This window comes from Taudactylus pleione, unplaced genomic scaffold (assembly GCF_031769625.1).
Source record: "Taudactylus pleione unplaced genomic scaffold, aTauple2 ptg000130l, whole genome shotgun sequence".
In the NCBI taxonomy this organism is placed as follows: Eukaryota; Metazoa; Chordata; class Amphibia; order Anura; family Myobatrachidae; genus Taudactylus; species Taudactylus pleione.
The window spans coordinates 48,984-121,072 of NW_028284532.1; the positions used below are offsets into that span (position 1 = coordinate 48,984).

At 43.2% G+C, this 72,089-nt stretch overlaps 2 protein-coding genes across 2 annotated transcripts in view; one reads left to right on the top strand and one right to left on the bottom strand.

The window, feature by feature from the left end:
• Positions 1-2,372: 2,372 nt before the first annotated feature.
• Positions 2,373-55,214, bottom strand: LOC148523474 (protein LBH-like). The gene is made up of 4 exons (XM_088473131.1): positions 55,144-55,214; positions 51,216-51,334; positions 26,950-27,151; positions 2,373-7,422 (listed from the first exon to the last, which is right to left on the bottom strand). The coding sequence occupies exons 2-4, from the start codon at positions 51,324-51,326 to the stop codon at positions 7,376-7,378; spliced, it is 360 nt and encodes a 119-aa protein (XP_088329257.1). The 5' UTR covers positions 51,327-51,334; positions 55,144-55,214; the 3' UTR covers positions 2,373-7,375.
• A 14,263-nt stretch (positions 55,215-69,477) lies between these two features.
• UQCC3 (ubiquinol-cytochrome c reductase complex assembly factor 3) overlaps positions 69,478-72,089 on the top strand; it is a 4,539-nt gene continuing 1,927 nt past the window's right edge. Inside the window, exon 1 of the mRNA XM_088473132.1 lies at positions 69,478-69,803. Within this exon, the coding sequence (XP_088329258.1) occupies positions 69,684-69,803 (120 nt within the window). The 5' untranslated portion in view covers positions 69,478-69,683. The remainder of the gene's footprint in view (positions 69,804-72,089) is intronic.

Sequence of the window (72,089 nt, forward strand, 5' to 3'; positions counted from 1 at the left end):
TACAGTCAGGTGCATAAATATTGGGACATTGATAGCATTTTCATATTTTGGCCTCTATTCACCACCACAATGGCTTTGAAATTAAACAAACAAGATGTGATTTAACTGCAGACTTTCAGATTTAATTTGAGGGTAATTACATCCAAATCAGGTGAACGGTGTAGGAATTACAGCGGTTTCTATATGTGCTTCCCACTTTTTAAGGGGCCGAAAGTAATGGGACAAACTAAACAATCCTAAATCTAACTTTTACTTTTTAATACTTTGTTGCAAATCCTTTGCAGGCAATTACAGCCTGAAGTCTGGAACGCATAGACATCACCAGATGCTGGGTTTCATCCCTGGTGATGCTCTGCCAGGCCTCTACTGCAAATGTCTTCAGTTCCTGCTTGTTCTTGGGGCATTTTCCCTTCAGTTTTGTCTTCATCAAGTGAAATGCATGCTCAATCGGATTCCGGTCAGGGGATTGACTTGGCCATTGCATAACATTCCACTTTTTAGCCTTAGTCACACTATGACATGGGCACCCTCAGTGTGGGTTTCCCCAGTTATAGTGGGACACATAGCCCACTGTTCTGTATGGGGCTGAATCACCTAAAGGAATTGGCCCCTCAAAAAATACCTCTGTCCTTGCAGCTTCATAGAACTTGGAACTCCTCCCAAAACCCCAAGTCGGTGGGTGTTCGGGGTAATAATTGTTACATTATTAAAATATATTTCAATATAGACACTATCGGAAACACCATACCTGGCAGACATAAATGTACATACTGTATGTAAACCCAAATTTTACCAAGAGGCTTTTTTATGAGGCACAAATTAGCTTACATCCCACTCTAAATATCTCGCTTTTATTTTATTTTCTTAGATTTGTTTTATCAACCAGAAGATTTTTAATTTATTCAGTAACAAATAGGTTTAATTCATCGGTTCAAGTATGATTTTCCATGTGACTGATGATTTCCAGCTTCAGTGTTTACTGATTAGCGGATGCCACGGTGTCTGGGCAGAATGGTGTATGGTCTGGTGGATCAGGACTATGACCAAATTTTTATTGTTTTTTATATTCACAATGACCCCGCAGCTTTACGCTTAGAAATCGCAGCAATTTATAATAGGTAAGTCCTTGATAAATTAATTAGTGTGTCAGTATTAGAGATGTTAGGGACCCACCTGTATAAGGTTCACCGTGACGTGGTAGGTGGGCAAACATCTTTGGCCAAACATGTACTAAGAAACCTTACATTTAAAACCATGTTAATTATTGCAGTCTATTATAGATATTTTGATCATTTGTATTCTTAGTGCTTATAGTGTGCACCTGTTCCTTCCCCCCCCCTATCCTTTTTGCTGTAGAACTACTGGTCTCAGCATGGTAGCACCTATTATCATGTTTAATATTAGGATGTGCAGCCCAGCCCCTCCCAAATCACAGCAATACAAAGTTCCATTGGTTGAAAACGATTTTACAGTTGTACTAGCAGAAGCTGTGCGGTGTCACTGTGAAAGTGCTGATGCTTCACTGCTTTAAATCAAGGGTGGCTTAATTGGTTGAAAGCACCTTTGGTTTCTATTAGACAGAAAACTCCTCAAATGAATTGAATGATATTGCAGAGCTTACTCTCCACAGACTCTACTCATTAGCCTGTGTTCTAATCTCTTCTAATCAGGAGAGAACACTAGCCATAAATTAGAGGGAGTTAATATAGGGGGAAGTCCTGAGACTGGCATGTTGCTACTGAGCAGTGGTGGGCATTAGGTTATGCTAGGTATCCTATGCAGTGGTCAGGTCATGTTGGGAATATGTTGTATCCTATATCAGTAAAAAGTGACACATAATTGTATTGGGATCATGTACAATGGACATATTGGATAGGTATGGTATTCTATGTATGTGTAGAGTGTAATGCTGGCTGTATACACTGCAATATTGCACTTTATATCAGATAATAAGCTTTTATAGACAAAAATTGCCCTGATGTCCAATAATGATCTTATCAAAATCAATAGAATAAATATTGGCCATGTTTGTAAATGCGGTTGTAAGATGGCTACATACAACCCCAATTCGCACTAACTGGTCCAATTGATGCTAGAAGTGATACATGGGTGGCAAAACTCATGCAGGCAATTAATGTGGGGGCCAATGTTTGTGCAATTAATGTGGGGGCCACTGTTTGTGCTTTTTTCCCGTGAGGGACTGATGGTGTGCCTTAGCAATTTTAAATTTGTTCGGTGTGCCACGAGTTGAAAAAGGTTGACGATCACTGGTCTACTTGCATCAGTTTTACTTCAGCTACAGTAGACATTACATTCCCAGCCCCACCACAGCCCCTCCACATGAAATCTGTAACAGAAACAATCCTGTGCCAGCTTTATTTTGTTTCATTCATTTAAAAATTTTAAAAACATAATTAAACAAATGGTTATGGATCCCGAAACATTATCAATGAAGTAGGAAACATTTAAATGTTTGATTCATATAGCTAATTCACATGTATTCATACTTCTCAACATTTGAAGGTACTAAAGTGGAACCATGGGTCTATGGGCCTGATTCAGACCCGCTCGGAAGCGGATCGATGGTGGCCCAGTGCGCATGCGCGAGACCCGGATAGCGACGGGCAAGCCGTCGCTCCGGGTCTTGTACCAAAGCGGGCGTGCTGTCGATGTTGAGTGACAGCACGCCCCCTTTGGTGGGCGGGCCGGGGGAGTGGCTGCTCAAACGGCGGCGTTCCCATGTGAACGCCTCCGTTTGGGGGTGGCCCCACTGACATCACGAGTGATGTCAGTGGGAGAGATTTCGTCTCTGTGAGAGCCGAAATCTCTTGGGCTTACGGCAATGAGACCCTACCACAAGGGTCTCATCGCAAGCCCGATGGTCAAGATGGTCACCCACAGCTATGCGAGCGGCCAGGAGGCCGCCCTAAAAAACAAGGAGGCCGGCCCTGATTCAGAGCAAGCGCTTTGTCAGAGCGTCCGGCTCTGAATCAGGGCCTATGTCATAATGGGCTGGTTCTGACCCTCAGGGCATGTCTAGCATCAATGAATCTGAAGTCTCCCGCACCCTCTACATCCCTAAAACTCCTGCCTCTGATGTTGGTAAATATGTCCCAAGTTCTGGCAAGTTGAGAAAAATGTGCCGACCGCAGGCCTGTGAGACAGTGTCCGTGGTATGTTGGGAGGCGTAGCTTCCTGATTATAGTAATTGCACCTAGTTTTGGCCTTTATTTTTCTACTGACCTCAGTGAGCATGCTTCAAAAGGTGAACCTCCTCCCCATTGCCATGCCTCGTTCTCCCTTGTCATTGTGTACTCCCCACTCTTTGCTCCAGCTGGGGAAACCAAGATGTCTCTCCCCAAATCAGCCTGAAACACAGTGGTTCCCATTGGGGACCACCATGCACTGCGGTCTGCTGCTCCTCTGCTGTGAGAGAGTAGTCCAGGTGAGAAACAGTGGCAGATGCGCACCATGCATATTATTTCCAACATGCATGTATGCCCAATGTGGTGATCTAATTTTTATCAGTGGTCATCTTTATTACTTAGGTATAAAGGGGATGCAGTCACTATGTCAACAATAACAGTGTAGACAGTCATAGTGTCAACAATACTATGTAGACCGTTAATATGTCGACATTGATAATATGTCAACACTGGCAGGATGTCAACATGTCATCTGAAATGTCGAAATTCTGCAGATTGCTGACATTAGGGTTAGGCTGTGGGACCAGAGGGCTATGGTTAGGTACTAGGGGGAGGGTAAGCTGCGGGAGAGGAATATTAAGGTTAAACACTGGAGGTAAGGGTAGGATTAGGATACAGGAGCAGAGCATTAGAATTTGGCTGCAGTAGCAGAGGGATTGGGTTATGCATTAAAGGAAGAGTTTGGGTTAGGCTGTGGGAGGGAAGGTTTAGGTACTAGAGGAAGAGTTGGGGTTAGCTTGCGGGCAGGGGCATATTTATAATGGGTGCATGGTGTGCGGTGCACACAGGCTCCTGGGTCCGGGGGGGGCCCCACACCAAACAACCTGCAGCCATATGTTTTATCACTTACCCCTCCAAAGTGCCGAATCGGGCTGTAGTGTTGAACAAAACACCTGAAAAATGGCCGCCGTGGCCATTTTTCCGGCGTTTTGCGCATGTGCACTAGGGAAATCACCGTGAAGATGGCGTGTTTACTGTCAAGAGTGTTTACTGCACAGAGTTTACTACTGCGGTGACGCGGCCGGCAGTCGGGAAGAGAGCAGGGGGCCCCGGACAGGGAATGCACACGGGCCCCCTCCTCTCTTAAGATGCCTCTGCCTGCAGGAGGGGAGGGTTAGGCACTAGAGGAGGAGTTAGAGTTAGGCTGTGGGAGAGGAGGGTTATTCACTAGGGGGAGAGTAAAGTTTAGGCTGCAGGAGGGGAGGGTTAGGCACTAGAGGAGGAGTTATAGTTAGGCTGTGGGAGAGGAGGGTTAGGCACTAGGGGGAGAGTTAAGGTTAGGCTGAGGGAGGGGAGGGTTAGGCATTAGAAGAGGAGTTACAGTTAGGCTGTGGGAGGGGAGAGTTAGGCATTAGAAGAGGAGTTACAGTTAGGCTGTGGGAGGGGAGAGTTAGGTACTAGTGGGAGAGCTAGGGTTAGGCTGCGGGAGGGGAGGGTTAGGCACTAGAGGAAGAGTTAGGGTTAGGCTGCAAGAGGGGAGGGTTAGGCACTAGGGGAAGAGTGAGGGTTAGGCTGCAGGAGGGGAGGGTTAGGCACTAGGGGAAGAGTGAGGGTTAGGGTGCGGAAGTGGAGGGGTAGGTACTAGGGGGAAGGTTAGGGTATTTAAGGTTTTTCGATCATTACAAATTGAGGTTGCATAAAATTAAGCTTCCATTTACAAAATATATTGTAAATCTTTAAGATCTACAAATGTATACTCATGTACTACATTTTGTACTATTAGGAATTATTTCTATGCTCTGTGTTCACTTCCATGCAGTATTATAAATGTAATACATCAAATTTAAAATACCAATATATTCTTTACAGTACAACATAAACAAATACTTATTTAGAGTACACATAAAATGCAAAAGTGAAAAATTGTTCTTATATAGGTATTGGATCTCATATGTGGACACCAAAAATCAGACAGATATCAAAAATGAAAAGTAAATTATTGCTGGGCAGGAGCACTGCTAAATAATTTAATGTGTGGAATATCAGGGATAGTGTGAAAAATTACAGGACTAATTGTTAAAGTAATTATAGTATATTTGATACATCACACTTCAAATTACAGAAACAAAATCCTTATCCAGAAATTCCTTAAGTTCTAACCATTATGGATAGTAGATTTTATACCTGTATAAAAGGTCAGCTTTAGTAGAGTGAATGCACAGGGGTACCAAGAAGGGAGTTTAGAACTTTTTGGAGGCCCAGTGGGTACTAGGACATACCTCCCAACTATGCCAATTCCAGCGGGACAGTCCCATTTTTCAGGCACTGTCCCACTGAGGCACCGCCACAGCTCTGCTCTGCTCAGCAGAGAGCAGTGGTGCCATGAAGCTGAGTTTATGCCAAACGCATGCACGCAGCATCAATTTAGTGCAGGTAGAGGGCTGGGGGCAGCCCAGCAACTGATGGAGTTCTGGGCTTGCCCCCAGCATAATTGAAAATGGGGGTGTAACTTGCAAACACGCCCCCAAAAGCGCATCTTACAGAGGGCGTGGCCTAGCAGGAACGAGGCTACGTGCCCTTGTCTCACCTCCTTTGGCGGCCAGCAGCTTCTGTGTATGGCCCACATATTTACAATTGGGCATGACCCCACCCCAGTGCTTGACCTCGACTCCATAGTGCTAAGGTCCAAAAACAGATCTCCTGGTGGCCCTGTGTATGCATAGTTGTGCTACTTTTATTGTATAATGTTTCTTAATAATTATTTTATGTTACATACTGAAAATATGAGGAAAAGGGTCTACTTTAATTAGTAAGAGGAGCAATGTGTGGAGGAAACAGGTAAAGTTAAGTGGACATTATGGATTGTGGCTAGGGAGGAGCTTATGTTTGGTTGCCAAAGATACTGGGGAGATGTATTAAGCTATGGAAAGTGATACTGGAGAGTGATAAACTACCAGCCACTCAGCTACTGTCATGTGACAGACTGTGGGCCTGATTTATTAAAGATCGCTATTGCTAAAGCGTACGCAGACAGCCGATTGTTATGTACTGCGCATGCATCGCAGTACATGTGCGCGAAGGCACCACTGCGATGGCATTGTGATCACACAGACCACAGAGAGCCATTGCAGAGTGACTGACAGGCAGTTAGCCTGTGGAGGTGGTGACAGGGAAGTGGTCGGAGAAACACAGGCGTGTCTGTCCGTTTGAATGCCGTTGCATAGGCGTGCATAAATTAGCCAGTGCGTTGGCATACGCAGCTTAAACGTGCTTACTGCGCGCAACGAGGTTAGCAATTGCTGAGTAAGGTCTGGGCTGCTGTAATTCTGCGTGAGGGGCCGATGGTACTCAATGTTACCAATGTTTATGAAGGCTTGTAAGGTATTACGGATGTGAAATAGCGGTAGTGAGAGGCAGTGGGCATCTCTATGCTGGCAGTGCAACGGCATTGCGATAGCATTAATTAGCATATTTTCACAACAGAACCGTGTGATTACGGAGATGCGATCACAATAGCGATCCTTAATGAATCAGGCCCTGTGTTTGAAAAATGACAGTTAGGAGCTGATTGGCTGGTATGATTATCACTCTCCAATTTATCACTTTCCAGAGCTTAGTACATCTGCCCCACTGGACCTAATGTCTCCAGTGACATAAATCCAGCCGTATACAGTATGTAGCTTAATTACAATTGACCTAAATGATTAGCAAAACAATCATATTGTAATGTATTGTTATGATTAATAAAAAGAAAGTACTTATTTGCTGATCTCTATCTCTCTTACCTCTTCTCTCTACAAGCAATGGTCTTATTATTTTTACAGATTTATAAAAAGTCAACTGTACAAGCACTGTACTAATAATATTATCTGAACATTATACAACATGGAGACACAGAATGAAAACACACATCTTCTCAGGGCATTATTAAAACGGCTGTTTCTGGGGGTATTTTCTTAGTTAAAGAGTAAACTAAAGAGTTCCTTGCCAGGTAGCATGCCATTAAGTTGTTATTTAAAACAATTGTTTTCCCATACATTTTCACATTTCATTTACAGGAGGGGAATCCTTTGTTCCTAATAAATAGCAAGCCTGAGCACAGACTTTGATCTGACACATTTCTGCTGGTTATCTCATTGTTACAAAAGTCTTTCTTTAGTCATTTGTCAGGCTTCATGTAGGGCACATTTCCCAATGTCCAGTCACTGATGGGTCCTTTTCGGTAAATACTAGGCTTTCTCAGGCTGTGGCTCTTCCGCTGCCTCTTGGCTTTTGTCTAGAAGACATCAGTAATACATATTATTTAATGTCACGTATGTACACCATAGCAGCCATGAAATGTACTTTGAATGTTTTAGCTGCTGCTAAACTTGATAGCATACTTAAGGGGCCTATCCATTACACAACTTTTGGAACGATCCGACCAAAACCAGGAGGTTTTGGTCGCATTGTTTACAAAGTTGTATAATGGATAGCCGGCAAGGACCATCGATGCGCATGCACGCTGGGTCCTTGCCGACCCCGACTATTTACGGAACATGCTGGTCAACCTGACGACGATCTTCAGGTTCCCTATGTTCCGAGATAGGAGGTCGGGATTCTGCACTGCAAGACGTTCAGTGAACGCTGTTCAGTGCGGGCACCGCACCCGGCGACCTGAAGGACTGAACGCTAGACGTTCAGTTTTTCAGGTCGCCAATGGATAGGCCCCTTTACCGACATTTGGGCAGCCCCCTCAGGGTGGGGGCTGCCAGGTTGCTGCAGCAGGGAGGGTGGGGGCGGTTTGAGCAGGTGGAGCGGGGGGCATGCCGGGCAGCACAGATGGTGTAATGGTTAGCATTACTGCCTCACAGCACTGAGGTTGTGGGTTCAATTCCCACCATGGCCCTAACTGTGCGGAGTTTGTATATTCTTCCTGTGCTTGCGTGGGTTTCCTCCGGGTACTCTGGTTTCCTCCCACACTCCAAAAATATACTGGTAGGTTAATTGGCTCCCAGCAAAAATTAACCCTAGTGTGTATGTGTCTGAGCGTGTGTTAGGGAATATAGATTGTAAGCTCCACTGGGGCAGGGACTGATGTGAATGGCCAAATATTCTCTGTAAAGCGCTGCGGAATATGTGTGTGCGCTATATAAATAACTGGTAATAATAATAATAATAAATAATGATTGCCTCATCGCATTATTACCAGCATTATAAAGCAGGGGGTGGGGCTACCTTGATGTGATTCAGCGCAAATCGCGTCATCGCACCCCAGGACCACCCACTTTCGTGGTGATCGCGGGGGGCCGGCTGCCATCCTGGGGTGGGCCGAAAAATTACTGGAATCAAAACGAATAGGGCTCCACTGTAATTTAGGAACCAGCACCTGGCTGCAGGGCCAGTGCTGGTTTTAAATATAAGGGAGAAAAAATTGCATAGGGGTCCCCTATTTTTAAAACCAGCACAAGACCCAAACCGACCGGGTTGTAATACCACAGCCAGGAGACCCTATTACCGGGTCTCCATGGCCAAAGCATTCTCACCCCAAGCCGAGGATCTCAGGGGTGGTGGGGATCCCCCAAAAAATGAGTCCCACCCTCTCTCGAAACCCCAGGCTTGGTCTGAAGCCCTGGGCTCTTCCCCGCACCCCTGGAGCGGTGGGTCCAGGGGTAATAAAGTGTAAAATAGAAGAAAACTATTGTATTTTACAGTGGAACTACAGGTGCCAGCATGCCTGCCCTCTGGCACTTGTGGAACTACAAGTGCCAGCAGGCTGCCGGAACCCGTACCCCACTGTAAAATAAATAGTTCAAAAACCACAGTACACACACACACTGTATCTAGTGAAACTTTATTCCATACACCTAACCCACTCAAACATACTTACCTGTACCAGCCGGTCGGTCCACTTCTCCCATGTAGAATCCACGTCTGTCCCTGGAAAAAAGATCTCATACTCACCTCCATCCTGGCGCCGCTCTCCGTAGCATCCACGATCTTGGCAAAACAAAAAAACGACCTACGTGAACCAAACGATGATGTGTAAGTATATGTTGTTACATATACTTATACCTCACGAAATGACAGATGGACGAAATCATCTGTTATTTCTCACGGGCCGCTAGCCAATCAGTGGCCGCTCATTGGCTGGTTCCACGTGGGTCCCTAATCTTCTAATCCATCTTCCCAGTGTCTTTCGACCTCGCAGTTGTCGGATACTGGTGTTACCAAACATTTCACGAGTTTGCTCCATCTGTTAGAACAACTACAATTTCTTCTCCCTGAAATTTTCCAAGATCTTTCTAAAGTTTCTAGTGCCACTGCTGCAATGCTGGGATAACAGGGTGATTACACTGCCCTCACTGACAGCAGAGAAAGTATCTTTTGTTCTATCACTGTGCCGCAGAACAGGGACACTCATTCCCAGTCCTATACAATAGTAAGACTGGCAACAGTACACAGGCACTATCTTTTTCATCTTCAGCTGTACTTATAGGGGACATGATAACTGAATTGTCTGCATAATGAGGGATGCCTCAAACTTATTTTCCAATTAAGAGATAGACTTTTCAAGTCCGTGGTGTTGCTGCATTTAATTACAGAGACTTGTGTATGAATCAATGACAAATTCTGTCAATATATGTTACATTTTCGCCATTGATTTTTATTTGTGTCTTACATCAATACAGGAGACCGAATTACAAGATTTACCTGAAATATTTATCCCCATTGTTTGTTATTCTTGATTTCACTACAAACATTTGTTCCTATGCATGAATTCTTTTATTTTTATATATTTCTTTGGCACTTAGCAATTAGAATTTTCTTGTTAGAGTAATCAATTTTGATGATTCTGCTTATGTTTATATTTAATTAAACGGACACCTTTTATGTGTGTTATAAAGAGGCGTGAAACAGTTTAGATGCATGAAAGTGGTGCCATGCACTGCAACTTTTCAACGGCACATGTGAATGCTGCAAATGCCATATATACTGGTAAGACATCTATGTCTTGACTCATATTCTGGCACAGTATTGACATTACATTAAGATCTATCTAAATAATGTCAAATTGCTGCACTACTTTGCACGTAGCACCTTAGTGGGTTTCTGATAAGATAATCATCCATTTGTGTATATATTACATGTGGTAACTGTACAGCTATATGCAATTGTTGTTGTCAATTATGTTTTGAGCATCACATAATGCTATTTTGGAATAACAATTGGCTTAATTACATAGGTACATTTATACTACAAAATTGTAGTTCTTCATATTTTTTAATTATATATATATATATATATATATATATATATATATATATAATTTCTTCATGCCTTCTTGTTTGCCCCCCTTTGTCTTTTGAATTTTTATATTTATTGATAAAAGTTCATTTTTAATAATCTGTTGATGACATAGTGTGCCCCACCTATGAGAGTTTGCTCTTTTTTATCCTCTCTCTCTTTGCCTTGGATAACTAACTCTCTGGGAGCATCTCTGTCAATGAATGTGACTACGGGGCCCTTTACATAAATTATCACATATACCACCATCATTTGAATTCCTTTATTGTGTAGATCACTATTTTGTTCCAGTGCTGCGTCTTCCCTCTTTCCCCATGCCCTTTATTTATTCAACTCCCAGGTACCCCCTGAGCACTCCTGTGCACTCATCACATACATTTCTAAGAAACACTGAAAATGGATACTAGGAGATTTGTGGAAAGACATACTACAGGCTATAAATACAGCATTATCTGGCACGCAGCCCTTAGTATTTGTTGTCATATCACCCCCATGGGCTTGAATGAGCTCTTCTTAAGGTGTTCCAGCTGATGACATCTTGTGTACACCCCATCCAGTGTGAACCCCGTCCTTTGGAATTCAGATAAGCTTTAAAGTTTTATTAATTTGGAAGCACTGGTTGCCACAATAATATTATCAGGTGCATGTCATATATATATATATATATATATATATATATATAGAGACAGTGCCTTGCCTATCAGGTGCATGTCTCTTTAACCTTTTTACACACACACACACACACACACACACACACACACACACACACACACACACACACATATACATATATATATATATATATATATATACACACACATACATACACAGAAAAAGCATTCATCCCCCTTGGCTTTTTACCTTTTTGTTACATTACAACCTGTCATTTATTTATTTTTTAATCTGAATTTTATGTGATGGATCTGCACAAAATAGTCTAATTTGGTGAAGTGAAATGAGAAAAATAATATATATATAAAAAAAAGAATCTTTATAAATAAAATTATGAAAATTGGCATGTGCATATGTAATCAGCCCCTTTGCTATGAAGCCCCTCAAAAGTTCTGGTGCAACCAATTACCTTCAGAAGTCTCAAATTCATATATATATATATATATATATATATATATATATAGTGAAATGAAGTCCACCTGTGTTGAAATTTAAGTGTCACATGATCTGTCAGTATAAACACACCTTTTCTGAAAGGCCCCAGAGGCTGCCACATCACTAAGCAAGAGGCATCACGCCATGAAGGCCAAGGAGTTCTCCATACAAGTCAGGGACAAAGTTGTTGAGAAGTGCAGTTCTGGGTTGGGTTATAAAAAAATATCCAAATCTTTGATGATCCCCCTGAGCACCATCAAATCCATCATCATCAAATGGAAAGAACATGGTACCACAACAAACCTGCCAAGAGAGGGCCGCCCACTAAAACTCACAGACCGGGCAAGGAGGGCATTAATCAGAGAGGCAGCACAGAGACCAAAGGTAACCCTGAAGGAGCTGCAGAGTTCCACAGCATAGACGTGTATCTGTGCATGTGACCACAATAAGCCGTACACTCCATAGAGCTGGGCTTTATGGAAGAGTGGCCAGAAAAAAGCCATTACTTAGTGATAAAAATAAGAAGACACAATTGTGAGTTTGCCAAAAGGCATGTGGGTAACTCCCCAAATGTATGGAGGAAGGTGCTCTGGTCAGATGAGACTAAAATGTTACTTTTCGGCCACCAAGGAAAACGCTATGTCTGGCGCAAACCCAGCACATCCCATCACCCCAAGAACACCATCCCCACAGTGACACATGGTGGTGGCAGCATCATGCTGTGGGATGCTTTTCAGCAGCAGGGATTGGGAAACTGATTCGAGTCGAGGGAAAGATGGATGGTGCTAAATACAGGGATATTCTTTTTTTTTTTTTTTTTTAAACATTTAATTTTTATTGTTTCAAAATTATAAGGGTAGGATCTGGGATACAGAAATAAAAAAAGGGATGGGATCAGGGAAACAGAAATAAAGAAATAGGTACAATATTTGCATAGAAACTAACAGATATAACCTGGTAATATTAATACAGTCCGGAACAGGCAACTGTTTTCATCAGTTAATATATAATCACGTTATTTTTATCTAGTAATCACACATTGCAAACAACTAAACTGACGAGATATAGACTACTAGCTATATTAATGTATTCCAGATGGTCAAAGCCATAGAAGGGACAAAGCAACTCTCCCCGTAACCTCCACTGATCCACTTAAGCCCGGTTATTTATCCAAAATTTAGTATTTTGGGTCTCTGGGTTTGGGTTTTGAGGACCAGTATTCAGACCAATTCAGCCACTGAATTAGCGGATTGGATGGTGCTGTGGAATAATTTACTCCAGCTGTTTCAAACTCAAAATGAGTTTGGACCTTTTTTTCTATATCTTCCAAAGTGGGGATTATAGAAGATCTCCAGCTTTGGGCCAACATTATTTTAGTGACGATCAGGACGTGTCCCATTAAATAACGGTCGTTAGAGGTCATATCGACTTTGTATATATGAAAGATAGCTATAACCGGGTGTGGAGGGACAGTGATCTTTACAATTTTTGATATTAAAATAAATACCTCTTTCCATAGCAAAGTGATAAAAGGGCAAGTCCAAAATATGTGGAGTAAAGAGCCGACATGGCCACAGTTCCGCCAACATAAATTGGAGTGGGATGATGAGATAGTATGCATTAGTTTAGGCGTGAAATATTGTCGGTGAAGCAACCGATAATATTGTTCCATATGCGATATACATTTTTAAACTTTATGACTAGTTTTATAAATTAGACAGCAGTCCTCTTAAGAGAAGATACAAGAGAGATCTGTTTCCCATTTCACAATTGTTGCAGGTTTGTTGAATTCTGTGGGAGTCGTTAATTGAGAGTACCACCATGTAATGGCTCCTTTGTTATTTACTTTATTTAGTTGATTTGCTAAAAGTTTAGGGAGATCTTTGATGATGTATGGGGGTGGAGTTATACTTTGTAGCCAATGTCTTATTTGTAAATATTTATAAAACTCTCTAAAAGAGGTGTGGAATTGTGCATTAATTTGGGTAAATGGCTGAAGAGTGCCGAGTGTAGTTATTTCTTTAAGGGAAAAAATACCCTGGGATTTCCAAGTCTCAAAGCTTAAATTTGGTATTAAAGCGGCCAGTCCTTCCAGTGAGAAACCCGTGGAAGGAAGACCAACTTCTGTTGACGCATTAACCATTTCTAACCAGGCTTTCCTGCTTGAGGATATCGTCGTACATTTTTCGATCCATGGGATCCTAACATGAGATGGTAACCAGAGACAATCTGTGAGTGGGAATGGAGTAGCATATCCCATTCCAGCTGGACCCATGGCATCAATTTCCCCTTTGAAAACCAAGGATTCACTTGTGCTAATAGGGATGCTATTTGGTACTTGCGAAGATTCGGGAATCCCATGCCTCCCCGTCTTAGGTAAGGACAGTATTTTCCTTGCTTGCCTAGGTTTCCTATCCTTCCAAATATAGGAAGTAAAAAGTTTTTGGATTTTAATGAGTACATATTGAGGGATTAATATGGGCAATGTTTGAAAAAAATATAATAACTTTGGTAGTACAACCATTTTTAAGGCAGAAAGTCTGCCCATCCATGATATATCGGACATCATCCAATCCTTAAATAATGACAGTTGTCGTATCAATGGTAGATAATTAGCTGCTATTAGACTATTAGTAGTGGCCGTTAAATGAATTCCTAAATATTTAATAGAATGATCCTGCCAAGCATATGTGTAATTCACTTTAAGGGATGCCAATAAGTGTTGTGGGAAATTAATAGGGAGAGCCTCCGTTTTGGAGCAGTTTAACTTATAGTAAGAGACCCCAGAGAATTCTCCCAACAGACTATGTAGAGCTGCTAGGGAGTTAATCGGATCTGTTATTGTCAGCAGGATGTCGTCAGCAAACAGGCTTGTTTTGTACATTTTGCCAAAGAGGATGAGTCCTGCAATGTTATGGTCCTGTCTGATGGCTTCTGCCAATGGTTCGATCGCCAGAGCAAACACCAGTGGAGACAAGGGACACCCTTGTCTCGTACCATTTGTAATCATAAATGGGGTGGAAAGTATGCCATTGACAAAGACTCTGGCCGAGGGGGAAGAATATAAAGCAAGTATTGACGTAAGAAAGCTGCCCTTTATTCCAAATTTAACCAATACTGCTTTTAAATATTTCCAATTCAGTCTGTCGAACGCTTTTTCTGCGTCTAATGATAGTAGTAGGAGAGGTTGGTCAAGACTGGAGAAAGATTCAATAATATTGATCACCTTTCTCGTATTATCAGGTCCCTGCCTCCCTGTCACAAATCCTACCTGATCTTGATGTATTAAAATCGGTAGCAGTGAATTAAATCTGTTTGCTAAGAGTTTGGCGAATATTTTAATATCCGTATTGAGAAGTGCAATTGGCCTGTAATTAGCCATGGAGGACAAATTTTTACCTGGTTTGGGGAATGCTACTATTCTCGCCTCTAGCATTTCTCTCGGGAAAGAGCCCCCTGATGAAACATCATTAAACATGTGTGCTAAGATGGGAGACAAAGTATCTTGAAAGCATTTAAAAAATTTATTTATATAACCGTCTGGTCCCGGAGCCTTATCCAAAGGAAGGGATTTGATAACTGATAAAGGACCTGATTCAGATAGGCACGCTATTTGCGCTCGCTGGGTCAGAAAAAGGGGCCGGCTATTTAAATTGAGCGCTCGCTCTTTGCGGTCTGTTGACTCCTCTATGTCTGAGCGAGCGAACGAAACATGCGCTCGTTATTTTGTAAAGACGCCCCCTGGCCGCTCGCATCCTACGTCATCTCCGCTATTTATTTGATTAATCGAGTACATCGAAAGGCATCTGAACTGCTCGTAGTGCTTGTGGTAGGTTTATCCTACCGCAATCATGCGAACAGTTCAGGCTAAGAAACAACCAAGTGACGTGGTCGATGACGCTGCTTTGTTAATTATGCACACCCTTAAAACGCCCGTTTTGACCGTTTGGCACGCCTGCGTTCGGATCTCCACTCCCCGTTTTCAAGCACCTTCCCCTGTTACCACCCACAAACGCCTCATCCTGTCACTCAAATTAGCAGGCACTCGCTATTTTGCGAGCGCTCGATTTCCGATCGCACTGACTGGTTGGTGCATGCGCATTATGACCCATATGCATGCGCAGTTGTGCGAACATCGCTCGGAGCGAACGAGCGGCCGCTTACGAGCGGCTCTGAATCAGGCCCAAAATTTCTTCCTTGGACCAGGGATCAGCTAGTGCAGTCAAAGCGTCAGCGTCCAGGGATGGAAGGTCCACTGTACTAAGAAAATCATCTATCTGGGTTAGTCAGGGTTGGGGCGTCATAGGGTCATCTTTCAGATTGTAAAGGGAGGAATAATACTGCGCAAAGGATTCCGCTATAGCATAGGGATCTGTAATTTTGGTACCTTTGATATTGGAAATCATTCTTATACTTTCTTTTGCTCTTTTCCCCCTTAACTTTCGTGCTAGCATTCGGCCTGCCCTGTCTCCTTGAATATAGAACTTTTGGCGTAGCTTAAACATTGTCTGATGGACTTTTTTAAGAGCCAAAGTGATCCATTCTGTTCTGACATTAAGTAGTTCCCTATAAATTGCATCGTCCTTCGGATTAAGTTTATGTTTAGCATCTAAATCTGCCAGTCGACATTCGATATTTACTTGTTGGAGAATAGACGCCTTATGTAAACGAGCCGCTGCCTGAATAGCTGAACCCCTAAGCACTGCTTTAAGCGAACACCAGAAGGTAAACGAGAAAGTATCCTCTGGTTTGTTGGTTTCCAGAATCAGGGATAGGGCATTGGATATTAATTGTTTAGATTCGGTATGGGTCAGAAGATATTCTCCCAAGCGCCAGGAGCCTGGGGGAGGCCTCAATCTATTGATATCCCAATCTATGGACAATGCTGCATGATCTGACCAGGCAACTGGTAGGATTGATGATTGTTTAATATACGGTAAGGACCATTTATCTGCCAAGGCCAGATCAATGCGGGAATAGGATTTGTGCACCTGAGAATAATAGGTGTAGTCCCTCTCACCTGGATGCCCTGCCCTCCATACGTCATACAACTCGTATTCACTAAGGATTCGTCTGAAGCTCTGAGAATGATTTTGAGAAGGTTGCGGATTAATTTTTGATTTGGATGAGGATTTATCCCACAGCGGATAGCTGAGCAATATTAAAATCTCCCAATAATAGCAAAATCCCTTTTTTATATGTTTGAAGAGCCGTGCAAAATTTCCTAATAAAGGATATTTGTTTCGTGTTTGGAGCATATATTGATGCAAGTGTCACTGGAACATTATCTAATTTACCTACAAGTATAAGATATCGGCCCTCCTTATCATTTATTTGTTTATCTAAGATAAAATTACTTGTATTAGAAAATAGAATTGCCACTCCAGCTTTTTTGCAAGGACCATTGGAGGTATAGCAAATGGGAAATTTCAAATTAGAAAATTGAGGGGGGGGCGAATTGTTGGAAATGGGTCTCTTGAATACCGATGATATGAGCCTTACATTTAGCAAAATATCACAGTGCGAGTCGTCTTTTATTGGGAGAGTTGAGTCCCTTAACGTTAATAGACAATATCTTAACCATTTGGAAATATTATAACATTGCTTAGCATTAATTGTTCTGAACCTAAGTGTACCAAAGATAAGAACGGATTGCTGGTTATATAAAGTACCTGAAAACTAGTTAAATTGGTGAAATATGAAAAAAGATAAGAAAACAGAGTAATAAGGAAAAATGAATAGTTCCATAAAGAAACTATCAGGGACCACCTTCTTAGGTGGTACATTGGGGTGAGTGGCCAATAGAACATTTAACCCTCGTCGCCCGGGGTCAGAACACTTTGCATTAAACTTGAGTATTCTATATAAAAGAAACAGAAAACACATACAACGACATATATCTATCACTTAAATAGAGAACACAGAAAAAGGTCTCAGATGTATATAGAGAAAAAGAAAACAAAAAGCAATAGGCACACACCCAGTGTTCCAAACTGTGAAATAAACGGTACATGAACATGACGCTCCATTTTGCGGCTTAAACTGAAAAGGCAGCACTATTCTATAATTTACTACCTCTATGCAAGTCGCCCTAATTATAAAGTGTCACAAAAAAAAAAAAAAAGGAGCATCATACAACGAATAGTCAGTTAGATATTGCAACACTAGGTGGGTACACCGCTATGAGAAAGGATACAGACATTCTGAAAACAGTTAAGACCATTCCTGGTTTATATGCACGTTGCTTGGTAACTTCTGTGAGATGTCTTCTAGATTCCAGGACACTAGAAGCTGGATACCGGCCGCTGGATCCGATACCACTGTGGTAGAGCCATTCCTATTGATTATCAATTTAGTGGGGAAGCCCCATCTATAATTGATGGAAGCCTTTTGTAGGGCTCTGGAGACTGGCAGAAATTATCTTCTTGATGCTAGCGTTGCAGCAGAGAGGTCACCAAAGATTTGGATTTTTCCCATAGTGGAAGCATCTGCTGACCTTGCTGCACGAAGGATTGCCTCTTTAGTGTGGAAAAAATGTACTCGCGTCAGAACATCCCTAGGAGCATCGGTAGGAGCATTACGGGCTTTAGGCAGTCTATGCACACGGTAGTAAAAAGTCTGATATCAGTGTAGTTGGTAGAAGTTTCGTAAATAAATCCATCACATGTGCTGTCAACTCTGAATTTGGAATTTTCTCCGGAATCCCACGAAGCTTCAGATTATTTCGCCTAGACCTATCTTCCAGGTCTGCGGTCTTAATCCTCAGGGATGTGGCCTCTGACTGTAACTCTTCATGAAGATTGATCAGTTCATTATGTGATTTTACGACCTCTTCCAACTTGTTCTCCAAATGGTCTGTGCGGGACCCCAACTCGTCCACCGAGCGTTGACAAGATTGCAAAGCTGATTTAAATTCAGAAGTAATATCGTCCTTAAAAGAAGCCAAGAGCATCCTCATGGAGCCCATTGTGAGTGGGGGATCATCTGCAACTTCCAGTTGTTTGGAGGAAGCTCGTGGGGCGTCGTCAGATGGGGTGCCTAAAGCAGACGGGTGTTTACTGCTTTTATTAGATTATGGGCCTGCTTTATCGGTTTGTGAGGAGGGAGACGCTTTGAAGAACGATACTTGTGGAACAGTCGAAGGCTTTGGGCGTTTAGGTGCCATCATGAAAGAGCTGTAGGCCTGCTGTTATGTGTTAGATATCAGATATGGAAGTTTATACTGTTACTCAATATATAGACGGGCGACGGAGGGTCCAGTTGGAATTAGCAGAGATGATCCAACATTTCGAAACAGTGGTATTTATTACTTGGAAGGTAGCCTATCAGTTTCATAGACGTAGTTCTGGCAGAAATGTATTATCTTTTGACAGTGTGCCAAGGTTCCTGAGCTGTTGGAAGCCGCTAATTCACAAAATGCAGGCGATGATGATGTCTAGGAAAGTGTCGTTAGCGTTTTCAACACAAGAAGCGGCTATGTAATATAGAGTGTCTCCATCTGGTAATTCCAGTCAACCAGGTGAGGTGTTAGGGTGGGTCAAGCCTCTATAACTCACGGTCTGTCCGATAATACCGGCCAGTTGACAGGGTTAAGGGCTATTTAATTATCCGGACTCAATACAGGGATATTCTTGAGCAAAACCTGTTTCAGTATGCCTGTGATTTGAGACTGAGACAGAGGTTCACCTTCCAGCAGGACAATGGCCCTCATTCAGAGCCGCTCGTTAGCGGCAGTACGCTCGTTCCGAGCGATGTTTTCACATCTGCGCATGCGTACGGTTTTTAGTACGCATGCGCGAACCAGTCAGTGCGGCCGAAAATCGTTTGTACGCTATATTGCGAGTGCCTGCTATTTTGAGTGACAGCATGAGGCGTATGTGGGTGGTAACAGGGGAAGGTGCTTGAAAATGGGGAGTGGAGATCCGAACGCAGGCGTGCTTAAAGGTCAAAACGGGCGTTTTATGGGTGTGTATATTTAAAACAGCAGCGTCATTGACAACGTCACTGGGTTATTTTAGAGCCAGAACTGCTCGCAAATTTGTGGTAGCAAACACCAACCACAAGAATAGCGAGCAGTTCATACGCTGGTCGATGTACTCGATTAATCTAATAAATAGCGGACATGACGTATGGTGCGAGCGGCCAGGGGGCGTTTTTAACAAAAAAACGAGCATATGTTTTGCTCGCTCGTTCAGACTTAGAGGTGTGAACAGACTGCAATGTGCGTACGGATCATTTGAATAGCCACCCCTTGTTTTTAAACGAACGACCGCAAATAGCGAACGGCTCTGAATGAGGACCAATGACCCGAAGCATACTGCTAAAGCAACACTCGAGTGGTTTAAGGGGAAACATTTAAATGTGTTGGAATGGCCTAGTCAAAGTCCAGATCTCAATCCAATTGAGAATCTGTGGTCAGTCTTGAAGATTGCTGTTCAGAAGCGGAAACCATCCAACATGAAGGAGCTGGAGCAGTTTTGCCTTAAGGAATGGGCAAAAATCCTAGGGGCAAGATGTGGCAAGCTCATAGAGACTTATCCAAAATGACTTGCAGCTGTAATTGCCACAAAAGGTGGCTCGACAAAGTACTGACTTTAGGGGGTGAATAGTTATACACGCTGAAGTTTTCTGTTATGTTGTCCTAAATGTTGTTTGATTCACAATATAAAAAAACTAGGGATGTGCAGGCTCGGATAGGTTCGAGTTTGCACGTGGAGTTCGGATTTTTCCCTCCAAAAAAACGGAACTCAGAACGAGGCAAAACGTCATCTTACATGGACGAACATCATCATTCCTGGACAAAAGACAAGGAATGATGATGTTCGTCCATGTAAGATGACGTTTTGCCTCGTTCTGAGTTCCGTTTTTTTGGAGGGAAAAATCCGAACTCCACGTGCAAACTCGAACCTATCCGAGCCTGCACATCCCTAAAAAAAACACAACTTCACAGTTGTAGGCATGTTCTGTATATGAAATGATGCACACCTTCAACCAAAGGGGGGGTGAATACTTTTGCAAGGCACTATATATATATATATATATATATATAGTATGTGCAGAAAATGTAATATATATATATTTATATATATTGTATGTGCAGAAAATGTAGGCGGCACTGCAGACGTGGTTTATTGTGCCACAATAAACCACGTTGATGTAAAGACCTGCAGTGCCGTCTACATTTTCTGCACATACTACCTATTGCGGAGGAGGGAACGCAGGCAGCACAAAACAAGGTACACGGGAGTGCCGGACCAATTGGACATATATATATATATATATATATATATATATATATGTATATGTGAGGGTTGGAAAAAACATGCGCCTGATAGTATAGTAATTTTTAAGTGAAGTGTACGTGCTCAAGTTATAAAATGTGCGTACCAAATAAAAAAACTTTTAGGCTTATATGTAGTACTTTACAGGCATTCCACGTGGTGGATATGGAGTACAACAAAGACTAACAACAAAGCATTTAAAAACAAATACAGTAATAAAGTGCTTATCTGCAGAATGGTCAGCAATATGGAGAGAGGCAGGAACAGGGCCACCAATGCGTTTCATCCAGTTGGACTTCTTCATATATATATATATACATATATATACACACAGCAACACATCATATTTATTTGGAATAATATGGCAAATGCACTGTAACTTACAAGTTTATGCAGGCTGAGGCAGCTGCCAGTCAATGTTACGCTGCCACATAGTTGGAACTGGAGTGGGTGTTTGCTGCTTGACATTGTGCATGGCGGCAGGCAATAGACAGTGGTTCACTTCCACCTCTTGCTAGGCTGCCTGTGTTCCACCCTGCTCCTCTCTTAGCAGTGGCACCCCCTTTATAGGGCGGACAGCACCAGTAACCCCTCTCCCCTATTAATGTGCTTAATTGGCATCCATCTCTTAATGGGAAAGCAGCCCTAGCAACCTCCACCCCACTGCCAGGCAGATATAGTACCCCTCTACCTCCTGCTAGCCAGACCTAGCTGCCAGCCAGACCTATAGTAGCACCAAGTTCCTGGCCACATCCACTCCTAGAGCCCTGGCACCACGTGCACTCCCGGGGAATCGCTGCCGCCGCTTCCTCCTCTGCTGGTGTCCCACTTCCACTTGTTCGCTTAGCAATAGAACATGGACGCCCCAGAGCACATCCATCCTTACCATTCAGACTGACTTTGGCCCCGCCCTCAGCTCCCCGCCAGGGCCTAACTTAGGAAAGGTCCTTCTGGCGTACGGGATCTAGCTGTTTCCACGGCGGTAGGGACAGACCAGGGAGGGCTGGCACAGCATCATGCCTGACCAGACCAGGTGATGGGGCTGGAGGAGGATAACTGCAGGGTGGCGCTTGATTTTTTATTTTTTAGTCTTTTTTTCTTAGTCTATTTGCGCTGCCCCCGATGGCCAGCCTTTAATTAATCAATTGAATTAAACTCAATTAGGCACCACTACCCCTCCGAACCTCAGGGCCCTCTGAGCCTTGGAGCCCTGGACGGGGGTACCATTTGTACTCCCCTGCCACTGGGCCTGGGTAAGGACTGGCGGGAGGTACTTTGGGCCTGCGTTCACTTGAATAGGATAGGCTGCATAGAGTGTGCACAGAACATACAGTGACATTGGTATGAGTAGTGATGATGAAGGCGCTGCTGCCACCAGTCTGTATAGGGCTGCCGGTCACATTGGCAGGGTCATTTCATTGTGGATGAAGCCGCAGGCAACAGGTAGTAAAATGATTTTCAAACTTTTATAACTTGCGGCTGTTACGATCCTCTAGCAATTGCTAGGACCGAGATGGAGGTATTGGAAATACAAGGCTCATCAAAGAACAGACAAAAGCAGTATATCAAAATCATGGCAGTGTACTTTGTAAGAAAAACGGCAGACCTGAAGGGCCAGTCCAACCACAACATGTCAAAGGTGCAATAAGGAGCTGATACAATTGAACAGTCAAATAGAATATAGATTTTCAGCCCAAAGTAAAGTTGCTGGATAGCCAGGAGGGCCTAGTTGACAGTGATGCTTGAAACGTGGTGTAGAAGCAGGATTACTGGATGGCCAGGAGGGCCGAATAGACAGCATTGCTTGCAACATGGTATGGAAGCAGGATTGCTGGAGGGCTGAGTAGACAGCGATGCTTGAAACGTGGCATAGAGGCAGGATTGCTGGAGGGCCTTGTAGACAGCGATGCTTGAAACAGGTATTGAAACAGGATTGCTGGATGGCCTGCAAACACCTAGCAGATAGCGATGCGGCTGATGCCGAGGAACGTGGGTCACTTAGAAGCCGGTGATCAGAGTACACGTTGCATGTACTGATTATAACTGGAAGTCTGGATGCACAGGAAGCAAGTAGTATACCCAAAAGTTCCACATGAAAACTCTATAGCCGACAGTACGGCGACAGTCAAGGAAGTTCAAAAAGGATCAGCTGCCAATCAGGCAGCACTAGGAGGAAACGTGAAATCCTCTGGCGTCTGGACATCCTAGCAACCGGCAACCTAGAAACACGGTCAAGAGCAGGAGGAATAGTGGCAGGAGACAAGTCCTGGACTGGACTTGTAACAGTGGCACACTAAACAAAATTTTAAGACTGTTAAGGCACACCATTAGTTTTTATTTCAAATATAATATATAACATATTTTTAATATATGTTGATATTTGTTATTATTTCTATTAAAATTAGTAGAAATTAAACACAATCACAATGGCTGCCACAGAAAAAACACACAATAACAGTGGCCCCCACAGAAAATAAACACAGTCACAATGGCTAACACAAAAAAAATAAAACACATTGGCCCCTACCTTTCAATAGCAGGGAAGATCACAGTAGTCCCTGTCCCTCAGCAGGAGTAGCTGAAGTACTGTGACAGGAGTGGAAAGAGCCCTGCTCAGTCACTCCAAGCAGAGCAGGGAGCACTGTGCGGGCGGGAGGGACAGAGACGCGGCGTGCATGACCTATGATGTCACGCCACCACGTCTCCATAGGTCAGGATTTAGGTCATGGCCTGGGCCGCATCTGAGCAATCCATAACAGCCCAGCGCTGCTCGGGACTGAAGTTTTAAGATAAAGTGGCGGCGGCAGATGCACACTGGCGGGCACATCTCCAGCGGCACGCCTGAGAACCGCTCACGGCACCCCAGTGTGCTGCGTCACAGTGGTTGAAAAACGCTGAGGTAGTATATATAAATCATCTTTATGTCAATTATGTTAAATGAAAAATAACATGCTAATATAAAGTGTACATTTTGATTGCAGATGGTGCTATTTACATATTAGAAGTATGGATATGCTATTTATTCAATTGTGATATTTGTCCTCTTTTTTTTTTTTCATTTGTCTGCTATTCTTTGTATGGATCTCACTTTTTTCCATTATTTGAGGAGATTGTACAATTGTATTGTATCATAGTTTAGAAGAGTATAGTTCAACGTTATATTTGTGATCTTTTGTTCTTTTGTTTTATTTCCTTTTGTTACTTTTCTCCAAAAATTTTAAATAAACTAAATAAAAAAATTAAATGTGGAGAAGCAACGTACAAATGTGTTTGTTTACCAGCTGCATACAATGGACCTTGCCATACTCTACTTTTTGATGCTCATTTTGTGCAGATATATAGGGCCCAATTTACAGTTAAACATAAAAATCTCCATTTGCCCATGAGCAAACGCGTGTCTGTTCACTTATGTTTCCATATATCTGTATTTTGGGTTCCTACTTCCTTCTCAACATATAGTTTTAGAATGTAAGCTCTTTCGAGCAGGGCCCTCTACCCTTTTGTGCTTCTCCCTACTGTATTTTCATTTATCTCTTATTCCCACTAACACTTGGCTGTTTATATTGGTGTAAAGGTCGCTAATATATAGCTATGTTTATTATCCATGTCTGTATCCTGTATTGTATTGTATTGTAAATCGCTGGTTACTAATTTGTTTATGTACTTTGTAAGGCGCTGCGGAACACTTGTGGCGCCATATAAATAAATGATAATAATAATAGTATAGTCAACAGCAAAACAAAAGAATATCTGCACAGACCCTTAAGGTGGGTACACACCCGACAGATATATCTGCAGATCGAGTAATCTATATAGTGATATATCTGCAGATGATGGTCGTTCATACACACTGAAAGGCCATCATCTGCTTGTGTGTGTGGTGGCTGTCCATCGGCTGTGCAGCACAGCCAATGCGATATGTTGGTGAACGTCGTCGCGGGTACACACTGGCCGATGTGCAGCAGATATATTGGCCGATCAATTGATCGGCCAATCTATCTGTCAGTGTGTAAGTTACAAATCGTCCTTCCCTGGTATACAAATTATAGTAAGATACATGACTAATTTAAGGGGAAGTGCACCCATAAATAAAGATAGATACAGTTAAATTTAAAATAACCTTTATTGAAATCTTAAAATAAGGTCAGCAAAATATTTAGATTTTTATTTTTGTTTTATTTAAAATTGTGTGTTCGTGAAATAAAAACTGGTGTTATCCACAATTATTGTTAATTTATTTTTCAATCATAAATGTATGCACCACACTTTTCAGTGATTAAATAAAATTGGATGTTTAGAATGTGATCAAATTATATAATCTCAGAGTCCCATTATTCTTGCTCACAGGCTACATGCCACTTGTTGAATGTTGATCACCAAATAATATGTACATATGCACCTCAACCTGATGTATGATTTCATATATTCATTCCTTTCTCTTAGGAGTTCAGTAAATCCCATATGTTGTTTGTTATACAGTGCATATATACTCAATAGTGAGGTGCATACATTTATGATTGAAAAATTCTATTACTATTACACAAATAAATAAAAATGTCTCTGGCTCATTATCTAAATCAGGGATGGGCAACCTCAGGTACGGGGGCTGTATAAGGCCCCGGCAATCATTTGGTCTGGCCCTCTGAGCTTTTTTCTGGTAGCCTCATCTGGCTAGCAGGGTGCCTGGAATGTCACACTGCAGCCAGAATCTATGCAGTAGTGCCGCCTGGAGCATCTTTAGGGCTCTTCAGATGGTCACACCGCTGCCCTTACAGCTCCCTGGAGCATCCTCAGGATGCTCCAGGCATTGCTGTAATCACCGGCGATTGTGGCCCTGTCCCCATGTGACGTCACGTGGCCCTGTCCCCATGCTGCGCTTACCCATGCCAAAGACAGGCACAAATACGCAAAAAGAGACACGTGACATCACAAAGAAAGAAATGGCTCCTGCGATGTGCTGCAGAATTCCACAATTTGTACGCCGGATCGTGTAGTGTGTATGCCAACGCAATGTATTGTTATATTGCATCGCATGGTCGCAACTTCGTATTGTGTGTGCCCAGCTCTAGTCCAGAGTTTGTTTGTTTTAAGAAAACATTCGGCCCACCAAGTTTTGATCAACCACCAAGTTATAAAACAACTAGCATTTGCCTGCAGCTTCGCTCACGTGGATGTCTGTTATTGCTCAGCGGAACTAATTTTACAAAGACAATGATAACATAAGCAGTGACTCTATGATATGTAGCATTTGTCTTGGTGTGCATTCTACTACATCAACATGTATACTGCAACTTCATGTGTCAAGATAAGCTGCCTGTTTAGTGCTTAATATATAGTTGGATTTTCCTGCGAAATAGATCTTGAGATATATATATATATATATATATCTATGTATTTCTATATGCATACATATTTAACTTTGCATTCAAGGTGTGCAATATATGAATATATTGTGTGTATGTATATGTGTGTATATATATATATATATATATATACATATAGTCATATATATGAATATATTGTTTGTGTGTGTGTATATATATATATATATATATATATACATATAGTCATTTTGAACTTGAGGAGCCTGTGCAAATTCCGATAATAATTTTTTGTCTGCATAGTTCATAAACCGTCCCTTAAAGTATATTTGTCCCCAAAAAATTATATTTATATATATCAAGTCATTTTTGGCTTGAGGATCCTGCACACTGCACGCGTCAAGCGTCTGGTTATTCCTTTATTACTCCTCTCCCTGATATCACATAGAGATAATACATATCTCAGTTTCTTTGTAGGTGACTAAGCTATACAATATTGAAAACGCAATCCAAATTCATCCCGTAGTTTTTGCGTGATGCCGGAATGAACAGGCAGTCAAACAAAAATTCAAAAAAAAAATATGTTGTTACCATAGTTCATACACAGTCCCAAGGAGTACAGACGCAACCATTACCACTCTATTATAAGTATAGATCTCCGAAAAAGAAGAAATATTCAAGCCAGAAAAGATAATTTCCCTAGCCCACCGTTACAACCCTCAGAAATGCAAAGTTTGACGAAGTAGATTGAAATAATATATGGCTCAATATCAGACCATAAAATAATACTTATTAGAATTGTCTCACCTGGCTCCTCCTCTGTGTCGCCTCCCTCTGCATTTTCTTCCTCTAATGCAGCTTGCTCTCTTTCCTTTCTCAGAGACTCTGGTAGCCATCGCAACTCGCCACTCTCTACATCAATTAAATCAGTTGGCTCCACCACAATGGAGGGCAGCCGTCCTCTCATCTTTACTGGTACTTCCTCTTCTTCACAAGGGTCTGGAAAGATCTTAATGAACGATAGTAATAGAGAGGAAAACACAGTTTATGAGAAAATTGGAAACAGTGTGATCATTTTACAGAGCTGGAAAGTGTGTTGTGGGGGATTATTTATGTCATGTGGGGATTTGTGTGGGTATATTAATGATCGATTAGAACTGGTGGCTATTAACATTATGTGAGGTCTGGGGAGATGTTAATGCTATATGGGGACTTGGAGTATAAATGTTAGTTCAGACTGGGGGTATATTATGTTGAGACTTTTTTGTAGGGGTATTAATGTTGTATAAGATCTTTGGGTTATTATTGTCATGTGGAGACTAGGAATGCTAATGTAATAGTTAGTTTGTAGAGGTTAGCTACTAGTTTAGCTATTAAGGTAATGTGGGGTAGGTAATAATAGACCTCAATTAAATTAATGCTATATATAGGCCTTTTTATTAATCATGAAAGTTATTAATTTGATGTTGGGGCTGGCTAGTGGGAAGAAGGGAAAATGATTAGATGTGGGCGGTGTTGATTTAATGTTGGGACTGGTGGGGGGAAGGTGGTCTAACTTTCCATAAACTTATTTCTTTTTTTTATTTAACATATTCATTATCAAGGCACTGTGCAGTAAACAGAGGGCCTCATCCAGAGATTTACACAAACCAGATGGTTTGCCTACCTCTTCCATGTGAGAAGATCAACGCTTGCCCAGGATCTGTACTGCACCTGCACCAGTCATCTGCTGCGAGATCTTTTGCAATTCCCCAAAGCCAAGGCCGGATTGACAGGCTGCAGATGTTCGGGGGCTGGGAGCGTGTGTCGCCCCCGATTTCTGGGAGTGACGAGGCCAGAGCCTGCGCCGGAAGATGCAGATTTCCTGGTCTCGGCTACGCAGGTAAGACGCTCATTCTGAGTAGCCTTTGGCTTTCAACCATTGTGACCGATGATCACGATGGTTATACAATGCATCTTCGGATGCAGCACTCTGATCTGCAATGCTGGTAGGAGGTATATTTTATTCTCAGACGCCTCCTGCTGCATTAGTATATTTCCACATTGCTGCTGCGTCTAAAGATGCGGCAGCGATGTGAACTGCGTCCATCTCTGAATCAGGCCCCAAGATTGACATAACAATGTTATAGGGAGTATAATGATCACATAATAAGACTATCCTATAAAATGTATCAAAGCAAATTAAAAAAAAAGTGACATAATGCAGTTGCCAGTCAGCTATCAGGAAAAGTAAACCATAACATGAACTAGGACAAGATTACCAAACTCATCTCCTAAACTATTATGTTCTCTTGCGAATATTTGGATGATCTATAAATCAATATATAGGATTAAATGTATATGTCTAAATTCTCTGTTTCAAATGTTATGTTCTATTGTAATAGGATTTTACCTTTGTCTGAAATAAAACTAATTTATACAAATAAAAATAGACTTTTAATTATTGCAATCTTCTCATTAATGCCATTTTACTTGATTACCATTCTCTGTTCCAGACATCAACAAACAACAATTTCCTGTTTTCCTTTTGCTTTTCCTTGTGTAATATTCTGTTATGACTTTCCTTCATCTATCTAAAAGTCTATTTGCATTAGGGTGTTGGGAGACCCCCTAGGAGAGCTGCCTGTCATTTATTCCACTGCAGACAGGAGGGCGCCCATATACATTTCTCTGTTTTAAACTTTGAATTCTAACCTACAAATTCTTTAAAATGCTGCCTGACATTAAACTTCAACCATTATACATTGTCCTCCTATTGGGAACTGCTCACCTATGGAATTTATAATCTCAAAATATTAGACATTATTCTGCAATCACAAATTCAAAACTTACAATCAAAATTTTAACTCACCCCATAGCTATCTACTCCACAATTTTATAACATTCCCAAATGAGGAGTTTTCCAATTTCCAAAGCCCAACCCTATTAATATATTTAAATGCCATTTCATACTAACCCGGATTCATTACCGAGAATAACTATGCTTTGGCAACTTCATATTTAGTCAGCACCTATCCCTTTTAACCACTTGCATGGCATGGTCGCATGCCAAGCTGTACGTTCCCTGACATAGTCACAAACAATGTGACCAGTCAGAAATGCCCTCGGGGCGGCTGCCGGAAGATAATCTTCCAGCACATGCTAATCTCAGAGGAACCTCCTGGCCCCTGTGCATCCTTGCCCCCCCGCCAGTGTATGCCGTGGAGCCGATCAGCAGACTGGGCAGCCCGGCAGCACCCCCCACCCAGCAGATGGTGAGAGGAAAAGCCACCAGGGAAGTACAACTGAAGCAGCCCTCAGCACCCTAGTGTATAGTGCAATATATTGCTGATCGATAATAAAACAAATATTAATATGTGTTTAAAAAAAAAAGATTTATTTTTTGTTTAGATAATTGTGTTGGATAATAGATGTTCTTGACCTAATTCAATCATAAAAAAAACCTGACAGTTTCTGAGCGGTTTTTGGAGAAAATATTAGCCAGTTAAGTGATTAAAGTGTAATTCCTTGCTGTCACGATCCTCCCCTTGAATATGTAAGTCTTTCACGTACATAATTGTTTATTTCCCTAATGGGATGGGATTTGCTACATAAATAAAAAACAGAAAAAAGAAAGTACTTAAATTTTGCTACAACAGAACCTACTGAACATTTAAATTAACATTATGGTGTCAGTTAACTAAAACACTTCAATAAACCAATTAACTGCCCTATATTATGTATTTCACAGTGTGACTTAATTAATAAAATGGGATTGTAGTGACATGGGTATCACTTTGTTTACCGACGACAGTGGCAAATGCAGGATTTTTAAGGGGGGGTTTCCATATATATATATATAATGCAGCAAAACACAGCGGCACTCACGGGTCTTGTAATAAAGAATGACGCCAACTAAGGGCACGTTCGCTCAACGTTTCAGTCGCTTAGACTTTTATCAAGAACTGTTCTTGATAAAAGTCTAAGCGACTGAAACGTTGGTTGGCGTCATTCTTTATTACAAGACACGTAAGTTCTGCTGTGTTTTGCTGCATATACATTGAGTATTTTATACTACAGATGGCACCAGGGCCATTACAATGCATTTTTTGTGGAGTGCTGGCTTAAAGAGACAAAAAAAAAAAATATATATATATATATACACAGCATTCATACACACGCAACTTAGCATACTCATGAACAGCATACACACAGACACGCACACATAAGCATACTTACACACAGCATACATGCATAAATACATGCATACATACACGCACAAGTATACTTACACACCAGAGACCTACATATATACATACTAACACACAGTATACATTCATACATGCACACAGCATATATACACACACATGCATACTTATGTATAGCATACATACACACACACATATATAAACATCAGTATAGTTACCGAGGGCTGAGGAGGGAGGAGTTGGGTCACCGCCGAAGCCCATGTGAGCGGAGTTGCTGCTGCGCGGCATGCGTAGCAGCTCCTTCCCGGCGATCTCCTTCTGAAGACATAGGACTTGAGCTAGGCCCAACGTAGCTGCGCCAGAACGATGACCACAGCGTTGAGAGCTGTGGCCTTCACGGAACCTGACCACCCACACAGCATGACGATATACACTGGGAGACAAGCGGCTGCCCCACCTCCTACTGCCGCCGCACCAACACGCCCCATCACAGCCAGCCAATCACAGCACAGCAGGGATTGACTGAGACACGCTAACTGCCCGACGCCCGCTGTTGCTGTATACTTGGGAGAGAGCTCTGCCAACCAGAGCTCTCTGTCTGTAGCTGTAGATCCACAGCAGCTCCGTCGCGGCCGCAATCAGTACAGAGACGGAGACAATGCTGTCTCCGTCTCTAAAAAAATAAAATTTGGTCCATCAGGGGGGGGTTCTGGGTACTCAGAAACCCCCCCCCTGCATGTGCATGTGGACGAGGGTTTGGCTTCATAACAATGTGTGAGACCATTCCTCTACTCATAGCTGCTAATACTGTAAAATATTTTCCAGGCACACACTGCAGGTGAGGTAGTGTTCCCAAGCGTGTCATGCCAAATAATGTCTCAGCAAACCTTATGATACTGTCATCAGGGGCGTATCCACCCATTGGCCAGGATGGCACTCGCCAGGGGAGCCGTCCAGCAGTGCCACCAGCAGCCAATTGGTGGACTACCCTAGGGGCTTGCACTAGCCCCGCTAGTCCCCCGGGCCCCACAAGTGTAGGGCAGACCGCAGTGAGAGCGGTCTGCCCTACACAGTTATAAACACACAGCCGCCAGCGGCGGCTGTCTGTTTGTTATAGCAGCCAGCCAATGAGAGTCAGACAGACTCACATTGGCTGCTGCGTCCACAAAGGGAGCTGGCTAGGAGCTCACTTATGAGCTCCGCCTTCTGGCTCCCCTCATGACGTCTCTACCATCCCATAGTGCAGATAGAGAGCGGATCTGGAGGAGTGGACAGCGGCGGTCATCGGCAGGAGCGGGGATCAGGTAAGTTGCTTTTTTTTTTTTTCTGTGTGTGTGTGTGTGGTTTTTTTCTGGCACAGCACAGGGGGGGGAGTGTGGGTACTAGGGTGCACTGTATAGGGAGTGGCCGCTACTGGGGGCACGTTATGGGGGGGATGGATGCTACTTGGGGGCACTGTATAGGGGGGACTACTACTGGGGGCACTGTATACGGGAGACTACTACTGGGGGCAATGCATAAGGGGGACTACTACTGGGGGCACTGCATAGGGTGGTCTACTACTGGGGGCACTTCCTGAAATTATGGAGGGAGGGGGGCGCCAATCCATTACCTTGCCAGGAGCGCTCTGATCCCTAGATACACCCCTGAGTGTGGGTACTAGGGGGCACTGTATAGAGAGTGGTCACTACTGGGAGCACGTTATGGGGGGGGGACAGATGCTACTGGGGGCACTGTATTGTGGGGGCCATTACGTGGGGTACGTTATGGGGGGGATGGTCGCTACTGGGTGCACTGTATAGGGGGGACTACTACTGGGGGCACTGTATAGGGGAGACTACTACTGGGGCAATGCAGCACTGCATAGGGTGGACTACTACTGGGGGCACCTCCTGAAATTATGGGGGGAGGGGGGCGCCAGTCCATTACCTTGCCAGGGGTGCTCGGATCCCTAGATACACCCCTGACTTTCATTCTCATCATGACATGTCATTATACTTATATAATGGGGTCTGTCCCTGGAATATAAGCATCTCAGTTGCTTCTCCACTTGCTGGTGAAGGAATGTTTGCACGTAGGCTAAGTTTAGAGAGGCCGTGTTGATGGAAATGCAGGCTATGCAGTAATTACGCCTGTTTTCAGTGTGATCTTTTACACAAGAGATAGGGCTGGTGCTGATAATGATGACTGCTAAGAAACGTATGGATAGGGGCGGCCCGGTCACAGAGAAAAGTACAGCTGTGAATATATACATTTATGGTCTGATTTGGAGTCAGATGTGGCTTTTGCACACTCGCGTCTGTGTCTTTATGTTAATGCCACTACAAAGCCCTTCCCTGGTGTATATCAGTGTGTCCAAATGTTCAAAGACTGAGACACTCAATGTCAGCATGCGTATTCGCTGAAATTCCGCTTGGTAGGTCTTTAGACTCACCATCAGTCGCACCATCGAAACTTGCACTAGCCTTATGGCAGGTGCAATTTCTCCATCTGATAATGGCCTCCTTAGTGAGTGGTTGAGCATATCCGTATGCAACCGGTTTCAGTGACACTCCCATAGGATGCAGCATCTCCGTGTATCTCTTTGTTACCCTCCCAGTCACTGTCCAGGAACGCCCCTTACATTTATACTACCATGTCTCCATACCTGTACTGCAACCTGTACTGAATGGGGATGCATGTGCAGTGCCACTCAGAGGCATGCACAGACGAACAAACATCAGCCATCTGCATGACTATCGGAATAGCGTCAGGCCCTTCTGTTTAACTCTTCTTCAGCCGCAAAATGAACTTAGTGTCACTTGCTTGAGATAAGAAATGTATACTGTTTTAGTCCAATTATCCAATGTATACAGTTCTTAATTAGCAAGAGTTGATTTGATGTTATATATTTTCTGCCTTGTATTTTTTGATAATGTATAAAAAGTAAAAATAGTAAGCAATTTATTCAGTTGCAAATGGCTCCAGTTTCACAAGGTCTTACTGGACCAGGATTTCCACTGGTACCAATATAGGTTACATATTGGTACCAGTGAGTACTCAACTTTTCAGTATTTTTCCAAAGAATAATATATATACTGTGTGTATATGTGTGTATATATATATATATATATATATATATATATATATATATACACACATACTTAAGAGACATTTTTTAAAAGAAATAATGTGCTTTTATTGATGTTTTCTATAAATAAACAAAGACAATCCCAGCCAATCCCAATAACAAATTGGCAGGAAAATAAAATAAATACAAAATTAAAGTAAATGCACCATACATATATAAAGCTGGGTACACACCTATACAGTACAATCATACTTCTGATGCGATGGTACTCACAATTCCGCTTGTGATTCAAAGTCCCGATGAACATGCAGATTCATGCATAAATATCTTTACAATCTAGTTTACAATCCAAGATCCTGATCTCACAAAACCATCTGCTGAAAATATTTTGACTCTGTACACACTCTGCAGATAGGCTGCGGCCAAAGCCTCTGACAGAATGGTTGGTTGTGAGTACACACTTCATGATTTGTTGACATAGAACTAGCACATCTGATGAATTTTAGGAAGAACTTATGAACAGATCTTCAGACGTGACAAACCCATTCTGGATGGTCGGGGATAGGTCTGATCACTGGACAAAAGAGAGCACCAAAGTTAATATTCAGGCAATGGGTCTTGGCAGGGAGATATCCAGAAATGGTGGTCAGTAAATGAGCAAAAGGATCAAAAGGCAGGAAGCAATCAAACTGAAGTCTATGAAATGTAGCAGTGGCCATACACAGCAAAGTAGAATCCAATATCACACAATGAGTACGGAACACCTAACTGTCAAGAAAACCTAACACCAGTCAAGCAGAAAAAGCACTGAGTCTATTTATGTAGGTTTTACCCAATCAGCTGCTAGGATAGAGTGCCTGATTTAGCACGGATTGCAATTGTGATCGCAGATGTGTAATTGCATGTAATGCAGCTGCGTAAGTATGCTAATGTCTGCCACCGCTCAGCCAGCTTACAGACGCCCACTACTGCTTTCTCATATCCGTAATACCTTGCAGTCCTGCGTATACATCGAAGCACATTGGCCCATCACGCACAATTACAGCAGGTCTGACCCGACGTAGAAATTGCAAGTCTCATCACACGCAGTGAGTACTCAAGTTGTGTAGGCAATCGCAGTGGCTAATTTATGCACGCCCATGCAATGGCGTTCTAACGGACTGGCACGCCTGCATTTCTGCAATCATTTCCCTGTCCCCACCCCTAAATGCTTACGGCCTGTCATTCACTCTGCGATGGATTCCTGTATGCGTGCGTAATCACAGTGCGATCGCTGTGCACTCGCAGTGCGGTGCATACGCATGCGCAGTATGCAATAATCAGCCGATCTGCATACGCGGTTGCAATTGTGATCTGTGCAGGTCCAGAGTCATGTGAGCATCCACATGAAAACAAGGCATGTGTGATCAGCTGTAAAGCAGAATCCCTGAGAGCTGGTTAAACAAGGCAGATGCTGCCTAATTAACTGCTAAGAACTGCTGGGCTGTAAAGACCAAGGTGAAAAGCAGTTGCAACCTCAGTCCACAGAAAAGAAAAACATAGGAAAAAGGCAGATCAGAACTACCTTGAGGAGGGGTCACCAAAGCTTCAACAAAATGGATGGATTGTTTTATGGATATTTCAGGGGGTACCCACACCTTTCTTCAAAGCAATAGTCCTTCCAATGAAGCAGATACAGTATTATTTTCAGACAAATCGAGAATCCAGGATATTGTCTATCTGATATTCAGGGTGTCCCATCAATACAAACAGGAGGTGGTTGGATAGGAGTATTCCATCTGAATGTTCTGGATCTGAATTCCAGGAATGAGACATGAAACACTGAGAATTCTCATGGATAGTGACAAATCAACTTTAAAAGCAACTGGGTTTATCTTCTGGATAATGGTATATGGTCCGATATATCTGGAATCAAATTTCCATGAAGACTGTCAAAACTCGATCCCCAACTTTGAACTGAAAATTTTGACGATGGCGGTCTGAGAATATTTTAGCATTAGCTTTCTTCAGGGGATTTTGTCCCAAATTCTGCCGAACCAAGATACAGTGGTGACCCAAGGGTGATGACCATAAACACTAAAGTGTCAGGGCTCAGCCGGGGATCGGTGCCCGCTTACCGCACCGCCGGCTTCCCCTTTCATCCTGGGTGGTCGGACGGCCTGCGCGACGGCGGGGGAGAAGCTGAGTATTCTCCCCACTTGCTGTGGCTTCCTGGAGGGCTGGTGTCCGGCATCGCAAATCCAGACATGGGCGCCGCCATGACAGTCGGCCCATGTGACTGGATCCTTCTTCCTGATAGGCCCGTTTTCAGCTGATGCTGTGCACCTGTCTAAGGGTTCCCCTGGGTATAAAACTGTTCCACAGGTTATGGGAAATTGCCTGAACAACGGTTGTCTCCTAGCGTGCTTTAGTGAGTTCCCGGTCCAGGTTCCTATTCACCTGTACAGCAGCAGTGTTACCACCTTTACCTGTGTGCCTAAACATCTCTGGTGAATACCCGTGCAGCAGTGTTACCATCTTTACCTGTGTGCCTAAACATCTCTGGTGAATACCCGTGCAGCGGTGTTATCACCTTTACCTGTGTGCCTATACGTCTCTGGTGAATACCCGTGCAGCAGTGTTACCATCCCCATCTGTGTGCCTTACGTCTCCAGTGAACATCCGCGCTACAACATATACCGCCTCTACCCGTGTGCCTTCTATCTCTGGTGACGTCTCAAGTAACCGTGAGTGCTCCCCACTTGAAATCCTTATTGACGTTTGATCCTCATGTCAAGGTGTTTTCTATACAGTATTTTAAGGGACTGTTTTGTGCCTAAGCAGGCATATCCTCGCTGGGCCACGGGTGTAGTGTCTCTATCCCTGCAGGGCTTGGGTACCTGGTCAAAGGACCGCGACCTGCTCACGGGGTGCAGCTAAGCCCATATCCCAATTGGGGGGGTCACTGGCGAACACCATCCTGTGGGTTAGACTCCGCACCTTTGCCCAGGTCTCACCAACACTCAAGACCTGTGGATGAGGAGAACGTACATCCAGGCCCCTCGTCTCCGCTTCTTTCCCCAACTTAGGCCCACCACGTCCTCTTCTCCAGTTTCAGACGTGACAGTTTGTTCAGGCCAAATGGAGGCTGCAGGATCCCAAGGTACTGGGTCACTGCAGGAGTTGATCTCTCGGATGGACAACCAGGAGGCGCAACAACAACAAGTGGCTCAGTATTTACAGGAGCTCTCGAGGCAACTGGTTCGTTGGCTTCTATTCTCCCGGTTCCCCCGCCTGCGGTTCCTGTACCTTCTCCACCAGTGGTTCCTACTCCCAAACCCCGACTACGGCTTGCCACTCCAGAAAGATTTGATGGCGATCCCAGGCGGTGCCGCGGGTTCATCAACCAATGTGAAATCCAATTCGAATGTCTTCCCCAGAACTTTCCCACGTCTCGGGCAAAAGTAGCATATGTGATTTCATTATTAACAGGAGCAGCATTAGACTGGGTCTCCCCTTTATGGGAACGGGCCGACCCCATCGTATCTACCTACGAGGAATTCGTTTCCGCATTTAAGAGAATTTTTGACGAGCCAGGCCGTTCTGCATCTGCATCTTCTGACCTCCTCCGAGTGCGTCAGGGCACATGGTCCGTGGGGCAGTATGTAGTCCAATTTCAGACCTTGGCATCAGAATTAAAATGGAACGAGGAAGCTCTTAAAGCGTCCTTCCTTCATGGACTCTCTGAGAGGATGAAGGATGAGCTTGCCTCCAGAGATTTGCCAGAATCCTTCACTGACGTTATCTCTCTCTGTATCAAAATTGACCTTCGCCATCGGGAAAGATGGGCTAGTAGGGGAAGAGGTGAACGTCTACCAGTCCGTTCTTCTGCTGTTAGTCCGCCTGTACCCACCCTAGCTAGTGAAGAAGAACCGATGCAGGTCAACAGAGCCAAACTCACCCCGGCAGAGCGCAATAGACGCTTCCAAAATAAATTGTGTATCTATTGCGCTGCACCTAACCACATTCTGAAGAATTGTCCTTTACTTGCGGGAAATGCGAAACCCTGACTGAAGTAGGGAGCATTCAGTTGGGGGTTATTCTCAAACCATCCCAATTATCCGAGAGTCTTTTAGTAGTGTCGCTTTCCCATAAGTCCAGGACAAGAAAGGTTCACGCTTTAATTGATTCTGGAGCCGCTGGTAATTTTATTGCAGAGAGATTGATTCACACCTTGGGTGTTCCAGTCGTTTCCCTACCTAATAAATTGTTACTGTCTGGTCTAGTTGGTAAAACTCTGGTGGGGCTACCCATTTCTTCGCTCTCTCATCCTGTGTCTGTCCAAATTGGGTGCCTACATCATGAAATGCTGGAATTTTTTGTGTTACCCGAATCCTCCTATGAGCTGGTTTTAGGACTGCCCTGGTTGAGAAAACACAATCCTGTCTTCGATTGGGATGCTATGCAAATCCTATCCTGGGGTTCACAGTGTTTCCAAGATTGTTTGACCAAGGTCGTTCCAGTATGTAACCAAGCGACGGTTTCTAACCCGGCTAAGAAGTCCCTTAGACCAGAGTCTTCTAAACATTTCCCCCAGCCGGGGTTGCCCGAGGCTTATCAAGACTTTGCTGATGTATTTTGTGAACAAGCCACAGATAAACTTCCTCCGCATCGACCTTGGGACTGTGCCATCGATTTGCTTCCCAGGAAAAGTCCTCCACGTGGCCGTGTTTACCCTTTGTCCGTGCCTGAGACCGCGGCCATGGTAGAATACATTAAGGAAAATCTTGCTAAAGGATTCATTCGGCCTTCTTCTTCTCCTGCAGGGGCAGGTTTCTTTTTTGTAGGGAAAAAGGATGGTGGACTCCGCCCCTGTATAGACTATCGAGGATTAAATCAAATCACCATAAAGAATCGGTACCCTCTACCTTTAATTTCTGAACTGTTTGACAAGGTTCAAGGGGCTCAGGTTTTCACGAAGCTGGATCTACGTGGTGCGTATAATCTGATTCGAATTAAAACCGGGGACGAGTGGAAGACCGCGTTCAATACCAGAGATGGACACTTCGAGCATATCGTAATGCCCTTCGGTCTGTGTAATGCACCAGCTATTTTTCAAGGTTACGTCAACGAGGTCTTCCGGGATATTCTTCATAAATTTGTTGTGATTTATCTCGATGACATTTTAATCTTTTCCAGAGATTTACAGAGCCATGGTCTTCATGTATGGGAGGTATTGTTCCGCCTTCGCACTCATCACCTCTTTGGGAAACTTTCCAAATGTATGTTTCACCAAACTTCAGTACCCTTTTTAGGCCATATTATCTCTGGGGGGAGTCTCCAGATGGATCCTGATAAACTAAAGGCAATCTCTGAATGGCCCCTGCCTACTTCTTTAAAAGGTACTCAGCGTTTCCTAGGAAACTATTATAGGAGGTTTATTCCACACTTTTCTACACTGGTAGCACCCATTACCTCCCTCACTAGGAAAGGAGCCAATCATTCTAAATGGTCTGTTCCAGCAGTACAAGCCTTTCAAAACTTAAAAGGTGCCTTTTCTCGAGCTCCCTTTCTCTGTCAGCCCCGAATAGACAAACCATTCATTGTGGAGGTGGACGCATCCTCCGTTGGAGTAGGCGCGGTATTATCTCAGTCTGCTGAAGATGGGAAGATGCATCCCTGTGGATTTTTCTCCTGTAAATTTTCCCCTGCTGAGAGGAATTATATTATAGGTGACCAAGAACTTCTAGCCATGCGCCTAGCCTTAGAGGAATGGCGGTATCTTCTGGAAGGGGACAAATTTCCTGTCACGATTATTACAGACCATAAGAATCTAATCTATCTGCAAACTGCACACCGGTTGAATGCCAGGCAGGCACGTTGGTCACTTTTTTTTTCTAGGTTTGATTTAAAACTCCAGTTTCGCCCTGGTGTGTTGAACAAGAAGGCCGATGCATTATCTCGCTCCTTCATGACTAACTTGGAGGAGGAGGAGTGTTCTCAAGTTCGTTCCATTTTTGACCCAATTGTATTTGCTCCTACTCAAGTAGTGTCCTTGCCACCTGGGAAAATTTTTGTACCTCCTTATTTACGTAAAAAATTGCTGGTTTGGGCTCATGCATCCTTGTTCGCAGGTCACACTGGAATCACCAAGACCTACCAGTTCTTACTTCGATCGCACTGGTGGCCGACCATGAAGAAGGATGTCATGGAGTTTGTCCGCTCCTGTATCAAATGCGCCCAGCATAAAACTCTGCGTAGACAGATGGTTGGTCCTCTTCATCCCTTGTCTATCCCAACTGCTCCATGGACCCACATCTCAATGGATTTTATTTCTGAATTACCTCGGTGCAAGGGACATAACACGGTATGGGTGGTCGTGGATCGCTTTTCTAAAATGGCACACTTTATCCCGCTTGTTGGCCTTCCTTCTGCTCCTCAATTAGCAAAAATTTTTATTCGAGACATCTTCAGATTACACGGTCTCCCCAGGGAAATAGTCTCTGATCGAGGTGTTCAGTTTACAGCCAAATTCTGGAGAGCCCTGTGTAGTACCTGTGGAATCAAACTGAACTTTTCCTCAGCCTACCACCCACAGTCGAATGGTCAAACGCAAAGGGTCAATCAAGAGCTAGAGACCTTCATTAGGCTCTTTGTGTCATCTTCCCAGGATGATTGGGTGGACCTCCTGCCATGGGCAGAGTTTTCTCATAATTTAAAATTCCATTCTTCCTCTAAATCCACTCCTTTTTTTACGGTTTTTGGTAGACATCCACGAGTTCCAGATTTCCAGAAGCTTCCATCTATAGATGTTCCAGCTATGAATCAAGAGATTCAATCCTTTTCAGTTTTATGGAATAAAATTCACCTATCTCTAAAGCAATCTTCTAGGAATTACAAGAAATTTGCGGACAGGAGACGTTTGGCGGTTCCTCTGTTGAGAGTCGGGGACAGGGTCTGGTTATCTTCCAAAAATATTCGCTTAAGAGTCCCGTCCATGAAACTCGCTCCGCGTTTTATTGGTCCATATCGTATCATTAAGATAATCAGTCCAGTGACTTATAAATTGGAACTTCCTCCTCAAATGAAGATTTCAAATACTTTTCACGTTTCTCTCTTACGACCCCTGGTGCTCAATCGTTTTCAGAATTGTTCCCCTAAACTGCCTCAAGTCAAGACGTTACAAGGCACTGAATTTGAGGTGGAAAAGATCTTGGATTCCCGGCACAGATTCAACACCCTTCAATATCTCATCGATTGGAAGGGCTACGGCCCCGAGGAAAGGGCCTGGATCAGAGCCTCTGATGTACACGCTCCGCGACTAATCCAGAGTTTTCATAGGCGATTTCCAGATAAGCCTGTTGGGTGTTCGGTGCCCACCCTTAAAGGAGGGGGTACTGTCAGGGCTCAGCCGGGATCGGCGCCCGCTTACCGCACCGCCGGCTTCCACTTTCATCCTGGGTGGTCGGTCGGCCTGCGCGACGGCGGGGGAGAAGCTGAGTATTCTCCCCGCTTGCTGTGGCTTCCTGGAGGGCTGGTGTCCGGCATCGCAAATCCGGACATGGGCGCCGCCATGACAGTCGGCCCATGTGACTGGATCCTTCTTCCTGATAGGCCCGTTTTCAGCTGATGCTGTGCACCTATCTAAGGGTTCCCCTGGGTATAAAACTGTTCCACAGGTTATGGGAAATTGCCTGAACAACGGTTGTCTCCTAGCGTGCTTTAGTGAGTTCCCGGTCCAGGTTCCTATTCACCCGTACAGCAGCAGTGTTACCACCTTTACCTGTGTGCCTAAACATCTCTGGTGAATACCCGTGCAGCAGTGTTACCATCTTTACCTGTGTGCCTAAACATCTCTGGTGAATACCCGTGCAGCAGTGTTATCACCTTTACCTGTGTGCCTATACGTCTCTGGTGAATACCCGTGCAGCAGTGTTACCATCCCCATCTGTGTGCCTTACGTCTCCAGTGAACATCCGCGCTACAATGTATACCGCCTCTACCCGTGTGCCTTCTATCTCTGGTGACGTCTCAAGTAACCGTGAGTGCTCCCCACTTGAAATCCTTATTGACGTTTGATCCTCATGTCAAGGTGTTTTCTATACAGTATTTTAAGGGACTGTTTTGTGCCTAAGCAGGCATATCCTCGCTGGGCCACGGGTGTAGTGTCTCTATCCCTGCAGGGCTTGGGTACCTGGTCAAAGGACCGCGACCTGCTCACGGGGTGCAGCTAAGCCCATATCCCAATTGGGGGGTCACTGGCGAACACCATCCTGTGGGTTAGACTCCACACCTTTGCCCAGGTCTCGCCAACACTCAAGACCTGTGGATGAGGAGAACGTACATCCAGGCCCCTCGTCTCCGCTTCTTTCCCCAACTTAGGCCCACCACGTCCTCTTCTCCAGTTTCAGACGTGACACTAAAGAAAGTTCAAATTTGAGAGGCAGAGTGAGGTGAATTATTGTTTGAGAATTAGGTCCATGAAATATTAACATGTAACATCTAACAAAAGTTAATTAACTTCCCCCCTCACTCCCCTAATCAGGGGCATTTCTAGAGAGGAGGGGGCCCGTGTTCAGTCTCCGACCAGCGGCCGGCTGCTCACTCAGCGGTGCACGGCTAGCGCCGCACTTATAGACTCTGGGCACTAGAGTGTGCCCAGAGTCTATAGCGCATACACAGGTCACCGGAAAAATGGCTGCGGTGACCATTTTCTCTGTACTGCGCATGCGCAAATGACAGGAAAATGGCCGCCACGGCCATTTTTCAGTTATTTTTACAGGCGCAGACACCGGAGCCGGCATGGGACTCCAGAGAGGTAAGTTTTATGGGTGCACCCTGCACCCATTATAAATACGCCATTGCCCCTAATGAACCTGGTGCCTGAAACCGGTTTCAAATTGAACGTTGCAATGTTTCCGATGTTCTGATCCGATGGTGGTTCCGATGTTTGAAAAACGATTATTAATATTTTCTTACCATTTTTTTTTTTTTTTTATTAAATCATTTTGGATAAGTTAAAATTAATGTTCCTCACCTAATTCACTCATAAAAAAACCCCGACAATTTTGGAGCAGTTTTTATAGAAAAATAAAATCGTCAGCTTAGTGGTTACTCTTGCAAAAGGTTTTCCAGAATAATGTTACAAACTAAGGGCCTGATTCAGCTTTGGGAATAGAATAAGATATAACAAGTCACTGTGCATCTTGGTAAAACCATGCTGCACTGTAGGTGGGACAGATTTAAAATGTGCAGAGAAATTTAGATTTCGATCCAAACTGAAATTTACATTGCAGCATACTTGCCGACTTTCTTGCTGCTCCTTCCGGGAGGGAGCAGCCAGATTGGCAGGAAGGGGGGGGCGTGGCCGGGACAAGGGGAGTGGCCAGGCGGGTGATGAGCATTTGTGATGGGGCGGAGTCGTGTGATCGCAGCATTTTGGCTACGCCCCCACTACACAATGCCGATAATACAGGCATTGTGGAGCACGGGGTGGGGCCAAAATGACGAGATTCAGTGTGAATCGCGTCACCGGCCCCCTCCGCTGCGGGGGTTTAACTATTAATCGGGGGCAGGGGGGGTCGGGGGAATTGGCAGCTGCTGGGGGGCTTGCCTGCCTTTCCAGGGGAACTGGAGCTGCACTCGATTTTCGGGAGGCTCCCGGCAAAATCGGGAGGGTAGGCAAGCCTGCATTACTCTATTCCCAAAGGTGAATCAGGCCCTGAGTTCCTTGGTCAGGGGCATATGTATCAATGTGTTTTTTGCGATGAAATGCCATTTTCGTGTTTTTATTGTATTTAGATTTTTTTCACATATGTATTATATCAGTTATCGCATTTTTATAACATTTTCATTGCATTTTTGGATGCGTTATTTGTCTGCATTGTAATAACGCAGAACAGTTCCGGAACCATAGAAATTAATTGCATTGCATTTACTTTCATATACAGTAAATCAAAATCTTAATTCTGATTTTTTTTTCAACTCATGGATTCTATACTTATCAGCTTGATCTGAAAGCATAATCTGGGACAGGAGTGATTTATCTAGTAAACTTATCCAGTATTGTTAAAAAATCTAATATTGCTACCTATATTTTATATTATTAAATTTTTACTTAATACACTTTTTTGGGATATTTTTTAAAAGTTTTATTTGTATATTTTTATTATATATATATATATATATATATATATATATATATATATATATATAGTGTGTGTGTATATACAGTCAGGTCCATAAATATTGGGACATTGACAGAATTTTCAGATTTTGGCCTCTATTCACCACCACAATGGTTTTGAAATGAAACAAACAAGATGTGCGTTAACTGCAGACTTTCAGATTTAATTTGAGGGTAATTACATCCAAATCAGGTGAACGGTGTAGGAATTACAAAAGTTTCAATATGTGCCTCCCACTTTTTAAGGGGCCAAAAGTAATGGGACTATCAACTCAAAAGCTATTTCATGGACAGGTGTGGGCTATTCCCTCGTTATTTCATTATCAATTAAGCAGGTAAAAGGTCTGTAGTTGATTCTAGGTGTGACATTTGCATTTGGAATCAGTTGCTGTCAACTCTCAATATGAGATCCAAAGAGCTGTCACTATCAGTGAAGCAAGCCATCATTAGGCTGAAAAATCAAAATAAACCCATCAGAGAGATAGCAAAAACATTAGGTGTGGCTAAATCAACTGTTTGGAACATTCTTAAAAAGAAAGAACGCACTGGAGAGCTCAGCAACACCAAAAGACCTGGAAGACCACGGAAAATAACTGTGGTGGATGACAGAAGAATTATTTCCCTGATGAAGAAAAACCCCTTCACAACAGTTGGCCAAATCAAGAACACTCTCCAGGAGGTAGATGTATATGTGTCAAAGTCAACAATCAAGAGAAGACTTCACAAGAGTGAATATAGAGGGTTCACCACAAGATGCAAACCATTGGTGAGCCACAAAAACAGGAAGACCAGATTAGAGTTTGCCAAACAACATCTAAAAAAGCCATTACAGTTCTGGAACAACATCCTATGGACAGATAAGACAAAGATCAACTTGTACCAGAGTGATGGGAAGAGAAGAGAAGGAAAGGAACTGCTCATGATCCAAAACATACCACCTCATCAGTGAAGCATGGTGGAGGTAGTGTCGTGGCGTGGGCATGTATGGCTGCCAATGGAACTGGTTCCCTTGTATTTATTGATGATGTGACTGATGACAAAAGCAGCAGAATGAATTCTGAAGTGTTTCGGGCAATATTATATGCTCATATTCAGTCAAATGCTTCAGAACTCATTGGACGGCGCTTCACGGTGCAGATGGACAATGACCCGAAGCATACTGCAAAAGCAACCAAAGAGTTTTTTGAGGCTAAAAAGTTATGCAATGGCCAAGTCAATCCCCTGACCTGAATCCGATTGAGCATGCATTTCACTTGATGAAGACAAAACTGAAGGGAAAATGCCCCAAGAACAAGCAGGAACTGAAGACATTTGCAGTAGAGGCCTGGCAGAGCATCACCAGGGATGAAACCCAGCGTCTGGTGATGTCTATGCGTTCCAGACTTCAGGCTGTAATTGCCTGCAAAGGATTTGCAACAAAGTATTAAAAAGTGAAAGTTAGATTTAGGATTGTTTAGTTTGTCCCATTACTTTTGGCCCCTTAAAAAGTGGGAGGCACATATAGAAACCGTTGTAATTCCTACACCGTTCACCTGATTTGGATGTAATTACCCTCAAATTAAATCTGAAAGTCTGCAGTTAAATCACATCTTGTTTGTTTCATTTCAAAGCCATTGTGGTGGTGAATAGAGGACAAAATATGAAAATTCTGTCAATGTCCCAATATTTATGGACCTGACTGTATATATACATATCTAAAGACAGTCCTGTACGTAACAAGAACAGAGGGCACTCGCCAAAAGCCAATAATTTATTTTCTTTTATTCATTATCTCAAATGGGTGAATAGCTTTAATCGACGTTTCGATCCCGAAGGACCTTTGTCAAGATAATCATCACCTGTATTTAGTAGCGGTAGTATCACCAACACACGTGTATCACCCGTGACATCATAACATGTATAAACACACAGCCCCAATTTATACCATACCTATTACCAGAGCGCGCCTAATCGCCACGTGCAGCACATCCAGGAAGTGACAAACACTTCCTATCACATGGCACCGACATTACGCTACGTCACAATCCGTTGCTATGCAACCAAAGAATGCTAATCTCAGACGCACTATGAACACGTGACAATAATACGCCGAGTCCCGGCGCGTTGCTAAGCACCAGGGGAGCCACTGATCTATCTCATAAGGCTAATGTGAAGTCAGCATGACTTGTCTATTAAGGTAGCTGCCAAAATAAGTGAGCGTTAAATATTGCATCACTAATAGACATACCAACGTAATGTACACTATGTTATATACCCAATATTACGGCGCGTTGCTATGCAACCCACGGATACCAATGACAGGCGTGCATCGAACACCATTATAATCGATCTGCACATCCAGTGCGCTATGTATAGGTGCGTTGCTAAGCACCAGAGGAACAACACATCTAACACATAAAGTTTATATATAAAAAACTGACGCCGCCAATTGACATGGCAACGACTTTATTTATATGGCACCACAAAGGTTCCGCAGCGCCTTTCACAGTACGTAAATGAGCACACAAGAAAAACAGTTAATAGTAATACAAAACAATGCAGGACAAGGACATGGTCTATAAACATAGCTGCATAACACAAGCAGCAATGCGTCAGCAACCAAGTGTTAGGTGCCAATCGGATGTTAGGAGTAAATCTACTATTTAAAAGCGAAAATTTGTCCTTCTGTCTTTCTATACAAATCCACAGTTTACGAGCCACGATCGTGAAATTCTACTTGTGAGCATATTAAAACACGGTGGAGGCAACTAAAAAAATATGAAACCAAAATTAATTACTGTTAATTTTTAATTAATGAAAAATTTCAATTTTTGCATAGTATTCGCCCTCTACAGGTCAGGTATGGAATTACAAAAGGATTTAGCTTATCTACTATTTTTTATTTTCTATCTTCTCTACTAAATCAAAATTAATTACTGTTACTTTTTAATTAATTAAAAAACACAATTTTTGCATAGCATTCGCCCTCTACAGGTCAGGTACGCAATTAGAAAAGGATTTAGCTTATCTACTATTTTTTCTTTTCTATCTTCTCTACTATATAAAAGTGAAAATTTGTCCTTCTCTACTTTTGTCTTTCTATACAAATCCACAGTTTACAAGCAAAGATTGTGACATTTTACATACGAGCATATTAAAACACGGCGGAGGCAACTACAATTTTTTAAATGGAAATTAATTACTGTTAATTTTTAATTAATTAAAAACACAATTTTTGCTGGACGCTCATTGTGGGGCCTCACGGCATATGGGTAGGGCCTTGGAGCAAGCGCTTTGTGTTGTCATGTTTTGTCATGATCTTAATGTTTATTATCGAAGAGAGCTTTAGCAGGCTTTGCCAGCATTCTCAGCTCTCTGACTATACCAAATTACGCAACAAGCTTCACTTCTTTCTTCCAACTGTGTCAAAAGGATGACTTTGCAAGGACCCTGCTGTACTGTGAGCTGCCAAAATATTACACATGGAATGCTTCTTCCAAAGTTTTTCTGCACAGAAAACAGAGTCGCTATAGATTTGTCATCGAGGGAACAGGGGTAAATTACCCCACATGGGGTAAAAATAAAATTCCTGGGGGTAGTGGACGGATAGTCGGGCATGCATATGAATCATTCTATAATATAATAATATATTGGCCAGTGCGCATGCGCACGAGGGAGCGGCTCCCTCGTGCGCATGCATGAGAACAGCTACGACCGACAGCGCCGGTCTTAGCGGGACTCTTTCCAAAGGGGGCGAGCTGTCGATGTTGATTGACAGCTCGCCCCGTTTGGAAGGTGGGCCGGGGGGGTGGCAGCCCAAACGGAGGCATTCCCATGGTAACGCCTACCGTTTGGGGGGGCCCCACTGACATCACTAGCTCTCCGGGGCTTATGACAAGTGAGACCCTACCATAGGGTCTCGTCGTAAGCCCCGATGGTCGGGATGGTCTGTGACCATCGCGACCATCACCCGAGCGGTCGTTAGAGCTGTGTGTGTAAACCCACAGCCTAACGACCGCAACAGAGGCGGGCGGTCAGGATGTAAGTGGCCGCCCAGTTTCTGAGTGACCGCTTGCATCCTCCGACCGCCTCTGAATGAGGTCCTGAGTCCTTTGATTGATTTGAGATATATGAAATTTTTTTTTGATCAGTGAATATGGTGACCACATGGCCCCTTCTAACCAATGATGCCACTCATCTAATGCCCATTTAATTGCTAACCACTCTCTATTACTGACATCGTAATGGCATTCTGGTAATGAGAAAAATGAAAAAGGATGTAATATGTTGTCTGAAGGTACTTTTTGAGATAGGATGGCTTCATCCCCAATGTCTGAGGCATTCACCTCTACGAAAAATGGTTCTTCCATATTTGGGTGAATGAGTATAGGCACTGAACAAATAGCCTTTTTTAAATCTGAAAAAGCTTTCTTGTCAGTGGTGCTACCAGAGCAGAAAATCTTTTAATACATTTCTGATTCTTAGAAAAACCTGAAATTATGTAGCCTGGAAAAGTGACTCTAGTTACCTCGAATTTGTACTTTGGCATACAAATGATTTTACCTGAGTTTCTGGAGCACTTGTTGTACATGAGAGCAATGAACGGATAATGACAAAGAATAAATTAACATATCATCAAGGTATACTACCACAAATTTGTAGAGGAATTCCCTAAGTACATCATTAATCAGATCTTGGAAGACTTCTGGGGCATTACTGAGCCTAAAAGGCATTACTAGGTATTCATAATGACCGGTGTGTGTATTAAACTCTGTCTTCCAGTTGCCCCCTTCCTTAATTCGGATCATGTTATATGCTTGACTAAAACATTCTTATACTGCTGCTCAACTCTATCGCTTCATGCGGTGGTTGTCTGTATTTTACTGAATCCAATATAATTTACAAGGTCATAGAGCAAAAACAGAAGCAACATACTGTACATCTCTTCACTTTTCTAAATATATCTGCCAGCGAGATCCCTCCATATTGTCCATGATCTCTCAACCAAACCTATTAATGGCCCCCTTCCCGATTAGGAGACTTTTTTTTTGGGCTGCAAAGCTCTCTCTCGTACAACAAGATGTTCCTGTTGCCTTCAAACCTTCAAGTATTCCCTGAAAAATCATCTCTTCAGTCAAGTTTATCAAATTCCAGAACAATCTGCTTAATATCCCTAGGCCATTCTACTCAATTACCACTCATCAAGACAGTTCACACAAAATAAGTGTTCTCTAATATACTAAAACTAACATCTGACTCCAGAACCAACATTTAATACATCTGAATTCCCTGACACCTACAATCATCATATCTCAGTCTAAACATATACATGGGGTGAGCGTTTGGGCGTGGGGCCCCCGAAGTTGTTCTGGCTGGGCGTTTTTTCAGGGCATCACCACTAAATTCACATAGATATTTTTTTATCACCTTTCTATTTGTTTGTCTATTATTTATGTAATTTTAACCCCTTACCATTAACACTTATTGATTTATCTTTACACAACTATACTTTACACTTCACTTTCACCTTTTTTCCATTTTTCGTGTGATGCCCTGGGGATAGTCCTTGGCTGGATTCTTTTGGGGTTCCCTGCGTCTCGGACGTGAACCCCATAATGTTAGGGACGCTGGTATAGAGGAGCCTTGACGTTGGCCCAGCGCTTATTCATATATTTGCAAATGTATGTAAACCAATACCTCTGAATTTCTATTATCATGTAGGATTCAAGTATTTTTGTTGATTTTGCTGCAGTGTGCTGGAGGGAAAATCCCTTTTTTTCTGTAGCTCAGTGTAAACCCCACACTTTACAAGCACCTGTGCAATGTCATTAAGTTGATGTGAGCGACCACCATACTTTTTGTTTGCAGTTTTGTGAGGCATGAAAAGAGACAGCATTGGGAGGATGTGTTGGTCTGAATAGTGCCATTAGGAGGTTTCTGGGGTACCTTCTAGGTGAGTCTGCTCTCAGCTTATACATGTACTGTTATTATGCAGTACATTAATTTGTAATTATATGACCAAGAGTGGGTGCTACTATTAGGTAGCAACAATTATTTTGGGGTGAGCGTTTGGGCGTAGGGCCCCCGAAGTTGTACTGGCTGGGCGTTTTTTCAGGGCATCACCACTAAATTCACATAGATATTTTTTTATCACCTTTCTATTTGTTTGTCTATTATTTATGTAATTTTAACCCCTTACCATTAACACTTATTGATTTATCTTTACACAACTATACTTTACACTTCACTTTCACCTTTTTTTCCATTTTTCGTGTGATGCCCTGGGGATAGTCCTTGGCTGGATTCTTTTGGGGTTCCCTGCGTCTCGGACGTGAACCCCATAATGTTAGGGACGCTGGTATAGAGGAGCCTTGACGTTGGCCCAGCGCTTATTCATATATTTGCAAATGTATGTAAACCAATACCTCTGAATTTCTATTATCATGTAGGATTCAAGTATTTTTGTTGATTTTGCTGCAGTGTGCTGGAGGGAAAATCCCTTTTTTTCCATATACAGCAAACCATTAGCTCCTCTTTTCTCTTTGAGGACCTCAGAAATGCAACAAGGAAGCTATTACTGTTCCTCTGTTCTGCAGAATTGAAGGCCACACTTTGGAGAATGGACAGAGCCAGCCCTAGGCATAGGTATTATAAGCAAATGCCTGGAGTGACTAGGGGCATTCCAGAGCTCCGTAGCTGCCCCCCCCCTCACCTACCGTGCTATCAACCCCGGTGCTGCTACCCTCCCTCTCTCCCAGCACGTTGCCACGATCGGAGCTCTCCGATCGGGCAGCGCAGTGGGTAGCCGGTCATGTTACTGTGACCGTGATCCACACCCGCCCTTAGTCAGCATGAGCTTCTGCACAGAAGCTCATTCTGTCTACAGGAGGAGAGAAGATGGCCATGGGAGGGCATGCTGTGCATGCCATGCCACTCCTCCCATGGGCCTTTAAGGAGCAGAGCTTTGAGTAACATCTTAGACGCTCAGGCCAAGCCATCGGACAAGAAGATAAGTGCAACAACAGCATCAGTAGCTGTACTGCGCCAGCATAATTTAAAACAAAGAAGGAGGCAGCCAGGTGAGTGAGTGCTTTCTCACTCTCTGGGTATTAGGTGTGTTGAATTAATGTTTAGCTATCCCTAGCTGGGAGAAAGGTGGGCATCCATGACTGGGGGCAAAGAGTAGTTTTGCCCAGACCAGTGCTGCATCAGACTATGAGATGAGAGGTGGTGGTGTCATCTGTGTGTGTGTGTGTGTGTGTGTGTGTGTGTGTGTGTGTGTGTGTGTGTGTGTATATGTATGTATGTATATATGTGTATATATATATATATATGGATATATATATATGTGTGTATGTATATATATACATATGTGTGTGTCAAAATTTTGCTTAGGGCACCAAATTGGCTAGGGCCAGCTCTGAGAATGGATCTATATTCTCCTATACACAACTCCCTTTTGGAACAGTTTGCATTATATTTCATGTACTTGTAACATGATCAGCCCATGGAAATTCTCAGCAGTGGTCCATATTGGTGAATAATTCTTTGTATTTTACATTGCACCACTACATGTTGCTGCCATTGCAGACGCCTAACCCCACAAACTGTAGTGCCAAGGACATGTGGTTATTATGCACTCTGTACTATGTGTCCTCTTTCTCCCTGATACCTGAAAAGGCAGACGGCTGTCACTGTGTTTCCGGGCCACACCATCCAAGCCATGTATCACTTCATTTACATCGTCTTCCACGGGAAGGCAGAGGACTGATACTTCATTCATGATGCCTCCTGAAAATATGAAAATAGGTTTATGAATCATGTATCATCGGAGTTTTGTTACTGAATCACAATATCTGCTCAGGCTTCTAACCCAAAACTACACTTTAATACTTTCAAAACTCTTTTCAACCCTTTCACCCCAAAACTTCTGACCACTATCACTGACCAAGACATCACTTCCTACTTCAAGGACACAACTGAGCATGATTATATATCCTCAAGAGGCGGGTAGACAAATAAAAACCCACAAATTCTGACAAACTCCAAGCATTGATTAGGCAACAATGGGCGGCCATCAGTCTGTATGTGGCCCAGAAGTTGATTGACAGCATGCCAGGGCGGATTGCAGAGGTCTTGAAAAAGAAGGGTCAACACTGCAAATATTGACTTGTTGCATAAACGTAATGTAATTGTCAATATTGACACTTATGAAATGCTTGTAATTTTATTTCAGTATACCATAGTAACATCTGACAAAAAGGTCTAAAAACACTGAAGCAGCAAACTTTGTGAAAACCAATACTTGTGTCATTCTCAATACTTTTGAGCCAGGCTGTAGTACCACACAATCACCAAACCCTAAATCTTTCATCAACTGAGCTAATAAAAGTCCCATCAGTCATTATAAGCTACCTATCTGACGTCATCATTTCATCTCCCCTCATGCTCACTGTCTAGGTCATCATTGACTACATCCAGCCTGTTTGTAAATCCTGTTACATACTGTACATAGAAGAATAGTTTTCAGAATAAACGCAAATCTTACAGATGAAAACTTTAATTCATGCACTCATTATCTCCCACATTGATATTGCAATTCCCTCCTTACTGGTCTTACCCTAATAAGACTTTTAACCCTACAATTCTTTTGAAAGCAAGGGCTAGTCTAATTTTCCTTAAAAAACATTCTTCCATTCAGAGGCGCATATGCACAGAAAGGAGCATGGCCACACCTGATCGGCGGTTTGCTCTGAGTAGAGTGTCGGGAGGCACAGCATTCTCTGCCAGGCTTTTGGACTGGCATTGGCCATTCTGGCATTTGCCAGAAGTGCTAGAAGGCCAGTCCAGCCCTACTTCCATTACTGCTCCGCTCTGTCAGTCCCTAGATTGGCTACCTATATTTGGTTTATATAACTCTTTGTTCTGATCAGCCAGCAATTAAGGACGTCCCTTTCACTTCTGCTCTGACTAGCCCTGCTGTGCGTAGTTTTATGGAATGGGTACTGGATGTAAAGAAGCAATCCACTTCGTCAACAATGCTGTTCAGGCTCCTTTGATGCTTATCTACACCCGTTATGTGTGGTCATGTCCCTGTTTCATGTGTGTTCCCACATTGTACAAAACTAGACCATACATATTCTCTCTTGTCTATAAATATTTCCCAACTCATCTCTTCCACTCTGCCCAAGATCTGCATCTCTCGTCCATACTCATTACCTGCCCCTATTCCTGATTAATTGCAGGACTTTCTTAGGCTGCACCCACTCTGCACCCATTCCTTCCCTCATACAAAAGACTTTCCTCTAGCCTCTACAACATCAAGCATTTCATGAAAACTCACCTCTTCAGACAACATCATCAAATTTCCAAACCATCTTCTTAACCCTCGTAGGCTATATTACCCAGTTACTACTCCTCTAAGCATTTCACTCACAAGTGTATTTATACAGTACTCCGTTCATACTCAAAATACCCTCTAATGCCAAACTCAACATTGCTGTGTCCACTAAGCAGTTTTTCCCATTGCTATCTGGTCAGACCAATATGCAATATGTGTCAATAAATTATTATATCAAATTCCTATTTTTCTATATGTTGTAAGCTTACTCTTACTGCTCTGTGTGTCTAACACCCAGGTTTTTTATTTTATTTCTATAATAAAAGTATATTCCATTGCACTTTACAATTACATAAATACATTTTGATAATAATAATAATAATAATAATAATAATAATAATAATAATAATAGTAATGATAATATTATCAGTCATTTGGGCCTAAATTTCCTAATTTGTTTTGTCCTTCCCTAGTATGCTATTTTTGAGAGTTGCATAAAACTCTCTCCCTTTTCATGATGACAGATGTTACTGCTTTGTGATGTTTGTAACTCTGTAAGCATCTTTCATGGAGAAGCCCAGTTCTGTGCTAATTAATAATGGGAGGTGTATCATACAAGTTAGTGCCTCATGTTGGTACCACAGAGTAGGAATCTCTCTGAGACTCTGACATTATCAACTGGGGTTCCATAGGGACCCAAGACTGTACAATAACATACTTAGTATATCCTGTCAATGACCAAACACGTTATCTGGACACTGGACTATTTGTATGTAGTAGACATAAGAATACACTTGGTTTGAATAGCATGAAACTCTACAGACATAGTAGAGAGCAAAGTGGAACTGTCAAACTAGAGAAGGCATATTTAAGAATTACAAACCAGTGTTAACTTGATATTATTGGTTTTATTATATCTGAGACAGGGGCAACATTGTCTAGAATGGAATCCTGCATTTTCAAGTACTTCATCTGCTTGGGTGCCACAGGTTACCTACTTATGATAGACAGAATACTTATTTTCATTAGTATTAGCAGGCACATTAAACTGCTGCATAACAAGCACCATTACCGATCACAACATTTAAGGTCAGAAAATAATCTTTTTATCCCTTCACGTGATATAAAGCCCAAACTGATCATTGTGTTCCTATCGACATTCAATTCTAAAGCTGCATACACACACAACGATTTTGTTACCAACGATTTTATGAACAATTTTCTGAACGATTTTCTGTCAGATTATTTGTCAGATTTTTTGAAGTGTAATTAATTATTTTTTTTGAACTACAAACGATTATTGCATATTCCCTTAATGAAAATCGTTCAGTTGACAAGCCTGACTGAACTACAAACTACAAACGCGAACGCGCATGAACGATAATCGTTCATCGCTTGACTCAGAAAGTGAACGATTTTTTTCAAATGATTATCGTTAAATTATATCGTTTAACGATAATCGTTCAAAAAATCGTTGTGTGTGTATGCACCTTTAGTTAGGGTTTTTTGTACTTTTTATGTTACAAATAACATATAATAAAGAATATGGAGGTACAGTGTATCTGTAAGATACCTGTAATTGTGCATCTTGATACCTCATGTATTTCAAGTTTGTCTTCTGTACTGAGATAGTTGCTTTTACAAATAGGTCTAATTGTACAATGCCACATGCCTTTTTTTTTTATTTAACCATTTCAAATAATAAACTGGAGATAAGCACTAAGAATCCCAAAAATACATGGACACGTCCCATTCTCAGAGGTTACAAAGTATGAAAAATAATACAAATAAGAGGAGGAATAAAGCTTGGAGACAGACAGAGTATTGGTTATGAATACTACCGAAAAGTTGCCTGCAAAAAAGAGCCTATATGGCAAGTTTAAAAACATTTACTGACGGAGATTGCTAGAGAGTTGGTGGTAACACAATATTTCCCAAATCCTGTCCTAAGGGAACTCTAACGTGCATGTTTTCCGGGTTTCCACGTGAAATAATTAGTATCACCTGTGCATCTTTTAAAATGTGTAAGTCTGTAATGAATACACCTGTGCTTCAGCACGAGATATGGAAAACATGCACTCGTATTAAGGGTCCCTGATAGAAAACATGCACTGTGAGGACTGGACTAGGGAAATTCAGTGATAGGGAATTCCAGGGACAAATTACTTTATACTGAAAAGATTTACCAATTACTTTATAATGTGATCCTTTGTTACGCATCTTGTGCTAAGATAAAAGTAAAATATTTTTGATTGCCTACCTCTCAGTGGCTGTGCAGTCTCATGCTGGGAGCTAGTAGATCTCTCTCCGGCTGCAAGTAGCCTTAAGACAGCTCTGTCCTTGGAACTAGCTAATCCTCATTTTCCCATGATCCCTGCTGGGTTGCTCACTCCTATGCTTAGTTCGGAGCAGTCGCTATTAGAATCCTAACATTCTCCTTTCAAATCAATTGGCGCCTAATTTATTTTTTATTTTATAATAAAATATAAAACACACATTGCAGACACTAGTTTATAGTGAATTATATGAATATATTGTTGCTATACAGAAATATGAAAATATACACTTCATTTCTATCAATGGTGTCATGGTCGGCATGATGTTCTGAGGCCTTGCACTTAGCTGCAGAATAAAAACTATAGTCCTCACAGTAATACTGACACGGCTTGGAATGTACATCTGAAACAACCATGTGTACAAGGCCATACACAGTAGCAAGAACCTTCTTTTAACATAAGATATTCATATTTTGGCAATGTATTTATAACAACAATGGTTATCCAAAAGAACCAGACAGTGAAGAATTAAATATTATATTAGAGGCCTGATTCCGAGTCAGACACTGCAGCATCCTGGTGTACGTAATGCTTCTGCAACTTCACGCAAATACCGCTACAAACCCTTCCTTCTGTCTGCATGTGCAAGGACTGAGGCGCCCACTTTGATCATCTTTAAGCTGCCCATCCACTAAGCGATTAAACCTAGCGATTGAGCGATAACGACCGTCGTTATCGTTCAATCGCTTGGAAATCATCCGCAAATCGTGCAGTAAAGTGCCCTAAATGAGCAGCGATGCACGATCCCGCCGGTCGTTTGTGTTGTCCTGTTTTGCCCGTCAATTAGTCGTTATTGTACAATATTATCCTTCCATCGTTCATGCATCGGTGTACGGTTTCAAAGCCGGAACGACCAACGACCAACATATAAACATATATAGATTTAAATGTATATTTCAGCCCACTATTAACAACTGCTTTGAAAATCATTGGTCTACGGTCGACCAAAGACCATAGACCATAGACCACAGATCAATGATTTTCAAAGCAGTTGTTAATAAAAGTGGGATGAAATATTTATTTAAATCTATATATGTTGGTCGTTGGTCGTTCCGGCGTTGAAAACCTGGACCAATGCATGAACGATTGCACGATAACGATGTCCAATAACGACTAATTGACGGGCAAAACAGGATGACTCAAACGACCAGCGGGATGGTCGCTTAGGACATTTTACTGCCTGATTTACGGACAATTTCCAAGCGATTGAGCGATAACGACGGTCGTTATTGCTCAATCGCTAGGATTAATACTCAGCGCAGTGAGTGCAGGAAGGTTGCTACTGCCACTGAGCACAGCAGCAGTCCCCTCTGCCTGCACCTGATAGGAGAGGGAGAGCAATTGCTCTGATCGCTCCCCTGCCCCCTGGATCTGCCCCTGGCTGAAGGGGACAATGGTGCCCCCCTGTAGAGCTCATGGTGTAGCAACACTTATTTTTTTTTTAATCTATTTGTAAGGAGGCATGGCCACGCCTCCTTACATTTGGCCTCACCCCCTTGCCATTACCCGGGCCTGGCCAGGCTCTCTACAGCCCTGGACACACCTATGACACTCCCATAAGATGAACCATTTTCTTGTATCCGCTTAGCCATCTTCCAGTTACCTGCTAGGAACGCCCAAGACATTAACTAGCCGTTCCCGCTCAAATGCGTCCGACGTAGGCAGCTCATCCAACTCAAAATCAGGCCCTAGGTGTTTTGGGTAGAGATAGATAAATGGCTATTTACTTCTAACTTATTATATTTACACTATAACTGTGTGGACGAGAGAGTGGTTTGCAAAACTCATTGGGGACTAATGTATCATAATTTGCAGTAAGGCCCAGAAAATGGGCATTCCTTATTATTGCATACTGCAGCGGTTTAGAATGCTTTTTCAGGACTATTTGGTATGAGGCAGGTGCTGGCAAAGGCTACCGCTATCACCTTACTTCTGGGTTCAGACCCGGTAAGTCTAATGTGCATGGGTGTCCAACAAGCCACACATGTGCATATAATAGTAAATGGAGAGGTATCTGAGGCATGTAAAAATGTGATTTAAAGATGTAAAGATAGCATACGCTAACAGGACCAAGCCCTGAAAACCTACACATATTGAATCTTTGTAAATCGGGCATTATAATAGTCCCCACAGACAACAATGGGGACTGCTGCTAAGATTGTTAAGAGATCAGAGATTTCTGCTATGGTAAACTCCTTTCTTAAATAGTTCCTATACTTATTAAGGCAAGCCTCTAAAAACAGCAGTTACAGAGGAATGACAGCAATCTTTATTTTGAGAAATACATGTTGCTAGAACATACATTGACAATATGTAAGATATTTGAAATTACATTTATCTTTTATAAGTGAAGAAGTTTTTGGGCCCCATAGCAACATTTTGTAGGGGCTACTGCACAAAGGTTTCTAGAGAGACTCTTCTCTCTGCATCTGTTGTTGTTCATTTTATGCCCCATAGTACAGGTTGAGTCTCCCATATACAAAATGCTTGGGACCAGGGGTATTTTGGATAACGGAATATTCCGTATTTTTTTAATAATTACATACTATAATGAGATATCTTGGGAATAGGACCCAAATATACACACATAATGCATTTATGTGTTATATACACCTTATACACACAGCCTGCACATCATTTTCAATAATTTTGTGGCTCAAACAAAGTTTGTGTACATACATGACATTCATTTATGTTTCCTATACACCTTATATACACAGCCTGAAGGTAATTTTATACAATATTTTTAATAATTTGTGCCTTAGACAAAGTTTGTGTACATTGAACCAAAAATCAAAGGTTTCATCATCTCAGTCATGCCAAAAATATTCCGTATTTCAGAATATTCCGTATTTCAGAATATTTGGATATGGGAGACTCAACCTGTAGTGCCATAGTGAATTGTATGCCCCATGGTCATGCCCTAGTTCTTAATTGTATGCTCTATAGTAGTGCCCTATTTCATTTTATACCCCATACTAGTGACCTTGTTTTAAATTATACCACACAGTACCCCCAGTTTATATCATGACACATTGTAGTGTTCTGTGTAATGGATGTTATAATGTCAATAAGTGTGTGCGTAGTGGATGTTTTACTGGTAAGGGGAGTGTGTAGTGGAAGTTATACTGTACTGGGGCACAGCAATTTTGCATAATCTGAACTGGGGGCAATGTAATGCATATTTGCCAATTTTTACTGAACCCTTTCCGGGAGCAGCCCGGTAATCTTGGCTTCGGGGGGACGGGCCTGGCTACAGCTGTCTTTAGGACCCGCCCTCTTTGCAGGAAAGCCCGCAATTCGCGGGTCTGCGAGGAGGGGGCGGAGCTTAATGACGCGACTCGCATCTTTTAGCTTCGCCCCCTCCTCACGGACCCGCAAATCTGTCCTAAAATCTCCCCATCCTGCCCACTTCACTAGGAAGTGGGTGGGATGTGGGAGATATGACTACTTTTTTGGGGGAGGGAGTGGGGTTACCCGAAAAATCACGAGCCTCCCGCGACTCCCGGGAGAGTAGACATGTATGAAGTAATGTGCTATAATATGATCTGGAGGGCACTGTAATGTGACATAATATGAATGGGGCACTGCAATGTGGCACAATATGATTTGGAGATACTGTGGTGTGACATATTATGCACTGGAGGCACTGTGGCGTGGCATAATATGAACTAGGGACTGTACAATATGGCATAATATGAACTAGGGACACTACAATATGGCATAATATGAACTGGGGGCAATACAATGTGGCATAATGTGTACTGACAGCACTACAATTGTGGCATATTGTGAACTGGAGACCCCCTAAGCCTCTGGATCCCATAGCAATGGCAGCTCTTGTACTCACTATAACTATGCCCATGCTCCTTTATACTGCAATCTTTATCAGATTACGCTGTTTTTGACTGTATCTGTTAATAGTTTTTAAAGAAAGTCTTCTGTAAGATGTACACAATATTAATTTGTTTCATCAAATTAATTTAAAAAAAAGTTTGTAATCAAAACTTTAGGGTGATAAATAATATAATTTGACCAACTGTAGATGCCAAATTGAACAACAATCTGATCATCTTTACAGAAAAACCTTGACCTGACGCTTAGATTTAAATAGTAAGTTGTACATTTAGAAAATTTCTATTGCACTCTGGGCCTGATTCAGACCCGCTCGCAAGCACTAGGGCGCTCGCGAGCGGGTCGATGGTGTGCTCTGCGCGTGCGCAGCGTCTGCACTGCGCGTGCGCAAGCCCCGGAGCGAGAGAGAAATTCTCTCGCTCCGTGGCTCACTACAAAAGGGGCAGCTATCAATGTTGATCGACAGCTCGTCCCGTTTTGTAGGCGTGGTGGGGGGGTGGCTTCACAAACGGAGGCGTTCCCACGGTAACCTACACTTCTCTTTAGAGCCAGAAGCTCTGTGGGGCTTGCGGCCACGAGACCCTACCACAAGGGTCTCGTCGCAAGCCCAGATGGTCGCGATGGTCTTGACCATCGCGACCATCATCCTGGCCGCTCGCAATAGTTGTGGGTGGTCACCCACAGCTATGCGAGCGGCCAGGAGGTCGCACACACAAAAAAAAACACCCTGATTCAGAGCGAGCGCTCTTTCAGAGCGTCCATCTCTGAATCAGGCCCTCTGTTCATACTGGATGATTGTGACCCAATCGGATATGTATAATTTGGCCCTCCTTTATATTTGTAGCCAAAGTGCCCTAATAATTGACTCGCAGAGATCTAATATGGTGAGACTGCAACATGTGTACTTGCATATTATCATTGGCACAGTCTTAGTTATTTCTGAATGGTGTCTGCCATGATGATTAATCTGAAGGATGTTTGTACTGTGCTTTGTTTTTTTTGTTTTTTAAGACTCAGGTAAATTCTGGAATGCGCAGGTCTCTCACAATTGGTGTTGTACGCAATCCATCGGGTTTGCATACAATACTGAATTAGGCCCATAGTGCAGTTCATCGGGTGTGGTAATGAGTTCGATATTCAGGATGTCAACATTCAGAATGTCGACTTGAGAATGTCGACATAGGCTGAATGTCAAATTTCAGAATGTCGAAAGGGTCTCAAAGTTGTCACACTGACATAATGTCGACATATTGGGGGCAATTCAGTTCAGCACAATGTTGAATAGCCCTGGCAAGAAGTTCCCGGAGCTATTCAATTGACCGCGCTGTTCAGTCTGACTACAGGATTTTATCTCGCACCACCTGAGATGTGAGCAAAAATCCGACTTATGCCAACCGCGATGCTGTTTTCCAGCTTAGCACAGCGCTAACAGCCTCACGACCAGTACTTTAGTCAGAGAATGACGGCTAGCGTGACTAAACACCCAGATTAAGGCGCTGTAACCGACATTCTCCGATTTAAGTGGTTTTATTCGGACTTAACATCGAGGTTAATTAAATAGCACAGAGAACTACTTCCGAGCGCTATTCACATCACACTGAATTGAATCACCCCCTATGTATGAAACAGTACTATTTTACCCTATCCATAACTCTAACCGCAACCTAACCTTAACTGCAGCCTAACGCTATGCCTAACGTTCATGTGTTCATAATGTAGACATGCAACATTTTCAACATGTCAACATTTTGTCAATGTCGACATGTTGCTTAACGACATTATCTGATCAAATATGTTGACATTTTGAATGTGAACCTTCAACATTACATTATTAACATTCTGATGTCAATAACTAGATACTCAGTTTATTATCCTCTGCAGCACATCATATTTGTAAGATTGGTAAGCATTTAAAATAAATTGATATATAACATTTAGTATATTTATTTGTGAAATATAATATGTAATATCATATTGTCTATTTCAACCATAAGCTTTTATCATGCAGGTGACCCTGCATATGTAAAGGTGCATATCCACTACACAACTAATGAATGACTAAACGATAACGACATTGTAATCGTTCATCATACTGTGCAGTGGGTATTGTGCCCACACTGAACGATATGTCGTCAGTGCAGGCACCCTCCTTCATCCCCGAACTTGCACAATATGACGATATCGGCAGGTTGCGCAGTATGTTCAGGCGATGACAGATGCTGACAACGACAAGCGGGAGCGCGCATCGCTGGTCGTTGCCGGCATATTCACTGCGCGATTAATGAATGATAATGATGTCGTTATTGTTCAATTGTCCATTTATATCATGTAGAGGATATGCGCCTTAACAGTGTGAAAATGTTCCTAACCATTAGTTATCACCAGGTAATTAACTGAAAGTCAGATAACATATTTCCAGTGTGTTGAGGTTTTATTTACATTTCAGTTGCAACTTCAATTTGCACGTAAAATCGTATTGCAAAATTAGGGCTCAATAAACTCTACTAACTGACCAATGCTCTATAAATGCTTAGAATACACAACCCCATACTATCCAGTTTTGCAGTGGAACAGGGGGTTGGGAGACATTGAGATTTGCTGATTCTCAAACAGCAGTAAAGCAGCTTGTGGTGGATTATCCCTTATCTTCTCAAAGAAAGGCTCCAAACTGGGGGAGGGTCAGTCTTGGACAAGCAGCTGGCTACTCTTTACACAGAAATGGAGAAGAACAGTGTCAGTTATTTACATATCATTAGAACCTTACGCAAGAATCTGTCTATCACATAAGTAACCCCCCCCCCCCCAAAAAAAAATAAAAAAATAAATAAAATTGTCTAAAATTAGCCACACGGTGTGGAAATGCCATGTGTGCTGCCCCTTATTATTAAAAATGTAGCTAACTGGATTATATAGGTCACTATGGAAAATCCTGTTGGCAGCGTAATTACATAGAAACAGAATTTGACGGCAGATAAGAACCAGTTGGCCCATCTAGTACTTCAGACTTTTCTCCATTCGTTCATTCAACCAAATCTGTGCAATCTAGGCAAATGCAAATAAATGTTTAATAACAAAAGTGTGCGCTCTCTACAGCGATATCAAATAACGACATAATTATTTTATTTATTTATTAAGTTTCTTATATAGTGCAGCATATTCCATTGCGCTTTACAATTGGAAACATTTATAGAACAAAATAGGGTAATAACAGACAGACATAGGCCCTGATTCAGAGCCAGACGCTCTAACCAGGGCGCTCGCTCTGAATCAGGGCCCTCCTCCATTAATATGGAGCGTCCTCCTGGACGCTCGTATAGCTGTGGGTCACCACCCACAGCATATAGGAGTGTGCAACAAGATGGTCACGATGGTCTTGACCATCGCGACCATCGGACTTGCGAGTGAAACCCTGTGGTCGGGTTTCTCAACCACAAGCCCTGGAGTGATTTTGGCTCTATCGGAGCCAAAATCACTCCCACTGACATCACTAGTGATGTCAGTGGGGCCGGCTTCAGACGGTAGGCGTTCCCATGGGAACGCCTCCGTATGGCAGGCACGCCCCCAGCACGCCCACCAAAGGGGGCGTGCTGTCAATCAACATCGACAGCACGCCCCCTTTGGTGCGAGACCCGGAGCGGTGGAAAGTCCTTCGCTCGCCGGGTCTCGCGCATGCGCACGACGGAGCTCCCTCCGTCGTGCGCATGCGCAGTGGGGACCATCAACCCACTTGCGAGCGTACTGCCGCTCGCGAGTGGGTCTGAATGACCCCCATAGAGCTCAGAGGGCCTTTCTTGCAAGCTTACAATCTATAGGGAAATAGACATTGATACACAAGGATAGGTGCTATATATTGCAATTTGGTCCAGCCAGAATGCAGATTTTCTTGGTGGGCTGCATGATCCAGTCACACAGGAATGTCGGGCAAATGTCAGGAGTATGTGAAAGAAAGATAATGTGTGAGGTTATGCGTGGACTGGGAAAGGGAATATAATAAGACATGGAAGCTATGAAGGTTATGTGGTCGGTTCTGGAATCTGATAAGCTTGTCTGAAGAGGTGAGTTTTCAGTGAACGCTTGAAGGATTGAAGACTAGAGGTAAGTCTTATTGTGCGTGGTAAGGCATTCCATAGAGTGGTGCAGCCCGAAAAAAGTCCTGTAACCGTGAATGGGAGCAAGTAATGTGTGGGGATGAGAGACGCAGATCTTGTGCTGAGTGGAGAGGTCGGGTTGGGAGATATTTTGAGATGAGTGAAGAGATATATGTTGGTGTGGTTTGGTTAATGGCCTTATGTGTAAGTAACAGTATTTTGTATTGAATACGGTAGAAAACTGGCAACCAATGGAGGGACTGACAGAGCGGGGCAGCAAACGATGAACGTTTGACAAGGTAGATAAGCCTCGCAGCTGCATTCATAATGGATTGTAATGGCGATAGCCTGTTTTTGGGAAGACCAGTAAGGAGACTATTGAAATAGTCAATGCGGGAAATAATGAGTGCATGGATTAGAGTTTTTGCAGTAGCTTGTGTGAGATATGGTCGAATTTTGTATATGTTTTTTAGATGTATGTAACATGATTTTGAGACAGATTGAATGTGGGGAACAAAGGACAGTTCGGAGTCAAGGATGACACCAAGGCAGCGAGCTTGTGGGGTGGGGTGGATTGTTGAGTTATCAACAGTGATAAAGAGATCAGGTTGGTAACTGTTACTGGCCGGTGGAAATATAATTAATTCTGTTTTAGAAATAATAAGTTTTAGGTGGCGAGATGACATCCAAGATGAAATGGCAGAAATACATTCAGTGACATGGACAAATACAGATGGTGATAAATCTGGAGAGGATAGGTAGATTTGAGTATCATCTGCATACAGATGGTACTGAAATCCAAAAGAGCGGATTAGTTTGCCAAGGGAGGTGGTATAGATTGAGAATAGGAAAGGACCTAAGACAGAGCCTTACGGTAATCCAACTGATAAAGGTAGCAAAGAGGAGGCAGAATCCGAAAAACGAACAGAAGAAGAGCGATCAGATAGGTAGGAAGAGAACCAAGAAAGAGCTGTGTCTTTAAGACCTAGGGATTGTAATGTTTGTATGAGAAGAGAGTGGTCAACAGTGTCAAAAGCAGCAGAGAGATCTAGAAGAATTAGGAATGAGTAATGGCCTTTAGCCTTGGCAGTGACCAGATCATTTACTACCTTAGTCAGTGCTGTCTCTGTGCAGTGCTGGGAACGAAAGCCAGACTGAAGTGGGTCCAATAAGTTGTGGACCCACTAAAAAAGTGTGTGAGGCGAGTGTAAACAAGTCTCTCCAGTAGCTTAGAGGGGCATGGGAGCTGGGATATAGGATGGTAATTTGAGAGAGTGTTAGGGTCAGAATTTTGTTTTTTTCAGAATGGGAGTAATCACTGCATGCTTGAACAGTGATGGAAAGTTGCCAGTAGAGAGAGAGAGATTACAGATTTTAGTTAGGGTTGGGATGAGCACAGGAGACAGAGCTTTACTGATTTGTGAGGATATAGGATCTAGAGGAGAGGTAATAGAGTAGGAGGATGAGAAGAGTGTAGATACTTCATTTTCGTTTCTGAGGTCAAATGAAGAGAATGTGCCAGAGGGTTCAGGTAGGGAATTGAACAGGTCACTAGCTGAGGAAGAACATACCATTTCATTTTGGATCTTATCAATCTTGTCCTTAAAATAGGACACAAGATCATGCGCACAGATAGTAGCAGGTGGCTTGGGTGAGGGAGGGGTAGGAAGCAGTTTAAATGTATTAAAAAGTTGCTTGGGGTTAGAGGCTTGAGCAGAGATAAGAGTTTGGAAATATGTTTGTTTGGCAGTGTCCAGAGCAATACGATAAGAGTTGTAGATAGTCTTATATGTGAGGAAGTCACATGTAGTACGAGACTTTCGCCACTGACGTTCTACTTTACGTGAGAGTTTTTGTAGATGCCTTGTAAAGTTAGAATGCCACGGTTGACGTCTAAGTCTACGTGGTGTGTGATGGGTAGCTGGAGCTACTTCATCGAGGACTTTTTCTAGAATCTGGTTTAGGTGTGATGCAGCAGTCTCAGGAGAAGTGAATGAAGAAATTGGTGAGAGTTGTTGTAGAGAGGTAGATAGTTGTTGAAAGTTAATAGCATTAATATTTCTGCGGGTTTTAGGAGGTTTGGTTGATTTCACTGACATTGAGGTTGATGTAATGGAGGAGAGTGTGCAGGTGATAAGGTTGTGATCTGAGAGAGGGAAAGGAGAATTAGTGAAATCAGAAACTGAGCATAGTCTGGTAAATACAAGATCAAGGCAGTAGCCATCCTTATGAGTAGAGGAGTCAGTCCATTGGGAGAGACCAAGAGAAGAGGTTAGAGAGAGTAGTTTGGAGGCATGAGGAGATTGTGGACTGTCAATGGGGATATTGACAGTGGCCCAGGCGGGAGATAGCAGCAACTTGCAGAGAGAAAGGGGTGAAAGTTGAGGTTAGTTGAAATAAAGAGGTCATGGATGGATGTTAGTTTGTTGCACGCTGTGGGTGTGGCATGTGGGTCGGGCCTGGATTTGGTGATATGTCACCAGCTAATAGAAACAACAGGAGAGAGATATAAATATATTTGTGGGATTGCTAATTACTGACGACTACTGATCCATCTAGCTGCTGAGACACTCACCATCTTCCCAGTTCATTACTTTTATTCTTGTTTATTCCCACTGACCCAGTGCAATTATTTTGGGTACATCTGAATCATCATATTTTACTAATTACAATATATTATATTATCACATTATTGCACATGCATTCACACTGGGTTTTATGAACTCTAGTCTGATTCAATACCATTGTGATTCAATCATAGGGCCTGAATCAGAGACGTACGCTATGCAATCACAAGACTTGGGTATACTAATGGGATTTGTTATTTAAATATGCAGATATTATCTCCATGGTTACGAAATACCAGATTTGATTAAGAAACTGCTGCTGGGAAGGGGTAAGGGGGTTTTGTACATTTCCCCTAACTGCAACTATTTTTTTTTCTGAGTGCTTGTCAAATCATCCAACAGAGAACCAAGAAGGAAGGATCAAGGGCACTTGGTAATTGGAATCTTATGCTGGGTACACACTGGCCGATCAATTGACCGCCCGTACACACACAGCGGCAGCCGCGGGGAGGGGGGCGGACACGTCCCCGACCCGCCAACCTGCCAGTGGGACCAGCGGCTGCCGGATAGATGTTGGCCATTCAGTGTGTATGGACGACCATCATCTAAAGATATATCTGCAGATCACTCTATCTGCAGATATATCTTTCAGGTGTGTACCTACCTTTAGTGAAATCACTGATAAGGCTGCATTGTTCCAAAGCTGAGCAATCTTAAGCTGGATACATACTGATAGATATATCGCCCTTTCCATGGAACAGGCAATATATCTATTGTGCATCACCAAGTGTGTAGAGCGGAAATGCCTGAGAACGGCATCATTCACAGACAAATCCGATCTGCTGTGCAGCACAGCAGATGGCCAATATATCTGAAAAATATATTGGTCATCTGCTGGTGTGTATGAGCGACCCGCCAATTGCCCGGACACATTCTGCAGGGATGATAGCTCAACTGGGCAGGCGACTTAGATGCCCGTCCATTTGAGCTGTCAAGCCCGGCGCATCGGGCATACAAATTGGTAACTGTGTGTGTATACACTTACCAATCGTCAGATAGGGTTGGTCTAGTGTGTACCCAGCTTTAGGACCGAACCACTTAATGTGGGCAAAAGTTTCTATCTTATTCCATGGTTCCGGCCAAGTCAGCTGTCAGGATGCAGCCTGGGATCGGCCTTTACTCACTGCTGAGCTGGTGTCTCTGGGCTCCGAGGCATTCAGACGCTAGTTGTAGTGGTGGGTTAGGGCTGAGGATTTTCCCCGGGGTCCGCTAGGACTTCCATGCGTGCGTCTTGTGTTAGCAGGCATGGGCGCAGCCATGTTGGTTCATCTCACCTGAACAGTATCCTCCAATGGCAGCCTGTGGTCTCCCAGCTGATCTCATGATCCAATGACCAGCTGCAAAGGGGTATTTAGGTCTGACTCCTTCAACAGGAAGTTGCTGATCAGCATCGCTGTATGACTACACAGTCATTCCCTGTGACAACCGTCTCATGTTCCAGAGGCCGTATTACTTTTCTCTGTGTTCCTGGCTTCCTGTGTTTTCTCTGTGACCTCCGTGTATCCAGTCCCCGTGTTCAGTACAAATTCATCCTGTGTGTCTCAAGTCGCACCTCTGTGTATTCAAGTGCCCGTTTTCAGTACAAGTTCACCCTGTGTTGTCTCAAGTTGCACCTCCGTGTATTCAAGTCCCCGTGTTCAGTACAAATTCATCCTGTGTGTACAGGTACACACCACTGTGCATCCTTTCAAGCCCTCTGCTGGTGCGTCTGGAATCGCACCTTTCTGTACAAAATACACACCATTGTGTACAAAGTACGCACCATTGTGTACTTTGAGCCTGATTCAGAACCGCTCGCGAGCGCTGTGCACTCGCAAGCGGGTCGATGGTCCCCCACTGTGCATGTGCCCGCCGGAGCCGGCGTGCGCATGCGCGAGACCCGGCCAGCGACGGGCACTCCATCGCTACGGGTCTCGCACCAAAGCGGGGCAGCTGTCGATGGTGATTGACAGCTTGCCCTGTTTTGGAGGCGGGCGGGGGGTGGCTATGCAAACTGAGGCGTTCTTTCAGGAACGCCTGCCGTTTGTGGGCGGCCCTACTGACATCACTTGTGATGTCAGTAGGTGGACTTCCTGCTCTATTAGAGCAGGAAGTCCACTGGGGCTTGCGGCCACGAGACCCTACCACAAGGGTCTCGTCGCAAGCCCAGATGGTCGACCATCACCTTGCCGCTCGCATAAGCTGTGGGTGGTCACCCACAGCTATGCGAGCGGCCAGGAGGCCGTCTTTAAAAAAACAAAGGGAGGCCCTGATTCAGAGCGAGCGCTCTCAAAGAGCGTCCGGCTCTGAATCAGGCCCTTTATCCCTATGACTCAGTACAAGTTCCGTCTATACCTCCAGTGCGTCCCAAGTGGCATTCTTGTGTACTTTATCTCTGCACTTCAGTACAAGTTCTGTCCACACCTCCACTGCACCCCAAGTGGCATCTTCGTATACTCTGTGTTCTGGTATTTCAGTATAACTCCATCCCTGCACATAAATACCTTTCCAGAGCATCCCAGTGTATTCAGTCCCTGTGTCTCAGTACAAGAGAATCCTCTGTGTTACTTCCAGTGTTCCCTGTGTTAGTTGTGTTTGATATATTATTCTAGTCTTATGTCACTCCCAGGTACCTGCTCACTTGGTGTGGCGAAAACCAAATCCCAATTGGAGGGGTCACTGGAGAAAACCACCAAGTGGGTTAGACACCGCGCCTCTGGGCAGGTCTAACCAAACCTGGGTTTGGCCTAATTAGGAGACTTAGGACCTGATTCAGACCCGCTCGCTCTGAGCGATTTTCTCCCATCTGCGCATGCGTATAATTCGCAGTGCACGTGCGCAAGCCATTCGTTGCGATCTGATTTTGGTAGCTCGTAAGCCACTATCAGGTCGCTACTTTGAGTGACAGATAGTGCCGTTTGAGGGTGGTAACGGGAAGGTGCTTGTAAACGGGGGAGTGGATGTGTGAACGAAGGCGTGTTTGGCCGCCAAAACGGCGTTTAAAGGGCGTGCATAATTAGTAAAGTAGCGTCATTGCATTTATTTCAGCCAGCGCTGATCGCTGTGCTTGCGGCCCCCATAAAAAGCCTGCGTTTGCCCCTGCCTGGTATATGGTGTTTCTGCTGGGCTGCAATGCAGTGCGCCTAATTTTCTTTTACTTTGTTTTTGTATCCCAATAAAGTGTACATTTTACAATACACTATGTAGCTTTTGGCTACCACCAGTTACAGACCCTCCAACATGACCCATTCCATTAGGTACAACATGCTCTGCTCCTGGACTTCCCTCTTAATTTATGATTGCAGCCACCTGTGCTGAAACACCTGTCTCATCAATTACCTAGTTCAACACAGGTGTCTGCAATCATTAATTAGGTGGGAAGTCCAGGAGCAGAGCATTTTGTACCTCATGGAACGGGTCATGTTGGAGGGTAGGCAGTTACCGCTCATGGCAGATAGGGCAGCACACTTTCCATTAGTGAACTGAAAGACTGCAGTATAATGGATATTGTTTTGGCACATAAAATGGTGCTGTGTACACTTTAAATATATTGACCTTGTTGTCTTCATTCAGTTACACTCATCATAGGTGATCAAAATAAATTCCCCCCACCTAATCTGTATCATCGGCGTCCCTTTTGTAAGAGGCAATTTCACACGTATCAAACAGTCATGGTCTCCGTGCAAATGGACGCCGTCACTGAAATCTAAGCATAGCAAAGGACTCCCTTTAGTCATATACTTTGCACCCTAGATAAAGGTGTTCTTCATTACATGTCCCTTGTGTTTAGCCGGAAGAGCGGCCGATCTGCAGACAGTAGTGTATGTAGCGCCTCAGATCATCTATAACGTCCTTGTTGTAGTCCCTGGATGACGCTGTAGGCTTCATTCCAGCTGCAGTGAGTTTCGGGCCGCAATGTCAGCAGCGTACCGGGTGTTAGTTGGTTCCCTGGCGATCGCTGGCTGGACGGGGCTCGGCTGCTTTCTGTGGGCGGTGATCGCTCCGGGAAAGGAGCGTTTATTGGAAATGCGCACGGTAAGGGTTAGGTGATTCAGAGGAATAAGCGTTTTACTGGTCAATGGGAACCTGCTGGCCTAGTACACACGATGCATCTCTTTGCCAACATGCATTCACCTCACCAGGCTATACTCTATGCCACTGCTGCCTATTTGCACTTTATGTAATTATACCTAAAACTCGTTGTAAGCACTTGTATAACAACGGCATATACATGCGCTACACGCACTTTGGGCCGGGTAATAACAGATAAACAGTGCACGTGCAGTATACTATTTGGAACAACACTGGGAAGCTATAATGTAGTGAGCTCCCCCATCTGGCAGACAGAGGCTTGCTTGTACAATAAGCAGGTAGTAGCTAGGATTTGACAGTGATGCTTTGTGCCAGCACACAGAGGCTTCTCCTCTCTGCTATCCTACTGGCATACCATTCCAACACACTAAGTAGGCAGATGAGCTTTTTCCTTGTGGTAGTGTTAACCATCAATGGCTTTAAACCATCGGACAAAAGCCATGGATGGTGATCCATCGCTGGTTTGTGTTTAGCGCATGTGCAATACATATTTATGTTATAGCCATTGATGGTGAAACCACTCACTATTGGCCTATGAACATTGGTTGTCAGTGTCGGGTTGGGCTATGAAGGGCCCTCCGGGGAATACAGTAGTAGGTGTCTGAGGTTAAAGGTGGCGGCCAGCCACCACAGTGGAACTTGTCTAATAATTAGAAAGGACATGCAAAGAACAGGGTACCTTTACAATCTTGGCGTAGTTTCCATATAAACAAGCTCATCCAATGATCCTGCTTCACCAAATTACTGACACCTAGAAGTGGGGGGGGATTTCCCCTGTACTCCTGTGGGCCAGTCCAACCCTGATGGTTGTTAATGCGTTGATGGACAACCTTGCCTTGGGGTCTTTATTTTACAATTGTAAGGCAAAATAAATTATGCTGGTGCTATGTAAATAAATGTTAATATTTTTGCAAGGCATTAACTCAGGCTCCTTGTGCAGTCCCCGCAGACTCTGTGCACATCATAGACAAACAGGGTATTCAATTTGGAGCGAAAATTTCGGAATTTATCGCCGATGAGGTCATTTTCGACGATTTCAATTATCCCTGTATTCAATTTCAAACACTTTTCGCAGGTTCAAAAAGTCTTTGAAATAAAACGGGGATAACTTTTCACCACTGAATAGGTGGTGAAAAAAAGTGTAGAATTGGGGTTTAGGGGTGCAGGCTTAAAAAAATAGCCTGCAACCCTGGGAATGACATTTAAAAATAAACTGTCAAAAAAAGTAAAAAAAAAAAAAAAAAAAATTAGGGACACCCCATAAAAATTATTTAAAAATTGGGGTGAAAAAAAACAAAAAAATGGAAAAACGTGTTTAAAAATAGGGAAATAGGTTCAGGGCTATTCTGCAAAAATTACTTTAGGGACAATATGCTAGTACCCATTTTCATGTACCCCAAATTTGATGGGACCACTTAGGTTATTTTTTTCATTTTTTTAAGTGCTCTTCTGCATCACTTCTTCAATGTCGGGAAAAAAACACCTGCCGCGGCTATTTAAAACCCCGACTTTCATTTGCAGGCTAAAACGGGGGTACCCATAGTGATCCCCCATGTTTTGACAGCTTTAGGGGGGGGGTCTTACAATTTATTTCAGGTAAATCCTGTTTTTTTTCGCCGATCCTATTTTGCTGGCTCTTGTTTTCGTAGCTTTTTAATTGAATACGGGGATAAAGCGGGCGCGCGCCCTATACTTTATCCCAGGAAAATCAGTGATGTGGAGCGAAAAGTCCAGCACGGACTTTTCGCTCCAAGTTGAATACCCCTGAAAAACTGGTACTATGGTGTAGTCTGGGAGGTTGTGGCCTTGCAGATCAATTAGAGGCAAATGGACTGTGTAGTACCTGCATCTCATCTCACAATGGCTCCCAATTTTAATTCCGTTTGCTCATTTTAAATGTGTCCCACCGCAGCGCATCATGGTTTTGACAAGTTGCAAATTTACTCCTAAAGCTGGATACACACCCCAGCGACACAACAATGTGATGCATCAATCTCACGTCCTCTTACACACACAGCTCAATCTGCCATATGACAACGCAATAAATAGTTACATGCTTAATGTAACTACACAGCGTCGTATGTCGCATCGTCCCATCTGATGTGCAGCACATCGGATGGGATGATGCGACCACACAATTCTTCAAAAAATAAATTGTGTGTACACACTACACAATGGTCATGCAGAGTGGTCGCAGGTACAATGATTGCACCACAAATCATGTGGTGG

What these genes read in the sequence shown, in the direction of transcription:
- LOC148523474 (XM_088473131.1), bottom strand. Translation starts at nt 51,326, where the DNA reads ATGAATGAAGTATCAGTCCTCTGCCTTCCCGTGGAAGACGATGTAAAT. An exon ending in ACAGCCGTCTGCCTTTTCAG is followed by an intron (nt 27,152 to 51,215) that starts GTATCAGGGAGA and finishes TCGTTCATTAAG; the next exon opens with ATCTTTCCAGACCCTTGTGA. An exon ending in CGACACAGAGGAGGAGCCAG is followed by an intron (nt 7,423 to 26,949) that starts GTGAGACAATTC and finishes GATGTCTTCTAG; the next exon opens with ACAAAAGCCAAGAGGCAGCG.